Source organism: Melopsittacus undulatus, chromosome 6 (genome assembly GCF_012275295.1).
Source record: "Melopsittacus undulatus isolate bMelUnd1 chromosome 6, bMelUnd1.mat.Z, whole genome shotgun sequence".
Lineage (NCBI taxonomy): Eukaryota > Metazoa > Chordata > Aves > Psittaciformes > Psittaculidae > Melopsittacus > Melopsittacus undulatus.
Genome location: NC_047532.1, coordinates 41,123,874 through 41,184,821, shown reverse-complemented (window position 1 = coordinate 41,184,821; position 60,948 = coordinate 41,123,874). Strand labels below are relative to the sequence as shown.

The 60,948-nt window shown below is 40.8% G+C and overlaps 2 protein-coding genes across 2 annotated transcripts; both read right to left on the bottom strand.

Moving 5' to 3' along the window:
* Positions 1-3,432: 3,432 nt before the first annotated feature.
* Positions 3,433-21,782, bottom strand: SEC62 (SEC62 homolog, preprotein translocation factor). The gene is made up of 8 exons (XM_005146878.4): positions 21,720-21,782; positions 13,521-13,629; positions 13,025-13,130; positions 10,825-11,029; positions 9,285-9,377; positions 6,599-6,659; positions 5,605-5,724; positions 3,433-5,016 (listed from the first exon to the last, which is right to left on the bottom strand). Exons 1-8 carry the CDS (start codon positions 21,753-21,755, stop codon positions 4,547-4,549), a joined length of 1,200 nt encoding a protein of 399 aa, XP_005146935.1. The 5' UTR covers positions 21,756-21,782; the 3' UTR covers positions 3,433-4,546.
* Positions 21,783-35,378: 13,596 nt separating this feature from the next.
* SAMD7 (sterile alpha motif domain containing 7) lies at positions 35,379-43,718 on the bottom strand. The gene is made up of 8 exons (XM_031047114.1): positions 43,616-43,718; positions 42,734-42,845; positions 42,457-42,593; positions 41,268-41,346; positions 38,231-38,910; positions 37,458-37,579; positions 36,572-36,682; positions 35,379-35,651 (listed from the first exon to the last, which is right to left on the bottom strand). The coding sequence occupies exons 1-8, from the start codon at positions 43,716-43,718 to the stop codon at positions 35,379-35,381; spliced, it is 1,617 nt and encodes a 538-aa protein (XP_030902974.1).
* Between the last annotated feature and the right edge of the window lie 17,230 nt (positions 43,719-60,948).

Below are 60,948 nucleotides of genomic sequence, written 5' to 3'. Positions count from 1 at the left end.
AGAAGTTAAAAGGACTCAGCTCTCCCTTAACAACTAAGGCCAAAACACCTTTCATGGGGTGTTTAAATGCCAGCACAATTTTTAAATCACCAGTTGTTGACATTGGATCCACGTGTTAGGATTCTGCACCTCCATGGTGCCACTACCAAAGCTTTTCTAGTGCCTGGAGCCAAAGCCATGAGCTCCTTTAGCATGGAAAAGGGCATGTACCAGTCTGCCTCAGGTCTTGTGCAGAGCAGAGTGTGTATCTGTTCTGGGAAAGGCAAGATATAGCACTTCTTGGAAATCCCAACTAGCAGCTGCATAGAGAAACATTGGACACCTAGACTGAGTAAGGAAAATTTTTGGGATGGGGAAGAGGGGAAGAACACATTCTTGTTATGAACAGCTGGGCTATAGAACATGTCAGCTGCAGGCAGGTCCATGGGGAGCAAGAGCTTGGTTAGCCTCTGGGACACAAAGTGGCAGGGAAGCTGGTCTTTACTGCTCACTGTGACATCTCTAAGGGGATGTAGGTACTGTAGATACTGATAGTTAACTTCTATGCAGTGGTCTGTTTTCCAAGTGGTATGTAGGTGTATTTGGTAAATGGGCTTAGGTTTGTGGCTGAATTATCTGAATTGTGGGATAGGGATAGCTGGAGTTAGCAGCTCAGTAACTGCATAAGGGAGGGAGGGTAAGGCACAACAGCAGGGAGAGTGAAATAGCTATACCCTGAACAGAGCCCATTCAGACTCAAATCTGCTAAGAGATCAAGGAGGGATTCTGGTCAGGACTTCCACCTGCTGCCACTCAAACAACTGCAGCTGGAACAGGGTATTTCTGTGTTGCCTTAGTGCTTTTGATGCCAAGCAGGAGGTTTGAATGTGACTTTACTGTCACTGTGACCCCACTTAGAAGAGAATTATATCCTCAGAGGAGCTGGAGAGCAACCCTGCAAGGCTCTTAGAGCTTAGCACCACAGAGGCAAATGCAGGTGGTGAGAGGATGGAAAATCAGGAGCTAAGGCAGGCAGGTGTACTTTCTGTATTTCATGTTTACCTGAGGCAGATACTTCTGCCAGCTTTTCTCCTGATCTAACAAAGGGGAACAGAAGTCCTGGTTAAAACATCATTTAAGAGTCGATTGAGGGACTGAGACATTCTTCATTTCTCTTTATGTGCCCTTCCTCATGCTATAGGATGCTCTATGAACTGTGCCTGGTATTATTTCAAACAGACACAAGCCTAAATGAGAAAAAAATATATATGCTATAAAATATATATTTTTTATAAAAAAAAATCTCTCTATGATATACAGCAGTTACAGTAAATGCTTCCCCCCAAGCTGATGCTACAAAGGTATCCTGCTATTCAAAAGTAGACATCACAGGCATCCCCAGAAGTGCTGTAACATTTCTGCTGATTAGGAAATAAATTAAAATTGCTCGTTGACAAGCTTGTGTATTTCCTAATTGCTAGGGAAAGATCTGCCTTTAAGGAAAGCAGAACACTGCAAGTGAACTGAGGTTACTGCATCCATACTGGAGCGAAGCAGACCATACATGTGTATAACATCCCTGCTAAACACTGACCTGCATGAAATACTTATTTGTGTTTTACCAGTTTTAATGGGGAAAAGAAAAAAGTTAGGAAGAATCATACTTCCTCTCAAAGAAAAACAATCAGAAAATTATATTTGGTATATAAAACACTTGGAGGAATATCAGTAAGACCACTATAAAAGTTTATTGCAGGAAGGACATCTTAATAGAGTAGTTAAATTTAAATAACTTTCCACTAAATGTGTACATATATACTTGTTCCCATAAGGTCACCCTAGGCTCTGGAAATTAAATGTCAAAATGAGGAAGAACTTCTAAATACCTAATTGATACAGAAGCATCCTGATAAACAACTAAATGTAGCCAACTCCCCCTGTGATTTTCTCTCTTTGGACTGGAAGCGTTTCTCAGGATACCGTAAGTCTACTCACAGTTTTACTATTACTGTCATATTGTATTCACTTCTCTCATTATCTCATTCAAAGTAATTCTGAACTCTTGGGGGAATATTTGTAGAAAATGCTGGATTGCAGTAATGGGTCACGGTCCTTTCCTGAACCACTGAAATCAGTCATCTCTTTATCTCTTTCTTCACACCACTTCTTCAGGAGATGGAGTCATTCACTGCAGATAAGTGAAAGAGTTTTAAGGCTACTTCAGTGCCTACCACTGGGTGAGCCTGGGACTTCAGTAAGGTGAGTACAAAATTTCTGTAGTTAATTTTGAGACCTGGATACCATTCCTGAGGCCACAGGCAGGTAGTGCTGGCATATCGCACACATCAACTTAGCAGGAAGCAGATGGCAACATTACTTAAGTATTTATTATTCAACCATTTCAACCTTATTTCCTCAGCAAGGCCCTTAAGATGTTACTTCACTTTTAGGAGGAAACGCACTTGAAATGATTGAAATCCCCTATTTCTTCAAAGACCAGCAGTGGCTGTGGAGCCTGCTGTGAGCCACTGCTGGACACTGCCAGCACATGTGTTCTGCTGTGCTCAGTGTATGGAGTGCTCCCTCAGTGCTAATCTCTAAATGGCTTCTGGAAGACGCCTATGTGCAAGGCTGGCCACCCTCGGTTTTGCTTCCATCAGCATCAGCAGGAACTGAACACAAACATTCAGCACAAAGTTTTGTAACTCGGCACCTGCCTGCTGAAAAACAAGTTACCAAACAAGCCATAGCACCCGCTCTTCAGGCCAGAGGTACCAGCACTCACAGAGCAAACAGGCCCAAGGTTCTTGTGCAGGAAGAGGCAGATCTGCTGTCAGCAGCAGCCATGCGGGTGTGACATGAAAGCACAAAGAGAATGAGTCCTCACCTGAGCAAAGCATCAGGAGTGTCTCAGACCAGTTGCTGGAGCGGCTTCATCACCACAAGATGCACCCAAGTCAGGTACTTCCTTAACTGTTGTAATCAGTGATACCACACAAGTATCCAGGAGTCAGTCCATTAAGGTAATGGGTCCTTTAATTTTTTGCTACATTAATAAAAAAGTGATCCAATTTATCTGTTTCCTCATGGAGTAAATATTTAAGAAGCAAATACACCAGATCCATGAATTATCAATGCACCCATTATGATGTTTGTATTTGCATAATCTGAAAAAAATAGTATCTTAATCCAAAACGCCAATGCTGGAAGGAAGGGGAACCAATTTAGGACAGGGAAAAACAGTTCTGCAAGTCAGTCATTAAAATGCCAGGCTTACCCTTGTCTTCTCTGAGTGGGTCCAGGAGGCATTCGAATCTATACTCACTCTTGGAGTCATCTGGAGGAATGATACCAAGTCTTCACTTTCTCAGTGCTTAGTTAACCTGAACATACATCCTCCAAGCATCCAGCAGAAAGGGACGCACAACAGAAACCATACAAACGACTCAAAAATATTTATAAACAAATTATTAATGGTCACTTTGTATTAGGTTTGAGTTACCTGTGTTTCTGAACAGAGGAATACTCTTCTGCCTCTTCAGTTTTAAAAGTATTCCGGTTCCAGAATAGAGAAAGTTTAACATTAAGGCATACATACAGCTATGTTGTTTGCTTTCATTTAATAAAGATCAATTTACTCATACTCAAATACATGGAATGTTGGCACAAAACTAAAGCTTTTGTGGAACAGCTACCAATCATACACAAATATTCTGTGAGGTCCTCGTGACTTGCATTTCTCCGAGAGATACACCACAAAATGGCTTTAATAATACAAACTCAATGCTGGATCAAATCTCTAAATAATAAGTAGCAGTTAAAGTAAATGGTTTGCTTTATTTGTAAATTATGTACAGAATACATTTATTTAAATTTTAATTATGATGGAGCAGGAGAAGGAAAACAGGATTTCCGAACCTGGAGAGTTCCTTCACCTGCTGGAGATGACATCTTTCTGTGAACCAGATGTACAAAACCAGTTTGGATTTCCTCGGTTGCTGGCATGCAGTCTGGAGAAAAAGAGCACTGCAGCTGAATTCAGCACTACCAGCTTCTACGTTTTCAGCCAAATACTTCTGATAAAACTAGTTTTCTCAGGAAAGTTTTCACTATCTTTTGAAAACAAAATCAAGAAGGATATCAAGAAAGCTGTAGGCTAAGATGGGCTTTACCTAACTAGAGATCAAATAACCAGGAATAATCAAAGATTTGGTCATTACACTATCACCTGTTTTACAAAAGCAAGTTTGAGAAGCTAACTAATCGACCAGTTATGCAAGTACCAGAAAACTGTTTTTCAGTATGTTTGAGGACAATCTGGGCAATCTATCAATCAATAGAAAACTTGTCAGATTGATAAAACTTCTGTAAATGGATATTAATGATTAACATAGTACCAAATAATCAAGTTAATGGTTAAAAAAAATGAAGGAACTAGATATAAAACTGTTTGGTGAAATGTATATTTCAGCAAACAAAGACGCTACTGTATGGTCTATGTTTTGGTGATCAGCCAACAAAGAAAATCCAACCATTTGCACATACTTAGTCCCCAAACCACAGTGAGTTATGATTTTTCATGTGAAGGCCTACTTTCGGTGTCTTCCTCCTCTTCCTCCTCTTCACAATCCCCATCATCTGTTTGCTGTTCCAGTTCCTCTTTTGTGATCATTTCAAAGTCGTTTCCATTTCCACTACTGTGCTGGGACCTCTCGTCTTCACGCCTGTCACTGTCAGTGTCTGAATGCCGCTCTCCTCCAGAGCCGTCTGTTCCCGAGTTCCTCGGTCCTTCTGTTTTCCCATCATCTTCTTCCTTCTTCTCACTGTCTGATTTCTCCTCACTGTCGTATTTTTGCTGCTTTTTGGATTCTGATTTTTCCTCTTTCTTTAAGTCTGCTTTTGGTCCTTTGTATTCATGTGTGTACACAGGCCTGAAGGAGTCAATGAAGCCCACATCTGCTGTAAGGTTTGGCAGGAACCAGAAGTGATGCCTTCCTCCAGTGATCAGCCAGATGATCAAGAAAAGGATGCAGCGAGCTGTATATAAAAAAAAAAAAAACAGAAATGCTGGGGTTTATTATAAAGACACACAATGCACACCTGTGGTGTAAGAGATGTGCACTACAGGCTGATGCCCACCCCAAGCCAGGGACAGGGGTGACCTTAGGAGGAAATCTCTTGTTCTGCAACAGCACTATGGCATCAACTGTTCCTTCCATGTCTCCCCCACCTCATTAATTATGAACCTTATCTATGAATTAGCTTTTAATCCCCCCTGCTACAGAGATACAAGCTGAAGAAAGCTTTAAAATCCTGGTTACATCATTGCCACCACTGAATATGTTCTTATGCACAGCTCTTGGGTTTGCTTTGCCCCCCCCCCCTTTTTTTTTTTTTTTTTTAAGGGAGGGAGTACACAGATCTCCACTCTACAGGAAATAACCAGGTGACAAGCTTGATTCCTTTCTTTCTGTGGCACAACTCTGACACCCAGTGGCCAGGAGGGAAATCCGTAACAAGGAATCGGTCTGACTGTTAAGACCACGTCCAAGAGGTAGGCTCTGTCTCCCTTGTCTCTGACCTTTCAAACTTCACCTGGTGACAGGGAGGATGACCAACACTTACCAACGGCAAGAAGAAGAATACTGGCGACGAAACAGCCTGCTCCTACACTGAGGTAATAAACACCAACACGCATTTCCGCTGGCCAGAGGGGAAACAGCGTTGCAGCTATAACAGCAATTACTAAGAAAAGCATGAAAGGGATAATTAATTTTTCATGGTATGGGTACAAAGATACTAGGCTTAATATTTATTCAAGGTATTAGCATAGTACGAGGTACTGACAATAGCTGAAAATTTGTCTAGACTAACTGGTTTTTGTACGGGGTAGAGACATTGCATTCAGCAACTCTGACTCACTCTGCTTAGCCAACAGAGCAAAAGGAGCCCCTCTGAGGAGTGGGCACAAGTAAAAAGGGGAGCAGGGCGCTGACTATAACAGGTGCAGCAGGAAAGGGACACAGGGAGCTGGATGGAAGTTGTGGTGGCCCCACTTTGATCCTTGTGGGTCAAAGCCGACAAGGGATAACATGAGTTCTCCGGAGAGGTGGTTGTTCCACACAGAGGAAGCTGGCAGGAACAAGTCAGGGGACTAGACCAGTAGGACACTGATCTGTTAGCTCACTGTCATCAGTGAGCTTAACATCAGCAGTTAACATCAATACTAATTTAGATTAAAAAAAACCAAAACAGGTGATTTGGCTTATCCTACACAAATACAAGTTTTAGGATCAGAAAGGTATCACTCATAGCTTAAAATCATCCCTTTAATATTTATCACACTTTTATATAACCCACATTGCCTATTGGATCACTTACTTGTTAGCTTAAAGAATGGAAATGACCAGCTTCCACATCTGTGCTAAAGCATGTTTCAGCTTTTACTTTTTAACATGTGCAGCCCTTCAAAATTCATGTAATAGGATCAATATCACATCATGCTGAGACTGAAGAGCAAAATTTTATCTGGGAAAAGACAAACTTCACCAAGGACAGACGGGCCTGGAATACTATGCCTACATTTATGATGTCCTCACCAGCACCTGCTCTTACTTACCAAGTACAAGTCCCATGGCAAAAGTTTTAAAGTGAACAGGGTCATAGATCCACACATATACCTACAACAGAAATAATCTGGTTTACACTTGGAAAACAAGCTCTGATAAATTATTTCATTTGTTGCCTCATCCAAACACTTACTGCCATGCTGTCTACTTGGTGCTGAACAGAGGCCCTGCAGTCAGTACTGTGTCAGAGCAGAGGAGCCGGGCAAGGGCCCCTGTATCCTAGGAAGGGTTATACTTTGACCAGGACTTGAAACAGGTTTCTGGCAGCAGAAGGGGTACAAAAGGAGACAGACAGCCAAGGGGCTACATGCCTACATGCCCGCAGCACTGCCTGAGCTGTGCTGGTTATAAAATGAGCCTTGTGGCAGAAGGCTGAAGGCCATTCTAGCTGCAGCTGGGCAGAGTGCTGGCCATGCTGGAGGCTTCCCATTGGAGGGGAAGAACGAAGGGAAGGAGTTTCTATACTGTGTAAGTGGAAAGCTCAGCCTGGATCTCTCAAAGAATTACTTCATGAAAGAAGTTGTACCTGTTTAACTTACAGGTGACAAAATCCTGGGGAAAACAATCAGACAGAAAAACTGACGGGGAAATGAAAAATTCAGACATATCACTGAAGCAAGGTTTGGTTTTACCTTTCCTTATTCATTAATGTTGTTAAGTATGAAGTCAAAAAAAACTTTTGTGCAAACAAAACAGAATCATAGAATGGTTTGGGTTGGAAGGGGCCTTAAAGATCATGTAGTTCCAATCCCCTGCCATAGCAGGGTCTCATGAGAGCAAAGTAGAAGGGCAGAATCACCACCCTCAACCTGCTGGCCATACTCCATCTACCTTTGAAGAGATTTCCTTAAGAGGGGAAATAACCAGACTGAACATATGGAACAAAGCAACCAGCTGAAATGCTCAATTCAGCTGAGGTCCCATTTGATGGCCTCAGATAAGCATAACTGTACCTGCTGTTCCACAGCGCACTGTTATCTACATGTCTACAGTTGCAACATGGTACAAAATGTTTGTGCTAGAACTGTGGACATGTCTGAATCAGATTTGCTCACCCTTGTTAAAAAACACCACCAACTTCTAGCTAAAGTGCAGGATTTTCTGAACTAGAAAAATGGGATTTTTTTTCTTCCTACCAAACAACTTGAATCTCAGCTATGAATTATGAAGAGAAGCTGCTAATTACGAGAAACCAGCAACCCCCCAGCAACGTGTTAGTATGAACTAGCAGGAGGACACCTTAGAGGCAATAATACAGTTTTTCAGAGTGACACAACATGTATTTAATATTCTGCTTCTCGCAGAGTGTGAGAGTTGAGTACATGCAAACGCAGCTCTGCTTCCAGTCAGCTATTCCATGAGTCCAAATAAACTGCAGCTCATGACTGGCAACCGGCAGTAAGGCAGTATGTAATAATATTCAGTGTTCATAAGTGCAAAATAAGGAAGAAAAGGTAAAAACCAGCTCAATCTACATACACAAGGATTGGCTCGAAATTAGCTCCTACTTAAAAAAAAACTCTTGAGAGTGCAGTTCTTCAACAATGTCAGGTCATTAATAAATAAAAAAAGTAAATGATGTTAAGACAAGGAGTAAATACCATTGTACTGCAAATGCAGTGCTGCGCCCTCACTTTGAATGCCACTCACCATCACAGTTACTCCATGCAAAAGACAACAGTGAGGATCAGAGGGAGGTGTGATTCAGTATGCAGTGGGATGACACAGAACAAGGCTGGCAGTAAAAGAACTGACTGAGAAGAGCAAAATAAAGATACATAGAGGAAATGCATTTTCAGCACAAAGTGTTTATTTAGAGTTCACTGCTGTGTATGTTTTATAACCATCATATGCAAGAATCTTCAGGGAAATTCCAGGACAGTGGCACACAGCATCAACACAAACACAGTGTAATTTTGCTGAAGTGAAGGCTTCCCGCTTATACCAAACATTAAAAACACAAGAATTACTCTCTGCATTACAGAGCTGTTAAAGAATTAAGTTCTCTGTCTTCCAGGAAAGCAAAGTATGCAGAAGCATTTAAGATCAGAGTTTCAGCAGTAAAGCCAGGATGCGAACTGAGGAATGCCCAAGCATCACCCGTCTGCCCAGATCAGAGTCAGGCAGCCTCTGGGTGGCAAGAATGTTTTTATTTCCCCACCTGTGACTGAACATCATGTTTCAAAAGGTCTGTGTCTTGTTTACAAATATTTTAGCAGGATAACAGCCACAGGATAATGTGGGTTGGAAGGGACCTGAAGAGGCCCTCCAGCTCATCCTGCTGTTCAGAGCAGGGTCCACTGCAAGGCCTGCCCGGCTTACTCAGGGTTCTACTGGGTCCACTCCGGAAAGCTGCTGAGCATGGAGGCTGTAAAACTGCTCTGTGCAGCCTTGCTCCAGCACCCCATTACACCCTGAGGACAAACACTGCACCCTCATGGCCACCAACACAAAAACTACTAGTAATACCATTTCTTCGTGATTTTTTTAAGCTACTGGTTATCTCCCTCTGACCTCCTTGCAAATATATAAAAACCTGTGTTTCAAGATCAGCTACCATATTGCCATTAATTTTTCTTTCTACATGCCAAGAAAGAGTTTGCAGAAATCCAGTAAACCAATTACTGGACAATAGTGCACTGACACTAAAGGTAAAGAAGTACTCATAAATCCTACCTCATTGCCATCCAAGAAAACTTGCTCTTCATGTGGCTCAAGTTTAAATTTCCTTTTAGTTTCCTTTTTCTTGGGTGTTCCTGGGGTCTCATCCTGAAAACAAGCACAAAATTGAAGTTAAAATTGAAGTCACAATTTTAAGGAAAGAGAAATCTTATTTTTATAGTTAGTGTCTAAGGACTACACTATGACTTCAGGATTATATTATGCCTTCAAATGCATAGCAAAGCTCCACAGATAGTTAACAGGAAATCTGCACAAAGATCAGTAAGTAACAGAGAACACCACTTCAACCCTAAGTTTATTAGAATTATTTGTTCTGTATTTACCACAAGGGCATCCTTTCAGAATTGGATTCTGCCTGGTTTATCTCCTCAGTCTCTTTCTGGATTTTGTGCTTCCTCCTCTCCCTGTCTCCTGTTTCCTTCTTTTTGCTTATTTTCTTTGTTTAAAATTAACTTTCTAATTTTTGTCCTGTGGTGGTGTTCAAGTTACTACTCATTGCCTTATATAATCCACTAAAATATCAGCTCAATAAATAATGACTGGTTTAAAAATGAACATTACACTTACTAACACAACTCTCCAGATGACAGGCAACTGCTGGGGTTCATAACTTGCAGCAGCAGTATTTTAAAGTAGCTCAAGAGTTAAGATAATCTTACACTGGCTTCTGTGTTTAGACTGCCAGTGAGATTGTTTTGTTTGTAATTCTTTCATTAGCCACCTGGCTTTCTTCTGAGGTCCAGACCTTTGTACTTGTTGACTATAGCTGTCGCTAAAGATGCCCTTATTTCAACGAGGAGTGTCTGAATGGGAATCACTTCTGAGCACTATCCTACTAACTCTCACTGGATTTACACCACTGTATATAGAAGAAAAAAAAACACATCCCCTTCTCAAGTTTCTCCTGCAGACTCCTAACATTTTAATTTAGGAATTCTGTTAATATATCAGGAATGAAAACATGAAAAACCACATGAAAACTTAAATAATAAAGATAGCTTAAAGTTTAAAGGAAGTAAATCAGAAGTCTGTGAAAACTAGGTGTGACACAGGTTAGTAATGGAGCTGTCCCACACAAACCCTAGCGCAGAGCTATTTACAAGCATCATGTATCAAACATTACATTCCAAATATTCTTATTGCCAAACACTGCAAACTTCGTTTTGTTTCAGGTGTGCGGCTACACTGCTCTCAGATGTCCAGTCCCATGCCTGTGTGTCATCCTGTGGTAACACAGAAAGCATTACTGCCTGCTGCAGCTAAGAGATTTTTATTATCTCAGCCCACACTGGAAGATGATGAGATAAACAAGGCACAGCTGAAGCCTCTTTTTTGATACAGATCAAAATCAGAGCAAGCCTAAAGTAAAAACCAAGCAAACCACAAACCCAGTGTATTTTACAGATGAAAACAAGCAAAAAAAAAAAGTGTGTCACATTTCAGAACAACCAACTATATTTTAAGCCCATGTAATCTCACCAGTTACTATATTCCCTGTCACATGTTTCTCTCTCCTCTGACAGACAGTACTTACCTTCTTACACTCCTCTTTTTCACCATCCTTCTTCTTTTCTTTTTCCTTCTTATTTTTGTCATCTTTGACACTTTCCTTCTTGCTCTTTTTCTCCTCTTCTTTCCCAGTCTCAGCCTTTCCTTTTTCCTTTTCTTTCTTTGTATCCTTGTCAGGTTTCATTTTCATCACTTTTAATGCTCGATGAAAAAACTGTTTTTTCAGAAGTCTTAAAATGAAAGAAGTTAAATGATACATTTAAGTATAGATGTGTGATAATGATGTTTTCTCAACTGTTATCAGATACCATTCTAGAATATCTACTATAATCATGACTAGCATGACTGAAAGACAGAGATCACCATCATCTGCTCTATTTATAACACAAAATCTAACTATCCTGGGTCCCACCTCTTACTTCTCAAAACTGGGTAAACCTCCTACTTTTCTGTGGCAGCATTTTGCATAGATATGAATGAATCTGCAAGATGCAAGACTGTGAAATCCACCAGGTCAATTTAATTATCTTTCCCACTAATGCAACTTCATCCAATATTTATGTTCAGGTTCATGTCAGTGTATTCCACAGCACAAATAAGAAAGTGCACATATAGCTTATTGAGTACCTCGGCAAGTAATCATCCTCATAAAACTGTGGTACATGTGCAAACATTCCATTCACACCAGCTACAAATATACCTTAGAGCATGTACACATATGGCCAACGGGCTCCAGGAAATAGTATCTGGGATTCTCAACCTTAACCTTGTCACCAGCAAGTAACGTTGTTGGAAGAATCATAGCCAAATTCAGAATAAGAAGAGCCATACAGAATACTGCTCTATGCCTGAGAGGAAGCAGTGGGGTGTGAAACCCAAACACACGTTCACAACAAAAATCCTCATCTGGAGCAACAAATCAACCTGATTTGTCTTTGCTTTCTTTCATCTCTTGCTGCAGACCAAATCTTTATGCCATACTGCTGGTTAAACTGAGGAACTCGCTGAGGATAGAGAAGTCATTCTACCAATTACACTTATGCGCATGCTGATTGTCAGGCAGAGTTATTCCAGGAGTGTAAAAAAACCTTCCTTCAGACAACTGTTGACATGGATTCTCTTTCTAGCAACAGAAAAATCACTTGTTTGGCAGAAACTACTTTTCTTTGCAGCTGGAAGTTTAGGGGCTCAGGTACTGAGCAGCCCACAGGACAGGTCTTGCATGAAGGCCAGCTCTTTCAGGTGTGGGAGCTACCTCTGCCTCTGATGGAATTATAAAAAGATGGGACTGTACAAGACCTCCTGCTCCAAGCACACAGCCATAGTACCAGCACAGCAAACAGCACAGTCCTGAAGCAGGACAGACCTTGCCATAACTAGTGAAGTTCAGATTGCTTGCTGATTCCCAACTTGCTAACCCTCTATAGATCTGCTGAAAAGAGCATTGTTTCTGTAGCTTATTTGTGAGCAAGACCCCTCAAAAGATAATTTACTGAACTTAGATCAATATATGAGTATCAGGAGACCTTATGTACTTGAACAGTGTTATGAATTCAGTTGGTAACTTGTTTTAAATATGCAATTGATTGATGCAACTGACACAAGGTGAAGGAGCAGGATCTGCTCTTTGTTCTTTTGTTTAATACGACAGATTAAACAAGCAATAGCCATAACAAGAGAGTTAAGGTACTTGTTTTCAATGTGCATAAGAGCCTAAGCAGCCCTTTACACTGAAGGGGTTATTTCTGTATTAAGATACTTCTCCCTCCCTTCCAAAAGGCAAAGGAAGTAGACTGTGCTAATATTTAAAACTCTGAAAACAGCTTCAGCGAGTACACTAAAGGGACATCTGACCACCTGAGAGGCATAATCTAAACCTCAGGATCAAGCTTCTACCATGATGGCAGACCAGCTCCACATCAGACACTGGAGAGCTCTGATCCTACCAACTTTAAAAAACTATGAAATTTAGGAAAATTATTTTTTTCATCTTGCTGCCTCACACACATAATGAAAGCATGCCAGTTTCAAGAACAAAGATGAAGAAACAACACTGTTTGTACCTTCAAACACAGTAATAAAACTGCAATCATGATTTTTACAAAAAAGCCCATGTTTGAGAATGCACAAAGTCTAAGTGCAACTGGTTCTTAAACAGCTAAGACAACTTAATAGCTTGACAACTATACTCATTAATAAACATAATTAATGAGACAAGGCCATACCTGTTGCAGTAATCAACTACAGACTCTCGGGTTGTAAATAAAGCCTCTTCCCCTTTCTTTGCCTTTGCCCATTTAGAATCCAGGAGGCAATCCACAGCTTTTGAGGCTAGAGGGGAAAACAGAATAGAAAATGTGTTAAAATTAAGAACATTCATTTTCACATTTAGTCTACATTCCTTGAACCACACCAACCAGTCAGTTGTGATGTTCCACATCTTCTCACTCTTTAAGGTACAACTAGCCACTATTCTAAAATACATTACTCTTTAAAATTATGCATCTTTAAATAACAGAGTGGAAAGTTTATTGTGTTTACTTCAGGCTGTTAAGATTAATTTTATGGCTATCTAATACCTAGATAACTTTTCAAAACCAAATTGTAAGAGCAGTACTTACTAGATAAAGCACTAATAATAAAAACAAAACATACACCCCCCTCCAAGTACAAGTACAAAGTTACAAGAAACTTCCATTCTCTGGTTAAAAGTAACCCTACCAATAAAATAATCAACTCGGTGGCCCATCATGTTGGTGGATTTTGTTGGACAGTTGAAACGTAAGTATTTAGCAACAGCCTTCTCCTCTTTGAATGGCTCACCAACCTCCTACAATGGTAAAAGTCCAAAATTAATACAGTTTTAAACACATGGGAAAAAAAACACAAACCACTCATTTGGGCTTGAAAATCAAATATTGCAAAGTCCTCATTGTTTTATGACAATATATAAATAACAAATAAAATGTAAAAGATACAATAATAGGTCAAGTCACTTCCCCCAAGACCTTCCTGTCTACACAGAGCAAAAATGTAGGAATTCTTTAGTTATTTGAAGGCAACACCTAGGAACTCCTTTAACAGCTCTGTAAAAAGAGAAAATTCAGAGATGAAGTAAGCACTGGGCACATGGAAAGCTGTTTAAGGCATACAGGCTTGGATGAAAACAGTTGTGAAGCTGAGAACAAAGGAAAATAATAGAGGGAGGAATGAGAATGTATGAAATGACAGCAACGTAGGCATACTGACAGAACACAAAGCAGATTGAATTTCAGGTGAAAGAGGAGAAAATCATGTTGAAAAGAAGCTGAAAGATTTGGCTAGAAAATTTCAGTATCACTGCATGATCACAAAATTACTTGAACTTCAGAGTACCATCAAGGAGATTCTGCCAACCTAGAGATGATGAAGCGCAGCAGGATGAAGTACACGAACATCAAAACAGGCATTTTAAGAAAAGGGAGCCCTTAGTCTGCACACATTCATCACCCCTGCACCTTTACCAACTTGCAGAGAGGTAGCAGAATTTAGTAATGTATAAGGCAGAAGGATGGAGACAGACATCTTCAATTATGTAAAATTAAGACCTGTTATCTGTAAGCAGGAAAGGAATGTTCCTTCTTCACAAAATCGTATCTGAAACAAGTGTTTGGTGTATTGCACCAAGTCATGCAAACTTTCTCTCTGTAAAAATTCTTTGAAGCAGTAAGGCTGAATTTTCCAAATCCCCCACTACTCGCAGATCAGTAACAGGGAGACACCAGGACATCTTCTCAGATTGGCAGTACCTTTTCTGTACCTATTCTTCTTGTGCTGGCCAAAGAAATAGATTACAGAAGCCACAAAACAGATTGGTGACTTACAGGAATACACGGAATGCTAAGTTTCTATTTAAAGATAAAATGTTTTTAAAGGTCAATAAACATATACAACCTTCATCACCGCTTTTAAGATGTTAATGGCAATAGCACGGGAAGCATGGCAAGTGAAAATGCAAGGTTAAATAGATGTTGTTACACCAGAATAAAAACTTTGCTGGTGAGAGTTGTTAATTTTCAACAGTTTGCATAGCAAACTTTCAAAATGAACCGGTTAATGAATTATCCTTCTGGAGGAGATTGTTGCTTTTCCTATCTGAGGATAATTTTAAAGAGAGCAATACAGACGTAAGATATCCAAAAGACTCCACAGTTCATCAGTTCTGAGATTACCGAGAATTTTTTAAAGTTTAAATTCTTTATCTCTATGCAGAAATATGTTCTCACACTCACCAGTTAGTTTCAAAAACACATGCCCAAATTAAGTCAGATGATTTTAATAATCCTCATAGGGATTACATTAACTCCTTATGTTCTATCCCTTTTTAATTTCTAAGAATCTGTATAAAACATCACATAACTCATAGAAAACTATTCACTACCTGACTGCATGCATGCTCATAATATATACTCTATGGTCTGATGTCCCCTTCCATGGAACTGTAGATTGCTAATGATGCTACCAAGTTTGGTACCAAACCAGATGAAGTCTAATAGCAACAAAAGGAGTTAAAATGGATTAAATCCAGCAAATGATGCTAAGGTACAGTGAAGACTGATGACTACATACAGCAAAAACAAAAACAAAGATGCTTTTATAGTATTTCCTACCAGGAAATTAAACTTGGAACAACAACGCACAGGGCAAAATGCTGTTCTTCACAGCACAGACAGTAAAACAGTCAGAGAAGCTACAGATACTCACATCAATGTTAATTCCTCTGCTAGGCTTTTTTTTTTTCCTTCTTCTTCCTAAAATATTTATGATTCTGCTTGGTCATGTGCTGTACTACACAGGCAGTGGCTGGCACCAGGATTTTTTCACTTTGATTGCTCCTTATTATGTATAGCTTTGTCTTTTTCTGTGGGCTACTTTTATAACATTCCAAACAAAAATTCTGTCGTGTGAAAAGACTGCCATAGTTACATTGAGCTTATTCTGAGAAAGTTTTCTCTGCAATTTAATCCCCATTTTTCATCCTGTTTTCATCACTTTAATTTGCAAAGCCAGTTTTTTGTTAAAATATTACAACAGACAACTGACATAAATGAAAACTACATTTCATCCTAAAATGAAATCAACACAAGCACTGAAAACTTCAATATCCTAAGTACAACTTTTTTAAGATGCAGCTCAACTGATCTTTATGTTCGGTTGTAAAACTAGCCAAAAGCCAGACACTTTAAGTCTCCTTATACATTTTGAAAAGCATTAGACAAATAAATCAGGGGGTAGTTCTCAACAAACTATAAAGCTTTACAACAGATCACATGACCTTAAAAAGCATATGAAAACTTCCTGGTATTTAAAGTTTGCTTTTATAGAAAACTAGGAAGATTCAAGAAACATCTCAGGTAATATATTTCTGGAATGTTGTAAAATGTCTTCTCTGTTAAAACCCTGTTTTCCAGTAATAAAAAATAGGCTAGTGTCAAGCTTCCAAATACTTCTGCTCCAGATTTTTAAACCCTTACATCTACTTTCATTTTGTATATTGAAAAATGCATGTTGTCACTAGAGAGCATGTAAAATTTGGAGATTTATGATCCCTGATAATTTACGAACTCTGGAAGAATGCCATTAAAAATAAAATCAAATCAAATTTCTTATTTAGGTAGACAGAACTCCATCTAAAGGCAGGCAGAAAAAGTAGGGCTCAGGCTACCTACTTACTAAGAAAGTACTGGTATTTTAAGAATGATTCTCAAGCATTCCTATCAAAATTCTGTCCTATATGAGTTCATAAAATGACGCTGAGATTTTCAAGCCCACGGACCTTTCAGACCAACCGAAGTGAAAGGAAAATCTGAATCTAATTTTTTTACTATTATCTCCCAAATCAACGTATAGCACAGTACATACAGAACTTCCTTCAACAGATTCATGTAGTTCCCAGTTAATTCAAGCTGGGACTGCAGCAGCAAAGCCGCCTGTATATGTGAAAAATAAAAACACCTGAACTGGGCTATTAAAACTAGTGTGCCCATGAGCTGCCTTCTCCCTCTCATGTCTACCTTAATAAGACTTATTCAGGTTCTCTTACTCCTGGAATCACACAGTGGATGTCAAAAGGCCAGAGCATACCTGTGGTTCAAAATTTCACTTTTCCCCCCAGCGCCCCCCCCGCCCCTGCATCACGGTTGCAAGGAGACAGGTTCGACTCAAGATGATTTCCTTCCACAGCATTGTAATGGAAACAGGGTTTCTGGAAAATCAGAAGAGAGTAAATGACAACTACTACTAACAAGACAAGTTATTGCATGTGCAGAAAAATGCACTACAAGGATTTATGCTCCTCTGTTTAAAACAGGTCATCAAAATTAATAAAATTAGTGTCCAGTTTGTTGTGTTGCTCTTACGTCTTAGAACTCTGATTTTCAGAACACCATCCCTCACAATTACTTCTGAGGCCCATTAGTTTATAACTTTCAGATAAGAAGAAATTTAAGTACATTTGTCACACACAGACTGTTTTTCAAGCTGAGAAGCTACATCAAAAATTACACTATGTCAATCCATGTTCCATTCCTCACACCTCTCCATGTATTATAAGGACACTACAACTGCATTACCGTTATCTCCTCTGAAGATGGTCTGAACACATGGAAGCTTGGGCTGAATTACAGGATTATTTTTTTTCTTTTCCCTATTGAGGACTTAAGAGTAGAGGATGTTCTGTGGCAGCAGAGTAAGTACTCAACCTTTCTGATGAAACATTTGTATTTTGCCTAAAAGAAATCAAGGTGCAATAGGGCAGAGAAAAAGTTCACAAATCAGCACGACTCGACAGGTCACTGGGTGGGAGTGAAAAGAAACTCCATGTGTTAGGGTCTTAGGAATCCATCTGTATTTTCTTCAGTGATTAATACAGCCTGACTTCCGCATTGATGACCAGTACATGGATCGCCCCAGGTGTCTTAAAAGAAACAGTGGCAGAACCATGCAGAGAAACCAGTTCTTCTGGATTACCATGGCTGTGTGCTAGCCACAAGCCATTAATTTTCTTTACAGAAAAGATTAACAGATTTTTTTTTGTCCTATACGTATCCTATAAAATAGAAGTATTTGTTTTCCTCATTTAATCTTTCCAGCAATCACTACTTTTTCTGAGCTTAAACACATGTCAAAGGAACTATGTATGGTATTTTAAAGCCAAAACATGCCAACTTCCATCCCCTTCTAACCCTAGGCCAGTTGTTTTGACTTTTTCTCTTCCCACCTTCCAAAATGTAACTCAGATTTTTGAAAAACGATTCTCGTTTTAATGACAAGGTCTGCTACTTTTAATTCCTATTTTTCCACCCAAAATTTTTGTTTCTTCCTCCTTATCACTCAATACCACCCACTTTCAAAGAAGTTATTTAGCCATTCTCCTCTGTTATCATCCCACTCAGCTTTACTAGAATGTACGAGAAAATAAAGACAAATGGGCAAGGTGGATTAAACTCTGCGTTACTGGACAATCAATAGGTTACCATTTCTGAAGATCCTTTCCACAGGCATACACAAAAAACTGTAGCATAGGAAGCAGCAATGCAGCTGTTTCATCTTCCTTCCCACAGAGACCAAACCAAGACAGACAGAACCATAGGCTACAACAGTCAATGCTATTTAGTAGATGTCCATCAGGAGACTCAAAGATTTAATCCAGTGATTCGAGTGAAGAGGAAAAAAGAAGTCAACAAGGAAAGTATGTGCTGTTAATTGGATGCATGCGGCATTGATGCCACCTCAGCCATCAATCTGCAGCTCAGCCATCAATTTGCAGTGAGACATTGACCTAAGAACTACCTAAGAACTGTTTTCTCTATTCAGAAGAGCCGTTTTTATATGCATTAACATTTCTAGAGTAGAGGACACACCACTAAGGTGCTGTTCAAGTGCTATTAACTGCAACGCAAAGATAAACAAAACTTCACCTGGGCAGAACAGAACTGTGCACAATGGAATCCGGCCAATGTAATTAAAGCTTAGTGCCTACTTAACAGTCAAACTGCGGCCCTGCAAACCAAGTGCCACATGTTACCCAGCTGAACGCTTCTCAGAGGAAGCAACTCTGAAGATTTTTTGCTTGAGTATTTTGGGATACACATGGAATTGTGGTTTTTCCCCCCAAGAAATGAAATAGCTTTGATCAGGTTGCTGGAGTAACAGTCATTCAATGACAGCTCCCATCTTCTGAGATGTATCTGTCTAAAGAAAAAAAATATTAAACTAGCCACTAGACAACATATGTTGCTTTCTTTTAATAAGCCCTTTGTATAGAGCAAGCATTCTTGATTTCAGAAATTTTAACAATGTGGGAGTCCACTGGCTTGAGCAAGCTGCAGTCTACAGACCAGCCTCTTCTCACCATTGCATATCTTAAGTAATCTTCATGTCAGTTACAGTTAAATTACCATCACTGTCAGAATGATCCTTTGAAAACTTTACCTCTAAAATGTCTCTATTCAAACTTTCTAAGTTACAATTTCTGCAACTTCTGTAACTTTCAGCTTGTGGCCAGGCAAAGAGTCTAAGCTATGTAATACAGATTGGACAATGTGTCTTTCTATGAAAATGCAATCTATAAAACAAATCCTTCCTGTTATTGCTTCCGATGGAGAACACAGACAGTAGGCTTGACGCAACTTTGAACTATTTTACTGAGACTTTTTTCATGCCTCCTCAGTTAGCTGATCTAACTACATCATTCCAGTCCTGATGGCAGACATAAAATCCTATAAAAGTTATTCATAACCCAGGTTCTATACAGGTAGTATTTGGTATCAAACTCTATTATATCAGTCTCCTCCACAGCTAAACACACCACCTCCTCCTAAGAACCTTTCTCTTGTCAAATGGAGCTGTACTCAATGACAATTCAGATGTCAGACTTGCATACAGTATGATAAATATTCTCTTTATTAAGGGGTACACATCACCCTAAAATAAATGCATGCTTCCAAAGCACTTGCAACAACTACAAATCACAGTCCATTTTAAAACAAGAAACTTGCAGCATTATCCTGAAACATAATACAGTAACTATGCTGATAAAGTTCAAAAAACTTAAAAAAAAAAAACAACAAAAACCAACTACCAAGAAAAATACGTGTTATTTTATTCACTGCCCAATTAAGAACACCACTTGGGCATTCAACATTCTTTGTTCACTGTCCTGTCTTTCCACTGTTGCTTACACACACAGAGAAACTACTAAGATGCAATACACATTTATCTGCCCACTTATATCTCAAATTCAGGCCACAATCTTAAACCATAAGTGCTAACATCCAGCCATCAATTTAATTACTAATAATCTGGGAAATACTTTTACTGCTAACACACAGGAAATTAAGTATGTGCTTAAGTGCCTGCAAGACCACTGCCTTGTGTATTGTACAAAACATTAAATTACATTTAATTTGGGTTTGATGGATGCTTTATTGAGCTAGTTTTGTCCTTGGTAAGGGACAATCTATGATGAGTATGAAAAGATAATAATTCTGTAATGTTTTATGGTATTCACTATCTGTGATTGATAGACTGCTAAGGCTTGCTTAACCAGATTTTTATTAATTACCCTTTGCATTCCCCCTCCCCTGGCTCCTGTAGTTTGAATCAAAGGGTAAAAAGGAAACTATGATGTACAGGCATATCTCTGCTTTCTCAGAGGAAGGGAAAGTGGGGTGGGAAGGGAAAGGGAAAGGAGAGAGAGCAACCAAGCAGAAACATGACATATGAAGTGTACATTGTTGAATAGCTTTATGATTTCTCTTGTGAATATTATCCTCACTCAACAGCAGAGTCGTAAATCCCAAACACACACTATTTAAACTTAGTGTTAATAATACATAATGGTAACAGCCATTACAGTACCTGATGTTATAACTGTCCAAAACACGCATAATAAACTTTGTAAAACTCACTGTTAAAATCAATGTACTAAGAAGTCCAGACTTCCAGGTAAGTGAAAATACCTAAAATGTCTTCATCTTGCCCTTCAGTGACACCACACAATTATCACTACATTTTAACATTATCTCAAAACTGGTAAATCTATATTTGCACACGGTTATGTTTTCTAAAAACAGATCTGTTTTCCTCACCAAATCATTTCCTGGCTGGGCACGTTTGTTTTTAAGATGCTTATAACATCTGCCCCATGCCTTTTTGCTTATGATCGCTGGAACAGAGAGATGATGGGTCAGCTCTCAGCTAAGGTGGCTGCTCTCCTATTCTGCGTGCTGTTATACCACATCAAGCTATTATCCAACACTGTTAACAGGTGAGATCCTAAGTATAATAGGACCATTAAAAACAGGCAACAGCTCGACATCTCTCCAGCTGGTCTTCGAAGAAGACCATGTACTTTTGAGGGCGCAGACCGTCTGAGAGCAGGCCCACCAGTAAAGGGGGAAGCCGGGGCGGGCTCCCCGCCGTGCCGGCTGCCCCTCAGCCTCCCGCCGCGGCGGGGAAGCAGTGCCTGCAGCATCCCCAGAACGCTCCTACAAGCACTCCTCCGCCCCGCAGGGCCCCCAGCTTTCCTCAGTATTTACGAGGATTTATGAATTTGCTAGAAAATTCTGAGGAAAACCTGTCGCCCGCTGCCAGCCCGGGCTTCTCCCGAGCTCTGGTGCGGCGCACCCGGCGCCTGCGGGCTCCCGCTGCTCCGGCGGCGGACGAGACGATGGTGTTTCCCCCACCGCCCGCCGCCACCACCTCACAACGGCACGGCGTCGTGGCGGGGAGGCCGTGGAAAGGGGAGGGAAGACACCCGGAGGGGCGGCCGGGCCGCCCGGCGCAGCCCAGCCGGGCCTCCCTGAGGACGGAGAGAGGGGGCTGCCGCCCGGGGAGAAGGCAAGGGCAGGACAGGCTGGTAGGGAAAGGGCCAGCTACCTGGATCCGCTTCCTGTGCCTCCGCCGCTCCGCCATGTTGTCCCCGTCTGCTCCGCCGGTGACGTGAGCGAGCGGGGGGGAGGGTGGGGAGCTGCCTCGCGAGAGGCGGCGGGAGCCTGCGGTGGGGCGGCAGGCCGGCGTGCCTTCGGCTGTGGCGGGCGGGGGTTTCCTTTGCCTCAGGCCTCAGTGCCAGCTGGTAGCAGCCCTGCGCTGGGGCTGCACTCTGGTGGCTGCCCCAGCTTAGGCATTGCTGCGGACCGAGGGTCGGGTTCCTTTCTGGCTGTCAGCCCCTCTGAAGTAGTCTGGTTAATAAACTGCCCTGGGGGGAGATGCGCCATCTCTATGCCTGGGCTTCACCCTCGAGTCTGAAGTCGAACTCCTAAATTGGGAATGGTGCCTCTTGCTGCCCGGTTTCCTCTCAGGCAGCCGGGGCTAAATGCTGGGGCCTACCCAGGGTAGGAGGTAGTGGTGTGGCCACATGCTGAACAAGTTGGGGAGTCCACCTCGGAGGTGTCACTTGGGATCCGGAGAGTGAGCCCATCCTACTGGAACAGAGGTGCTCCAGCTCACTGTCAGTAAAAATGTACCTGTTTAGTTTTGTTACTTCTAAATAGAAAGTTCAGCTTTAAAGGTGCTCGATGCAGCAGGCCTTTGTTAATTCTTACCTCTTTAAACAGACTGGTTGCTCAGACCTTGTATACCTACATAATTAGAGTCAGAAAGCAACCTATATACAATAAAGAGGCCTTTTGTCACTGGTTGCCCCGCATGCTTTTGCTATGAGGTCACTCAGGTTAGAAAAGTGTATAATCGTTTATCCTGGCTCCATGTTTCCAAACCACACCCTGGCACTTTGGGATGGAAAAGTATGTCCAGTGCTGTGTTGCCTTGTCAAGCCCTTTCAAGTCTTGCTGTCCCTTCCCATTTCTGTGATTTTGGAACCTCTCAGATTGAAAAGTATGTCATTAAAAACATAAAATTGTTTCCAGCAGCACATTTGCCCCGAGTCACTGTGACATTTTTTGTGGTGGTTTTTTGTTGGTTTGTTGGTTTTTTTCTGGTATGACATCTTTTCCTTCTGAATGTTTTCCTCTTGTTGTTGCTGGGCAGAAAATCTATACAAGTTACAAATTAAGCTGACAGGCTGCAGAGCAAACAAACTATAAAGTGTAATTCAAGAGAAAAGATTGTAGGTATAGGGAATTAAAGTTTTTATGGTTACAATAAAACAATGCCTGGTAAAAAGTAGGCAAGCTGCATTTAGTAAAAAATACATTTTTAAGTTGGCAATCATTTTAACAGTTACTTCACGTACTTAACTTACAGTAACATAAAAGCACATCTGAAACAAGGCTGTCTTGTGGAAGATGTTTTAGCCATCTGTAACTTACAGCTTGCTAATAATACACAATGCCTGCAGTGAGGATTTTAGTATGGTGTAGCTTAAAGTCCTCTCCTCTCGCTGCACAGGCACAAACTGAACTGAAGCTGTCAAATGCCTCCTGCTCTATGGGAGAGGCTGTTCAGAGTCATGCTTGCTGACCTCATGAAGGGTGCAGCTGCCTCATGATGGGTCTCATTGAAGATCATCATCTGTCATGGCTCTACTTTCAAGCTCTTTTAAGGTCTTATTTTGCATATGCATTCTATATCTTAGCATCTACTGCAGATTCATAAACCCACCTTTAATGCTTAGCTCTTAATTTTGCTTTTTAAAAAGTATTTAACTGCAGTAGATCAAGCTGTTTGTTGCCAGAAAATCACCTTGGATTTCTGCTTAATCTCTTTTTTCTTTTTCTTTTTTTTTTCCACAGAACTTTTAATTCATCTGAAGCTCAAGAAACAGTAACTTGAATGAGTTCTTCCCAGGACAGCTGGGCATGCAGCACCAGATTGGTGTGCAGCACAGGGAGCAAACTGATCATTTCCAGCAGGTCTGTAAGAAAGGCCCAAGGGATGGAAAGTGGACCAGGGAATGTGCCCTCCAGTGCAAGGCATGGATGGTGAACTTTGTGCCGCTATGGAGCACAGAGCCTATCAAGGCTGAATATTACATGGGACAGGTTTGTTTGTAGTCATCGGTATAGCAGGAGAACAAGAGAGAAGCAAATGATGAATCTTAAGAAAGCCAGTGAAAGTGAGAGTTCAAAAGGCTTGCATTTAAGGTCAGTGTCAACGTTAACTGTAGGACAGGCTGCAAAAAGAAGCATTTCAAAACCATGCAGGGAACTCAGCCTCTTAAGTACCTTCTGCCATTTTGGTTAGCGTAGGGTTTCAGAATCATGACCACTTACATTACTGTTGTGAAGGATATTGCATGCAAGTGGAGTGGTTTCCTTTTTCAACTGAAGCTAAACCGACAGCATTTAATTAGCCCCTTTTCCCTCCTCCCTCTCCTCTTTACCCCAAATGTGTGATCTAATATAGCAGTATGGATGCTGGATATTTAGTACAAAAACCAGGTGGATACATTCATGGAACAAAAATGCATCATGAGCTATTAAATATAAAATCATCTCTGGTTGTCGGTGAGATAGGTCCCTGGAAGTAGTCTGAAATGGCTGCTTTGTTCTTATACTCTGCTTTAGCTATCCTGTCTTGGCCTCTGAGGCAGGACAGGGAATTGGGTGGCATTCTGCTCTTTCTGGTTCATATTTTCTTGTAGCCTTATATTCACTTATTCCTGACAAATTATTGTGCTACTGGTAATCTCATTGTTTTGGGCTCAGTGCCAGTCATCCTGGATCCGTAAGAGAGTGTGAATATGCACCAGAAGCACAAGGCTACATACACATTGGCAATTGAATTACTGACAAGCATGTCACAAACTCTCTGTACAGTCACACTGCCTTCTGCAGTACAGGAATAGAAGTGACACTGGAAGTCTGAGCAAGTGTCTGTTCTGCTAAACAAACCATTCATTTGCAAAAAGCTCATCCCCTGGCTTCATGGTTAATCCTTCTGACTTTGGGGGGAGGAGAGGAGAGAACACAAGTAAAAATTACCTATTGACAGGCAGGATGAAAGGCAGGCAAGCAGGCAGGAAGAAAGAAAAGAGCTTCCATAGAGGAATCAAAGGAAGTCAGACAAATTCCCCAGCAATATGTTAGGACCCATTTCCTAAATCATCTACAGATGGTAGCATGCTGTAGGCTCTGGAGTGACCACCCTTTTCATCTGGTCAGCTTCAGCACTGAATATGGGTTAAAAATATAAGGAATATGGGCCTTGTGCTGTACAGCATCACATACTTTCAAGGCAGGTTCAGCTAAAATCCACCCACAAATACATGAGTCATAATTCAGAAGCACACTCCAGTGTAGACATATCCTGAGTCACTTCCACCTCAGAAGCTTATAAATATTTAGTTAGCCACTTAGCTTTTAATTTAGCAGAGTGACAAAGGTTCATTAGACAAATCCCCAGGATTATCTTTTGCTAAGATGCTTCTTAAGTACTTCCACTCCTGAAAGTTCTTATCATTTCTATACAACACAGAATTATTTGATACATATAACTTAGAAAACCCATAGTTGAGCTAAGAATTAATTTCTCCCAATTCTGGTCCTTCTGTAACTAATTGCAGCTATTTCAAATGCTGTCTTTGTTCATTGCAAGAATATATTTTCATTTTAGCAATAACTGATGAACCCTAATAAGGACATGCTTCTTCCGATATGGAGTGGCATATATTCTTCCTAAAGACTGCTGGTCAAGGGGACAATGATGGAGTTGGTGGGGATGTACTTGGACACATAAGGATGTTAAATAGAAAACATATCTACACATTTTTCAGAAGAGCCAGCTAAGGTTTTAGGTAAAAAAAAAAATCTAGAAAGACTGTCTTGCTTGCTTGTATCTCAGTGGTTTTTGGCAGTGGCAGGAGGGGAAGAGAAAAATGGTGATATTTAAGGATAGAGCATTAAGAAAAACAAATGGTTACTCTTTTATAAAATAATAAATTTGTTGTTATGACTACAAGTGTTTGAGTTAAAAATATTTGTTATATAAAAATGTGATTCTTGAGTTTATATCTCTCCAATTAACAGATTCAACCAGAAGACAGTGATTGCTTTACAGACCATCTTTCAATGCAAGTTTACAAACTGCTGGAGTCCCATGAATGCTGGAGTCCCAGACTGAGCAGCACTCCTCTAACAGAGCTGTTTGAACCCTGTAACGGAAAGGTAATGAGAAAACCAGGCTGGCTTGATGCTCTCTCAGCAGTGCTTCTGTTTGCTATTCTGGTTGGTTGATTTTTATTGCAGTAATTGTCACACACAGATGATACATTTATATGTTTTTAAATTGTGATAAAGCAAAACATCTATTCATGTCTTTCCTGTACTATAGGGAAAAATACTATATTGTTCTCTATGCAACACAGACAATAGTTGTCTCTTTTCTATGGTCTAAGTAAAAGGTTTTGCATCCTCACCAACATGGAAATTGTTGGTTCAAGAAGAACACATGGGTAGTAGCAGAACTATTGTCTGTCTGGAAGAATATAGACTTAGGCAAACTTTGCAATGGGAGCAAGGAAAGGGCTATATAAAGGCCAAGTCAACAGAATAATTCTTGTGGCCTCAGTATAGGTGATAGTAGGAACAAAGCCTTTCTGAAGAAAGGAAAGAGCTTTGCAACTGCAAAGGCAGAAAATAACCTCCTCCCCAAAAAATAAAAAAACCCAACAAAACAAACCAAAGCCAAACCCTAACAAAACAAACAAGGAAAGGTGAGGTTTTCTCTTACTATAGAATCACTGCCCTATAGATAGCTATAGAGCAGTAGAGCTATAGCTGTTTAGTGTGAATGGCTCAGTCAAAACCAAGCATCACAGGCAGCAGAACCCTGATGAACACCCAGCCTTATAAAACTGCCTTATTATTTTCCAGTGAATGATAAAGGGCTTAGATAGGACATTGATTATGCCTTTACCAGGAGCAAGATACCAAAACAAGAGGTGTATCTAGTTTTGGGTGCTTTACTGTAGTATTTCCAGTGTTGGAGGTGATTCAGAACTCTACATAACCAATCAACATTGTTTTATGGTATTCGGAGAGTTTAAAATATGAAAAGTGGTTTTTAAAATTGGAGGGAGGTGATTATTTTTTCTGTTTCATACTCAAAGGATAAATTAACATTCTGATAACTATTTCATGGAGGATTCACAATTACATAAGGTCTTAGAATGCTGTTTTATAAAGCAGCTGGTAGCATGGATATGAGTCAGTTTCAAATACCATCGCCTTGGTATTTGAAGCTGCTGGTTCTTGGGTTTGTGTGCTTGATTAGAACGGCTGCCTGACTTGGACAGGTAGGAATTCTGCCTAACTTGGCTATTTATAGGAGGTTTTAAGAGATTTTTCAGCTGGGGAATTGAGCAGAGAATTATCTGTTTAGGTTTGTATGAATATGTACCTCACATCATCATTGTATGCAGCAATCACGAGGTCAGAAACACAGGTTGTGGAAGGACAAGATGTTTCTTCCTTTTCAGGACTTTCCTAGTTTTGTTAGTTATAGTACAGAACCATTCTGTTATGTTTGCTGTATCTTTTTATTTATGTTGTCTTTAACCTTGGCCCTATTAAAAAAAAAGAAAAGGAAGTCCCTGTTCCTATGAGCCTACACATTTAATGTGGCTACAGACAAAGTGAGGCACTTCTACAACATCTCATAAAAAACATTCTCTTCTTCATTAACTGCATCACTATTACAGACTAATACAGCAATAGACATCAAGTGATACACTTCTAATGGTGCCACACATATTAAAATATATCATCTGCATCCTGTTGTGATTTTAGTGGCATAGTAGAAAAAATGAATGCAGTGGTGTCACAGGCACCAGAAAGTCATCAAGCAATGCAGTTCTGCCAGCTCTCTTACGTACTTGTGTGCTGGCTACACCCCTTTGCAGCTGGAGTAAGCATTAGAAGTCAAAAAAGAACATGTAGCTGCTGAGAATCAGTAAGGCCTCGTTGTTTACATATAAACATAATTCCTGAAAACGTATTAAAATCTGAAAATATGGGTCTGTCTTCTGATTCTATGTTGTTTTCAATTTTTACCTTTTTTTTCATTTCTCTCTGTAAAGTGTTTGTAGGAGAGGAAACAATTACCAGCAGCATTTCCGTCATTACAAATAGAATTTATTATATCTGTTTAGATAAATCACTTTCCTTCCTATTTCACTCTGTGGCTGTATGTGGTCCAGGCATTTTGGCACGCACACCCCCCAGTGCAGGAAGCTATGAACTTCTTCTGTTTGTCATTTTGGGAAGGAAACCCCAGCATGTGCAAAGGACCTGTTGTTTTGTTTGGGTTTTTTTAATTGTAGAAGTAGTACCAGCATGCAAAGCTTGCATCCCAACTTTCTCTGCTTTTGGCTTTGTTCATGTTTGAGCCATTTTCAAAAGTAGTCACATTCTTCAGAACCAGATTTCAGTCTTTCTTCCCTAGCATATGGAATTTCAAGTCAAGCTTCTCTGCTGTTACTTTAGAAAAACAAGTTCAGTTTCTTTATCCTTGGTCTTAAAAGACCACCTGTGCTTCAAGTGTGCTGCCTTTCCCTTTGGAGGGATAGTAGGTATCCTCTTTCAGCTTTGCAGCGACATCTCGTGGACTATTTGACCTGGGAACCTATCAGAGGCGCTCTTCTAGGGTGAAGTTCTCATGTCGGTTAAGTCAAAAGTTTCGACCAGTGAGGAGGTAGGATGCCATTTGAAAACCAGTTCATTAACTGTGTTTAATTAGGTAAGTGGCATTGTCAACATGATCATCAATTGTACAAAAAAAACAAGTTAGAAATCGTTTCAGAGCTAAACAGAAATCTGTCCCTATTTATTATATTTTTTCTTTACATTTTAACAAACAATTGTACGATATAAAAATGTATTATTTTCCCCTCATGGTATATGGATGATCTAAATTTAAAAACCCCACAACAGTTAAATCTACTGTAAAAACATTTTTTTTTTCTGGTACTATTAATCCAAGATATTCTGTATTAAAATCACGCATTTCAAACAGAATATGAGTTTTTACAGTGACACTTGTGTTTCATCCAAAATCTGAAAAGTAAATATTTACATTACCAAATTCAACATAAAACTCTCCAAGCTGCCTCACTAAGTTTTAAAGCCATGAAAAGATGTAGAAAAGTTAATGAAGAGAACTGAGGTTAGTACTTGCTGAACTTAATTGAGACAAAGTGAACAGCAAACTAATTGATAGCCCAGGATTAATGTTGCTGTTTTACTTCTTTTAGACAATCTTACGGTTTTATATTGAAGCCTTACAGCTTCAGGTTATAATTTTGCTGGTTTTGAAGACTGATGCGTATTCAGTAAATAGTTCTTTCTATGACAAATACCCACAGATGATGCATAAAACATAATCCAAATTCTTGGGAAAACTCTCATATTTCACCAGATCACAGATATAAAAGTCAGCACTTCACTTGGGAAGGGATTACTTCAGTGTCTGTCTGCAACTTCAGAATATTTTGCTACACAGAATCCCACATTTTTGCACTGGGCCTTCCTGGATTTCATCAGTTAACCCTTAAAATGTACACCCCAGTAACAGTATGTGGAGATAGATGTACAGAGTCCAAAACTGTCATAACTGGTGTCAGTGGCAGTTTTCAGTGAAAGCAGAATTATGCTCTACTCTTTTTACAGACTGTTAGTTCAGAAAAGGAGTGCAACAGATGTTTGCCCTTCCTCTGAAGGCTGCAAGGTTTGGACAGTATACTAAGATGAGCATCTTAAGTTGCTGTTGTGAGGATCTAATCACATATTATCTAGTGCTCAAATATATCAAAGACATAAAATCATTTAGCTCAGGCCAAAGTAAAAGAACACGTGTTCACAGTCTAAAATACGAGAGTACTCTACCTCCTTGTATGCTTGCACACTCCCTGTCTAAACAGCAGAGTACCTCTTGGTTTTTAAGTGCTTGAGGCCACACAAACTAAACTAAGGGGAGAGAATCTAAAGTAGCAATATACAGCAGAAGCACAGCCTATCATCAGCCCTCAATTTACAGAACTTAATTTTATCAGAAATATTTGTGTATCCTTTGGATTATTGAAATGTTCTTGCAAAGAGAAGAGTGGAAGTATAATGACTTCCAAAGCCTAAGTGGAAGACCACTGTATGACCAAACCCCTAAAGAGGGAACCAAGATAATTCACGCAGGAATCGCGATAAAATCCTGGGGATTTATCCCTAGCTAAAAACTCTATTTTGTGTTCTTGTTTGCTATGAGGTAACGAATCACCAGGCAGAAGTGAGGAGAAACCATATTTTTGCAGAGAGGAGGGAGCTTTCCGGGTAAAATTGATGGCCTCTTCGGAGACAGGAAGCTCGGTGGAAGATTCAAACCGGCCAACAGTGGCCATTTTCAGTCACTTGCTGAGGGGAGTAGCTTGAGAGAGGACGCCTGTAACACCAGAGCGGAGCCGGGGGAGATCAGCGTCCAGGAGCCTCACCACAGAGAGACAAGAGCCACTGAGAAGGGAGCCTCAAGTCCTCGACAGGACTTGCCCAAGAGCTCAGCTACCACGAGGAGGTGACTCACCAGGGGCGGAGACAGGAGGAGTGGCACCAACTGTGAGTGGTTAAAAATCTACCCAGGGAGCGCGGTGAACACAGTGGGCAAACAGAGCGGGTGAACAGAGCGGGTCAAGGCAGTTTGCGTCGCAGTTCATGTGGGCAGGCAAGCGGGATGGTGAGCACTCGTCGTACGACCAGGGTCCAGTCTGGGAGCTCTGCCCCGGCCGCCCCGGTGGTGGCCAGCGTAGGCACCCAGACAGAGCCGGTAAGTGGGGAGGCTGAGGTGCAGAGCTTGGAGTGTAGAGAGTGCCTGCACTGGTCTTGTGAGGGAAAGGTGCAGAATGGGCAGGGCTGTGCTTGCCGCTCCCTGATGGAGGTCCTCCTGCAGCAGGTGGCTGAGGTACAGGATGCTGTCAGTAAGCTGCAAGATGTCAGGGAAGCTGAGAGGAAGCAGGACTGCTTGCTCCAGGACCAAACAGCACAGGGGCCTCAAGATACCCCTCTAACTCATGGAGGAGAGAAGGAAGCTGTTGACCAGGGAAGCTGGGAATTAGTAACAAAAAAAAAAACAACAAAAGGAGGAAGAGAGCAATAAAAAGCAAGGGGCTTCCTCCTAAATCTGCTGTATCCACCCAGAACCGCTTTGCTGTCCTGCAGGGGGCTGATGAGGAAATGCACTTGCATCAGAAACAGTCAGCTGGTGCACTGGTACAGAAGATCTCTACTGGTGCCACCAGGAAAAAGCGGCTGGCTGTAGTAGTAGGGGACTCTGCCTTGAAAGGGACAGAAGTGCTCATCTGTCGTCCTGACCCGGTCACAAGGGAAGTGTGTTGCCTACCTGGGGCACGGATCAGGGATGTTGCGGAGAGGCTGCCTGCTCTAGTGAGTCCCATGGACTATTACCCACTTCTAGTGATACATGTGGGTGCTAGGGATATAGATAGTAGTAGCCTGAGGAGTATAAAGAAGGACTACAGAGCTCTGGGAGAGGTGGTCAGGGGTTCTGGAGCTCAGATAGTCTTTTCGACAATTCTCCAAGACACAGGGGAGGACCTTCCAAAGGCAAGGAGGATTGGACAGGTTAATAAATGGTTAAAAGGGTGGTGTCATAGTCAAGGGTTTGGGTGTCTTGGACATGGGGCCCACATTTGTAGGCCAGGCCTACTGGGGGCTGGTGGAGCTGCTCTGATAAAGAAAGGGAAGAGTGGTTTTGCTGGGAGGCTTGCCAGACTTGTCAAGGATGCTTTAAACTAGTTGTGTTGGGGGAGGGGAGCATCATTCCATCCCAACACACCCAGTCAGTTGCCAGCACCTATAATAAATACTCTGAGCAATGTAGTAATATTCTAGCCGCTCCAGCCACTGAGCCGGCTTCATTTAGAGCTCGGATCGGATGCCTCTATACAAATGCCCGTAGCATGGGGAATAAAGAAGAGGAATTAGAGATGAGGGCACATCTACGGGGCTATGATATAACAGGCATCACCAAAACATGGTGGGATGGCTCCTTTGACTGGAGTGTTGGAATGGAAGGTTACAGGCTTTTTAGAAAAGACAGGCCCGGTAGGAGGGGAGGGGGAGTTGCCCTTTATGTTAGGGATAGGCTGGAGAGTATGGAACTCTGTCTGGGAACAAGTGATCAGTTAACAGAGAGTTTGTGGGTCAGGGCTAAGGGGAAATCGGTGATGGGACACATTACTGTGGGGATATGTTACAGACCGCCTGATCAAGAGGAACCTGTGGATGAAGAACTCTACAGACAAATAGGAAAAGCCTCACACTCGCAGGCCCTTGTTCTCATGGGGGACTTCAACCGCCCTGACATCTGTTGGGGTGATGGTACGGCCCGACACAAGCAATCCAGGAGGTTTCTCAATTATGTGGAAGACAACTTCCTTCTGCAAGCAATAAAGGAGCCGACGAGGAGAGGTGCCCTGCTTGACCTTGTGCTCACCAACAGGGAAGGGCTCGTTGGAAATGTGACTCTCCAGAGAAGTCTTGGATGCAGTGATCATGAGATGGTCGAATTTGAGGTCCTCGAGACAGTGAGAAGAGCATGCAGTAAGCTCACTGCCCTGGACTTCAAGAGAGCAGACTTTGGGCTCTTCAGGAACCTGCTTAGCAAGGTTCCATGGGATATAGCCCTAGAGGGTAAGGGGGCCCAAGACTCTTGGTTAATATTCAAGGATCACCTGCTACAAGCTCAGGAGTGTTGCATCCCGACTAGAAGGAAGTGCAGCAGGAGGGCCAGGAGACCTCCTTGGATGGATAAGGAGCTGCTGAGGAAAATTCACAAGAAAAAAGAGGCTTATAAAAGGTGGAAACAAGGACAGGTGGCCTGGGATGAATACAGGGATGTTGTCAGGGTAGTTAGGGACCAAATTAGGAAAGCTAAGGCCCAATTGGAGCTAAACTTGGCAAGGGACGTTAAAGATAATAGGAAGGGATTTTGTAGGTATGTAGCAGCTAAAAAACAGACTAAGGCCAATGTCGGCCCCCTCCGGAAACTTTCAGGAGAACTGGCTACACAGGACTTGGAGAAGGCTGAGGTTCTGAATGGCTTCTTTGCCTCGGTCTTCACTGGCAAAGGCTCTGACCGCAGCACCCGAGTCTTGGAAGGCAGACACAGGGACTGTGAAAATGAAGATCTTGGGCCCACTGTACATGAGGATCTGGTTCGAGACCATCTTAAGAACCTGAATGTACACAAGTCCATGGGACCTGATGAAATCCATCCATGGGTCCTGAAGGAGCTGGCGACTGAAGTTGCAAAGCCACTGGCCATCATATTTGAAAAATCATGGCAGACAGGTGAAGTTCCCAATGGCTGGAAAAAGGGAAATATAACCCCCATTTTCAAGAAGGGGAAAATGGATGACCTGGGGAATTACAGACCAGTCAGTCTCACCTCTGTGCCTGGCAAAATCTGGGAGCAGATTCTCTTAAAAGGCATGCTAGGGCACATGAAAAACAACAAGGTGCTTGGTGACAGCCAGCATGGCTTCACTAGGGGGAAATCCTGCCTGACCAATTTGGTGGCCTTCTATGATGGGGCTACAAAAGTGATGGACAGGGGTGGAGCAGTTGACGTCATCTACCTGGACTTGTGCAAAGCGTTCGACACTGTCCCACATGACATCCTTGTCTCTAAATTGGAGTGTCATCAATTTGGTAGGTGGACCACTCGGTGGATAAAGAACTGGCTGGATGGTTGCACTCAAAGAGTTGTGGTCAATGGTTCAATGTCCAGCTGGAGACCAGTAACGAGTGGTGTCCCTCAGGGATTGGTGTTGGGACCGGTCTTGTTTAATATCTTTGTCGCTGACATGGACAATGGAATTGAGTGTGTCCTCAGCAAGTTTGCTGATGACACCAAGCTGTGTGGTTTGGTTGATATGCTGGAGGGAAGGAATGCCATTCAGAGGGACCTTGACACACTTGTGAGGTGGGCTGATGCCAACCTCATGAAGTTTAACCATGCCAAGTGCAAGGTCCTACACCTGGGTTGCAGCAATCCCAGGCACAGCTACAGGTTGGGCAAAAAAGAAATTCATGGTAGTCCTGCGGAGAAGGACTTGGGGGTGTTAGTCAATGAGAAAATGAACACGAGCCAGCTTCAGTGTGCACTCACAGCCCAGAAAGCCAACTGTATCCTGGGCTGCATCAAAAGGAGCGTGACCAGCAGGTTGAAGGAGGTGATCCTGCCCCTCTGCTCTCGTGAGACCTCACTTGGAGTATTGTGTGCAGTTCTGGTGTCCTCAACATAGAAAGGACATGATACTGTTAGAACAAGTCCAGAGGAGGGCCACGAGGATGATCAGGGGACTGGAGCACCTCCCATATGAAGACAGGCTGAGAAAGTTGGGCCTGTTCAGCCTGGAGAAGAGAAGGCTGCATGGAGACCTCATAGCAGCCTTCCAGTATCTGAAGGGGGCCTACAAGGATGCTGGGAGGGGACTCTTCATTAGGGACTGTAGTGATAGGACAAGGGGTAACAGGTTGAAACTTAAACAGCAGAGGTTTAGACTGGATAGAAGGAAGAAATTCTTTACTGTTAGGGTGGTGAGGCACTGGAATGGGTTGCCCAGGGAGGCAGTGAATGCTCCATCCCCGGCAGTGTTCAAGACCAGGTTGGATGAAGCCTTGGGTGATATGGTTTAGTGTGAGGTGTCCCTGCCCATGGCAGGGGGGTTGGATCTAGATGATCTTGAGGTCCTTTCCAACCCTAACTATTCTATGATTCTATGAAAATGAAGAGCACTGGAGTGTGCCACCAAGTGAAGAGTTTTCTGTGGCTTGCTGATGTGAGCTGAGGGGAAAGGTGAGCTGTGGCAGTGGTTGGTGGTGGAACTGGGTGACTTTGAGCCTGCTGCCTGCAGGAGCATTACTGTCACAGTTACTGGTCTTCATGGTGGAGTCTGCTGGTGCTTCTTTCTAAACTCATCTCAGTGGTGCAATCACTCACAGCAAGTTGAAACCTCAGTTATAAGAATGCCTCAGAATAATTAAAATTTCTATTACACCTGGTATTTCCTTGTCCAGGGTTTAATTCATATTTCTTGTCTATACCCTTCCCAGGCACTTAGGCTTAGTTCTCTAATAGCAATGGAATTAATCCAGATTGCTGAGTCTGGGGTCTATTTCTCTATATTCTGCAGGTAATTCCATACTCTCCCAATGAATTCCATATAAATTTCCTGTACAAATTTTGTTTAACAGGAGCAGCAGCAAGCTATATATGGAAGCTGTAACTTTTCCTTGTAGTTTCTTAGCAGCCTGCGGGAACACATTGTAAGACAGCACACTCTGAATCTCTGATGGATTTCAGTGATAACACTGGACTTCAATGAAAAATGAAAAGTACCTGTTAACTGTACTGGTTTCTTTCCAACGCGTTGCACTTGAAAGTAATTGCACCAATATGTAGTTGCATTTTTGTGATGCCTTTAAGATACCACACTTCCTCATGCTGCATTTGCAGTTTATTTTATTCAGCTCCAGTCACACAGAGGTTTCACACTGTAGCTATCTTCTCAAATGCTTTGTAACTAGAGGTTCCTGTACTATTAAAAACATGTTATGTCATGCACTTAGCTCAGGTTTTCTGGAAAGTGATCATCTGGAAGTCAGCCTGAGATCCAGCTGTGTTGCACGGATTTTCCCTGCTTTCTGAAATGATCTGTTCCACTGCTTGTGAAGTTTCTGGGTCCTGAGAGCCTGGACTATCCAGCGCATCTCCAGTGCTGTTACAGTGAAGAGGGGAGGTTATATCAGGAGGCTGATCTGAGGGTTTGCCTGAAGCAGGTGGCAATGGCACTGGCAGAGGAAGATTCATCATGTATAACACATTGCCCAAACGTTGAGACACCTTTAGAGATAAAAGACCAATTGCAGCAATTGTTTCTTGAGACAGCATTAAAAACATTAAACATCAAGGCTGACTCATGTAGCAATGCTAGGGACATCCAGGAGATTCCCTCTCAAACCAATCTCAAATGATTATTAGTTGTTAGCAAAAGTGGAAAAAAAAATCTTCCGTTTTCCCTCTTTTGTGTTTTTTCAGGCCCAGGTTCTTGTGGAAGGATAATCTTGGCAATACTCAGCTTGGAAATGGCCCAGTGTGCTGGGCCTGGCAGCCGGCTTCTCGTGCTCCCTATGTGCTGTAGCACCTGTGGGACAGAGGGGAGGCAAACCGCCAGCCAGTAGTGGGGAAGGTGGGTTTAGTGACACGAATGAGAGTGAGCAAAGAGTTAAAGAAAAGAACCAGGCAACAAGAGAAACACACTGAGAGTTGATGATGAAATTAAAGAGCTGAAGACTTTAAACACAGAGGGACAGCCTGTCCCTGAAACATGTACGATTATATTCCCAGAAGGGCTGTAGAAACCTCTACTTGGTATATTTTAAAAGTCAGGTTGGAACAGAAGCATGTGTGTGTCAGAGCACTTCTTACCAACTGGGAAGGGGAAAATGTAGTGAAACTGAATTAATTCATCAAAAACATCTTTTCCATTTCAAACCTCAGCCTAGTGTCCACTGGTGGTGTATCCTGACTCTACTTGAAGTGTCTCTCAAACTGACAGTCCTAACCTCCCCTGATCCTGCATGCTGTTGTAACACACAGAGAAGCAAAAGCACTGTGCTGGAGTGATTTTGCTTCTAACATGATGGTTACCTTGTCAGTGAGAAAAAAAAAGTGTTTTAGTTTGGAAGAGTTTCCTCCTGCTGGCTTCTGACTCTGTCACATCTCTGTGACCTGCCACCCTGGAACACATTTAATGATCATACCTGAGAGCGTATTTTTAATGCTGGTCCAAGTTTTAATCCCATTGTATCCAGGAGATGTTCCTCTGTTAGCAGTGGGAGGGTTTCTCCATCAATAGCGTGGTCTTTAAATATCTTATGAAATGATAAAACACATCATGGTGTGCTAAAGCAGACTTCACAGGTTAGTTTTTATGCTTATTCCTGAGGCACAGGCAATAAAAGGAGGAAATAATAATTTTACTGTTTTGTCTTTGTGTTTATCTCCTAGCTGCAGCATGAGGTCTTTTTCAGGCAAGTGGATATCAGCACATTTGCCTGTAGTTTATCTACTTGTTCTTGGCAAGTGAGAGTTTTGTAATGTTTCAGTGTTACTTAGTTCTTTTTGTTTGTTGTTTTTTGTGGGTTCTTATGTAAGCAGCCTATTACTGATGAAAGAATAGTGTTGACCCTATTGAGGCTTTACAGCATGCAAGATTTCAGCCTCTGTGCTTGCATTTCTAATGATATTTCATTTTTCAAATGGAATGATGCCTATAAGAATGCAGGGGTGGTAGGTGGGTTATACCAATATCTAAGAATGCAAAATTGCCTTAATCTGCCTAAAAATTGTGCAGGGCATGTGGAGTGAAAAAAATAACATACTTTCCTTATACTACTGGTTTGCTGCTGGTCCTTCTGGTATATGTCATGACCAATGACTCCCAAGTGCAGCAGAAGTGCATGTAACCTCAGATCATGGACTGGTTTTCCTTTTAAGAAGTAGCTTCATATTCTGAAGCACAGTGAAAACTATTAATGTTTGTAAATCTATGAGAACTAGTTAACCTCTAGCATTTATATTTGTTTGATGACCTTTAAATCTAGATGCTCCTAAAGACCTGAAAATGAGATGAATGTTTATAATCACCTGGGCATAATCTGAACAGCCAGGGAGGCTAATGATGAAGTTGCAAACATCATCAACAGTCCACTTGCGAATGTCTTCAGTTGAAGAAATGTCTTCTCCATTCAGGATCAGGCCATGTGCTCCTTTGAGGAGGGAACAAAAATGTTATGTTTCTGGAAATTTGCTGGCAAATCAATAGGAAACAATTGTTAATATGAGAATTTTTACACTTCTCCCGAACTGCAGTGTGTAGTCACAGATAGATACAGTTTAGTTTAGAGTTTAGTGTTGGGCTTGGCAGTATTAGGTTTATGGTTAGACTCAATGATCTTAAAGGTCTTTTCCAACTTAAATGATTCTATGATTCTATAATTTTCAGTGATACAGTATGTCTTTGGTAGATCATCCTGGACAAACTGAAACTAAGATAAACTCAGGATGACATCCTGCAGCTATATAGTGTGTGGCATAGAGCACTGAAACAGTTAGGAGGCTGCTTTGTGACTTTTGTTGTGCAACTTTATTGTCCTGGAAAGAAAAGCACTGCCATCTAGAATGCTGAAACCTCCACTGTGCCAGCAAACAGCAAAGTCTGCAGGTTAGGAAAACCACCTTTGCTGACTCAGATTTACCAAGTTATTCCTTTTTGTTGCATATGAACTCTACATTCAGTTGCCATGACTCTATCATACAAAATCTTTGCTTAAAACAGAGGGAGGAAATAAGAGAGCAAATTAATAAAAATAAATTACATCAGCATGCCACCCTAACTGTACTCTGCAGACTTGACAAACCTGAGGGTAGCAGTGCATTGCTTGGTACTGGAAATCCATATGGTAATGCTGAGAATGGGATTGCAGAAGGGTACATGAATTTGTCATCAAAAGCAGCACAGGAGCTATTAGATTCTTTCTCATTTGTATTGTTGCAGCTGTTGGTTTCAGTAGAAATTTCATGAGTAGCAGAGTTTTTTCTCAAGCTTTGATCAAACTCTTTACAGTTTTTGGCAACTGCAGATGGCTCAGTCTGGTTTTTGTTTTGTTCATGTTTGTTTGGTGTCTCCACCTCTGCTTCTTTCTTGTCTTCTTTCTCATCCTCCACTGCAGCTGCAGCAGGGTCTGTAGTTTTGTCATCAGCTTGATTCTTTGTGCCATTGGCACTACACTCTGCAGTTTTGTGATTTCCAGCTCTTCTTCCTGGTCGACGTCCCCTCTCCCTTTGTAAAGTGGTGACTGGAGGGTATGGGCTGGTTGCCATTAGCATAGTGTTGCCATGAATTTCATCAAGGGTGGTGCGATGAACATATAAGTCACTGGGGAGATGGCCTTCTGGCAGTCTATGCCTGCCACGAAAAGCAATGGGACTAGCTGGCATCCCATGGTAAAGGAAAGGTGATTCCAGGCCCAGTAGACCTTTCCGATGAGCTTTCTCCATTTCTTTTTGCTGAAAAATAGCACTCATCTCCATTTCCATTCTAAGAGACACACAGAGCACAAGCAGTTAGGGCAGCTCAGTTCCTTCATCACCTCTGTTTACAGTAACAGATTAAAACTCAGATAATTGAATAGGCAAGAGTACTGCTTGTCTTCTCTCTCTCCCCTATATCGCTATGTGTGAGAGAACACAAACTGCAGATGGAATGCAAACCTGACTATATTTATTGTGCTGCCAGATACATAGGGTAAACTAAAAAGTAAGAGAAAATACATCTTCCATGTGATGCCTTTAGGTAATAGTTCAGACAAAAAAAAGTAGTTTGTATATTGGCAATCCAGGCATTATTACAGTGATTATGCTCATCTGGGATTTGTAAAATTGTCTCCAGGGTCATAAGACTAAAGAAAATAGTTATTTACATTACCAGTCAAAATTGTACTGAAAACTGCAAAACAGCAGTGATACTATGATAAAGAACTAGAATTACATTATCCGTGGAACCTGTGCATGCATTCAGAGTAAGCTAATGTAAGTCTCTTCAAATAACTCTCGACAGTGCATGGCACCTGAGCATGGCTCTGAGAGCGTGAAAGAGTGAGGTCCTGGTGGTAAGTGTTCAACTGCTTTCCTTTCTAGGGGATAAAGCCCATTCTCCATGGCCTGTGACAGCTTCCTGCCCCTGGCATTGTGGTTAGGAGGGCTTACCAGTGGGACAGGGAGAGTACAAGGAGTAGTATGTGCCTCTGTTGTACCAACCTTTGCTGTCATCAGCTTTCTCAGGAGCCAACCTAGTGAGCAAACAGAAAGCTGTAGCTCCTACTGTAGCTCTTAACTGCAATGAGGGTAATAGGTCAGAGAGAGTCTGACCTTTAGGAGACTTCTCATTAATGTAAAATTGTCAGGAAAATAGTTGGGTCAAAAGATATCTATTCAGACTGTTGTGACAAAAAGGAGTTAGTTGATCACTCCATAACACTTGGGTTTTTTTTCTCTGCCCTCTTTTCATCTTTGCAACAACCTCCATATTATTGTTTTTCTGCTTTCAGAGATGCAGTGGAAGTGTTTTGTTTATGTACCATGTCCTTGTACATCTTGCTCAATTGTTGTTACTTACACACAGCTCTTGAGCTGGAGATAAACAGCAAAAAGCCTTACATTTGTGACTACTCCTTCAGATAAGATAGCCTGCTTCTCTGAGGACTGGCAGATGGGGGATCACTGGGCATTGGTATGAGGCAAAGTCCCTTGGAGAACAAGGATTTGGGACCAGGTGCTCAGAGGTACAGCTGCCACAAGCACAGCAGATTGTTTGCCAACACCTGATTTCTAGAAAGCGTTAAGAGGAGCAAGTGCAGCTCTAAAAGTAATGTGTACAATAGAAAACAGCATGAAGCTAATGCAGTTGCCAGGACAACAAAAGATTGGGGATAAGGGTTATCTTATGGATTTAGGCTAAGCTTTCTTCTGTTGGGGTCCTCTTAGGTTTGGTGGACTGAAGGAAGAGCCTGAAGAGGTAGGATTAGCTCTGATGTGGCTGAGGGTGCATATGATGACCGTACTTGCTGCTAGCTATTTTACTTGTGTTTCTGAGGGGTTTTGCCATATGACAAGAGCTGTATGAAATGCATCTTTGATGCAGATCTTGTGTTTGAAAGTAACTGAGCTTTGCTGACTAAAGATCTCAAAACACTTCTATCATAATTCTCTGGGAGATGCCTGCTGACAATTTATCTGTTCTTTGATCTTTGTGTTTCAGAGGCACTGCCACTCAGTCCTGTGCTGAAGCCTAGTGCAGGAGTGGTTGAGGTTAGAGTTTGGCTATGGAAATGGTGTGGCTGTGAGGGCAGCAGTGGTGGTTACTTAGCCAGTTACTGATTACCCCAAAACTGGTACACATAATTGGACTTTATAGTCACCCTGACATTCAGGCTTGTTAAACTAGGAAAGCTGTCCACCCTGGTAGGGTGGGGACATAGCTAATTGTGCCAAGGGCTCAGCTGCAAAGGCTTAAAATGTTGTGTGCTGTCACCCACAGCTGTGATGTTTTAATTTTTTGTGACTTTTTGTAACTTCAGATTGTTTGGATCCAGAGTTCAAGGACTAGGGCTGAAATTTGTAGCTTCTTTGTGTCTTTAATTAAGCTGGGGTGGGGGTAGGGGGCGGTGTTCCCTAGATAATTTTAAGGCTAAAAGCAGAATGGGGACAAGCAAAAGTTAAGTAGCTTCATATGTTAAGAGATAATCAAAGTTCCTCTGCTTCCCTGGGTGACTTGGAAAAAGTACCTCAATCACTGTAAATAAAAAAACACAAAAAGTCTGTGAAATAACAATTTCCACCGGCCTTTGCTGCCCTAATCCTGGCATGTACCTCAAAACAAAGTTTACTGTTGATTACCTGGCAATATTTTGCTTTTGAACCAGTTCCTGTCTCCTGGCCACAGCTTCCATGGATTCTGGTTGCAGAAAGCTATATCCTTAAAGGGACAGAGAGGAAAAAAAAAAGAAATATTTAAAATTCACTTGTTTCTTAAAGCAAATGCACAAATCCCAAAGCAATACCGAGACTCAAACAGTGTGTTTCACTAGGAAGCTGATATGACTTCAGGCTAAGTTCTGTTTGTGTTCATTGCTTTGGAATATGTGGTAAAACCATGTAGTCCAGCATCAGCTGTTTGCAGGATCAGACCTGTAGTTACTCGCCATTATCCATGAAGGAAAGAGGACAGCAGGGTTACTTTATTTGGTGCCTTATGTCTTTGAAGTACATATAGCTGCTCAGAAAATAATAAGCAACAGTTAAGCAAACCTGCTCTTCAAAACTGTTTTCAGTCTAGGTGCCATGTAATTTTACATTATTCTTCCTCTTGAGGGAATCTCTTATTTGAGATATCGGGGGGGGGGGGGGGGGGAGAGAAAGCTGAAGCCTGAATTTCTTGTTTATGGATCTATGTGGCATTGAGAGTTTAATCCCTTATCTCAAAGAAGGAACCTTAAGATATAAGGTTCACCTTTGTATAAAGTGATACATAAATTTATGCACAACATACATGCCACAGTTGTGTTGCCACACTGTGGTATCAGTCTTTCCCTTAGAGCTGTGCCCTGTAATTTTGAGCCTTTATTAAAAGGACTTGTAGTTGCCCTACATGAGTAAAATGCCGTGTTACATTATGATTAAAGAGTATGATCTTAAGTCAGGTAGTCTTAAAGCAGCCAATGCTCATTCATGACCAAGAGTTAAATGTAGCAAAAATAGTGTTGATTGGACTAATTTATTTAGTGACAGCCTTCTGTTTGAGTGTGAGAATGCTTGGAAAATACAAAAAGGAAAGGGGAGAACAAAAATGTGCAAATGAAATGAAAACAGTGCATTTAACAAAAGTTAAAATGGCTGTGTTTAGATTTAAACTGGCACAGTTTAGAATCTCTGGTAGGCAGACTGCTTCTTCTCACTGAGACTGTTTTTCCCAAAGAAAACAAACTGTTATTGACACTATCAACAAACCTCTGAAAAAACAGTAGGTGGAGTTTGCTTTCTCATTTACAGGCTATGGCTTTTCAGGGTGCAGACCATGCTTTGTTACCTGGGGGTGGGTAAACCCGGTTGGACAGTATATTTGGCATGTTTGCATGCTGTGGGACAGTGGGCCCGAGGTGGGATGCTATATGGATTTGTCTCGGGTCAGCTGATGCCATCATTTCAGCTGAAGGTAACAGATCTCTGAGAGGAAAAAAAACAAATACATTCAGATACACAATGAACATTGTTTAGTTAAGAATAATCTAGCATGTTTATATACTCATGTGCAGCACGGTTATTCTTTAACTGCAGTATTACAACAGGGAAATGTTGCAAAGTACCTGTCCACGAGCCGAGGCTCAAACTGCATTCTCGGCTGGCCTGCACCCATCAGCTGAGGGTTTACTGCCATCAGCTGGTTGCGCATGAGCATCTCTTGTCGCTGCCGCAGTTCTGGCAGAAATCACATACAGTTCTGTTGTCAATGTAGTGAATTAGAAAGTGATTCTGTGTGCAGTATAACTGTACTTGAAAAAATACGGGTGTTTCCTCAAGCATTTTAGTACGAGTTAGCAAATCACGCTTTTTTTAATAGCAGCAACTAAAAAACTATGTTTCCACTCCCATTGTAACCACTTTGTTTAACTAATATATATTTATACAGTCAGTAAAGTATATTTATGTATATAGTATACATACAGACTGTATAATGTATATTTATACAGTCAGTACAGTAAAAATAACAGGATGTGCACAGCCAAGTGTTCAAAAGGACAATTTACAATTAACAACAATTCATTAATGGTATGATACAGAGGAGAATAGCCATGAATGTTAATTTCTCTGCTGGAGAGTTTTCATTTCTAAAACAGTTTTAGAAAAAATTTATTAGGTGGAACCTGCCTTGTTCAGCAGCTCTAAAAAAAGGAGCCCACAGTGGTGAGCAAGAGCATCGTAACATCCAGCTATGGCTTTTGTTTCTGAGTTCCTGTGTGACCTTAACTCCTCTTGCAGATGCTTAGCATCATATGATCAAATTCTGAATGCCAAGAATCCCCCATGTTAGCTTTTAATTACCTTTAAGAGAAATGTTTCTCCAGTTACTCCTAAGATAAATTTGAAATGCCTTTTAAAGGCATTAAACCTGTTGCTGGCTGGTTTTTGTGCATTGTACAGATAGCAATCCTATAAACCAGTGTACAGCTAGGTTTCTTCCTGTTTACCTCCTGCTGCCATGCCACTTGCTAGCCGATATAAGTGCTTTTCTTCTAGTGTTCCTTGTTCTCCCAGGATAGATATTTTTCTCATGTGATCTCGTGGAGTCATTCTGCAAGGAGACAGTAGCAGCTTTTCTGTTGTAAGAAACTGAATCAGCAGGTCCAAAGACAAGAATAAAACATTAAAAAATGTAAGAAACAGAGCAGATTATGTAAGTTATTTCTCAGATAAGCAAGCAGTCCTTCTGCCAGTCACAGCTGTACCCTTTAATGCTTGTGGATTCTATGGATACCATATAGAAACTTTCTATTTTGGGGACAATGCAAATGTTGCCCTTATTATACTGAGTTGTTCAGTGTCCTTGAGTCTTACTATGCAAGAAAGTCAGGATGTTATGAAATACCAGCTGCTCAAAAGGACATGAGTAAGCCAGAGTCTTTTGCCTGCAGCTCCTGATGTATCCCAGCAGCCCTGAGAACAGTGGCAGATACTGCACTTAGGAAGGCAGGTATCTTTGGTTTTAATTTAGGAATTGTGATACTTGGTATCCCTATCTACTATAAACTAAATGAAACAACTGGAAAAAAATGGTAGAAATAAGTTGTCCTAAATGACATCAGCCCCTTAAGACTGGTAGGCTCAGATTAATTATCCATATATGTACAGGTAAATAAAGCCAGATGAAGAGTAGAAATCTAGACTAAAAACTAATACACTACAGATGCAGAACTGAATAGCTATGCTATAATTAAGGTGGATAGCATGGACATTTCTAAGTCTGTCCAGAGAGGAAGGTAACTAGATTACAAATGATCCTGATACCAGAGGAATTAATAACCACAGTATAACCACCCTACTTGGCATTTTGACCTACAGCAGGATTATTTCTGCAGACAGAGGAAATAAGTCCTATAACACTCAGCCTGGATGTTAAAAAGCTATCCTGTGCAGGATGTTTTGAGGGGTTGGCAGGGGGAGCAGGCTAGCTGTAAAGGCGACAGAGGCATCAGTGCATTGCATCTGTACATTGCTGTACATTAGATTTGCACAGCAAATGATTGGTTAATTTTTATTTTTGTTTCTTTCAAATTAAATTGAAATTAAGGGGTTGAATTTTCTCCCACATTAGATCTAATAAAATGGATTCTGTCTTCTGAAACAAGGAACATGTAATGCTTAAATGTTCTCATCTTGCAGGTAGGGAGTTACAGCTCATGAGTTCATCTGGCATATGGTATAGATATGTGAGGGACACCTTAGGAATGCTAAGAGAAGTACAGACACTACCAAAGCCACTGATAAATTCCCTGATAGCATCTACCTTCCATTTCAGCTGAGTGCTGACAACTACTGAATTCACGTTTAATAATCACTCCACAAAGATGTGATCTCTGAAGCACAAAAGGCTAAAATCACCCAGAGCTTTGGATAGTTTGGCTTTTTATGGCTTACTTGCCTAGTCTGTCTTTGGCATGTCAGGATGACACTATTGCAGTAAAATGACAGCCCTCCCTGAGAGCTACCTTTTGCTCAGGTCTTTCTTATGTATTTTCACATTTATGCCAAACTTGCTTACTTTGCAGGCCAAAACATATTTTATTTTTCACACTATCCTGTCCTGCTTCTAGGCTTACTAATTCAATGCCTGTGGTTAATGGCTTTGGCATGATAAAATCCAGCTGTGGCACCAGTTCTGTGTATGTGACTACTGCAGAGTCAGTGGTATTGTACAAGTACCAGTAAGATTAAACACAGCTTCAGATGTTAACACTGTTATGAGTACAAGACAGATCCAATTGCCAAGCAGTTTGTCTGCCTTTCAACCAGCTGCCTAGTATGCAGAAGTTCCTTAGAAATAGTAAGCAGGAATAACCAAGATTCCCTTTTTAACAGCCAGTCCTTCTCCAAAACAGAGCTGGACTTTAAAAAACATTCATTACCCAAAATGTGATGTAAGCCAAGTCCTGCATTTTGTTACCCAAGCCATTTAAAAATTAGAATAATCATTATATCTCCTTTTATTGCCTTTGACCTATGGATGAGTTACAAAACATTTTATGGGAAAGCTATCAGTCTAATTCACATGCTTCAGGAATTTGCCATTTCCTTGGTATGGTGTGGCTATTTGGTCTCAGTCTCAAAATGAGTTTTCCAAAAGGCAGACAAGTTAGTAATTTCAGCTGTTCTGACTGAGAGCAGAGGCTGTACTTCAACCACATTACTGGTGTTCCCTCAAAATAAAAAAATCTTTAAATTTGTAAGTGCTAGATTATATGTTGTCCAAGATTCAGGTCTTCCTGAAAGCACATATGCCTGTCAAGTCTAAGAACAGCACTGTGTACTTTGTTCTTGACATATGTACCTGAACATGTGCTGCTGGGTGTGTTTCCATTTGCTTTTTTTTTTTTTAGGATACTTTAGACTTAAAGCGGTTTAGGATGCTGGGTGCTTCATGAAGAGCATTTGAGCTGCCAAAGTGCTTCTGAGCTGCTAAAGCATTTTAAAGCTCAGTACTAAAGCGATTTAGTGCAGAACTAAACTTTACAGCAGCTCAAAAAATAGATGGCAACTGGGATGATGGTACTTGACCTACCATATTGGTTCACTGAGCCATTTAGGTGGTTTGGCTGTGTATTAAATCCTTTGGAAAGCAAAGCTGCAATTTAAAAACTTCATGCTAACCACCTTACAGCCTGGCCTTTACCTGGTGCACCTGAGTACAGAATACTAAGGTGCAAAGCAAACACCAGAGGTCCAGATAGACATTATGAGGAAAAAAACCCCATGTTTTAGCCATTTTATTCTAGTAAATTAAAATAATAATAATTTGAAAGGCTGTATTAACACTAACAAAATTTTGTCTGACAGATGCCTGACAAGCTGTATCACTTTTGCTTTTTAAGAACTGCTAGAACACTTCAGTCCCCTGTTTAATCACTGTTGTGAATGCATTTTATTCTGGGGAAGTTGTCCCTGTGTGAGGGAAAAAGACACACAAGTAAAAGATTCTTGTCTTTATTAGGCCTACTTAGAACTTCTACAGTCCACCCTGAAATCACACCTGTGACTAAAATTATTTGATACAACTTTAAAGTAATGGAAAACCTTGTGGAAGACCTATCCTGACCCAAACCCACCACCTCCATGTGGGATCCTGTATACACTGCCTGTTCTGGCAGACTATCAATAACCAAGCAGCAATAACTGCAGTTAGAAACTAGAGGCACCAGTATCACTGTATACTTCATGCAGTTCCCAAAACAAGTCTGGATTTTGTGTTGAATGTAATGCTATACTGTCTGTTGATAGGTAGTCTCTCACATAGCCTCCTTTTATAGCTGAAGGGGCGACTATTTAAGTACCTTCTTAAAATTTTTCTTTCAAAAAAGCAGGGTTTTATTTTAAATGCTGGCATTTTCACTTAATGTAGGGTACTGAAAATGGCAGCATCCTCTGAAGCTGATCCATATTTATTGACAGATTATTGTTCATTAGATGACCAAGATCCACAGAGCATCACCTCAGGCAACGTTCAGCACTTCAGGCAACATGCATCACGTAAGCAACATTTCTTTACAAAGGTAGTCTAGGTGCTCTTTTGGTTTGACACAGGGAAGATAGAGTATTGAACAAATCATGGAACAATACATTGTGGAAGTTCACTGGTGTCTTCTTCCGCTAAAGCTGTAGCTTACTGCTTCTGCTGACCCAGTTTTTGAACCGTTGAGAGCCAGAAGGAAGGTTTGATTCCTTAATGAGGTTTTCACTGGAATTGCTTTGTGACATCATTCTGTTTTTTTCATTGGTGTGCCAGTCAATCCTATCTCACTTATGTTGGATTTCTTCTCAGATACATAAAAATAACTGGTATTTGTGGTAAAAATGTTGAAATACTGTTTCCACTAGAATTCTAGTCTGCTTTCATAAGCTGAATGGCAAAATATCAGTATGGTTTAAATTTAACTTGAAGGACACATGTTGTATGTTGGTTATCTGCATTAAATTACTTATTTCCCTGAGTATTTTGTTCAGGGAAGTGTTGAATTAATCAGGTAGGATAAATAGTTAGCTTAATAACCTAATATACAGACTTGCATGTCATCCTGCGTCAGGAGATACTGAACTTGATGGATCTATGTTATTCCATTTGGAAAACCACCTTTTTTGGTTACTTAGTTGGGGTTCTGACTTGCAGGCCAAATTTAGGGTGCTTAAGATTCATATTATTTTCATAACAACTAGTATATTATAAACCAATATCAGCAAAATTATCTCTGAGGGAACAGGGAAAGTACATTTCTGATACATATATTAGCTGGGATTTGTGAGTAGCTCAAAATCTGGCATCAGGCTTCATATAAATTCATACACACCAGCTGTCTAGTGTTACATTCATATATGGCTCTTCTCTGATCCTATTGCACAAATCCTGGCTGTACAGCACATTACAGGGATGAAGACAAGTTAATCTCTACCTTTAGAGTCTTACCCTTAGCAAACCCTACTTGGCAGCAGGCAGAACCACTCACCCAGTACTAATTCTGTCTCAATTTATTAGATGAGGAAGGACAAGACACGAACTTCATGGACCAGAAGCATTTGCAAATCTAATCATGCTATATATATATATATATATCAAACATACAGAATTAGCCTTTTTTAAAAGTAATGTTTAGCATACCTTTGCAGTGGCTCCACAGACTCTTGAGAGAAGCTGAGTATTGTTGAAAATGTTCAGGTAAATCTGTCAGAGAAATCAGTTAAACATTTAATACAAACATGTATACATGCTTATGAGTGAACTATGTAAATAAACCCGTACATCGTCTCATTTTCATTTCCATTGGGTCCCTTTTTAGAAAACCTCTCCTGATTATCTGAGAAATAAGATGCTGTTTTAAAAATTAAATAAATATTCCAATATTATGAATAATCTAATGTTATTAACTGTAGTATTAAAGGGGTTTGCCCTAAATCTGTGCTAAGAGTCATAGAGCTAGAGATTATATTTTTTCAAGAACCTACAGTCAGCAAAATAAATGACTTTGGAAAGCAAGAAGGCAGTTATACCAACATTATGTCTTAAGGGGGGAATGAAATATGTCTTCTTAATTGGGGTAAGGTACCACAGGAGAGGCTGTAGGGCTAAATTCTAATCCTAGATACGTGGGCACAGACTGCTCAGAGACTGAGATTAGAGTGTAATCCTAAAACTGGATTGAGAACGATATGTTCCTTAAAGAAAGAAAAATAACTATATTTATACCGTGTGTGTCAGCCAGTCACATTTGCATTGCGTGCCTTTACACTGACATGAAGACATGGATGTTTCACCATTTCTGAGCTAGCTAATTGGTAAGATGGCAAGCAGCAAGTCACTTGTGGTTTTTTAAACAGACTGGCCTCAAGAAGAAATCAAGTCAAACCTTCAGGAATAAAATTAGGTTCATAATAGTTCATCTTGTTCCCCCTGGAATGGCTGGGGGAAGGGGAAGCTGTTATGTCTGTATAGCATTAAGGCAACAGTCAATGTATAACCAAAGGTGAAGCTGCATTGTGCTGGGCACAAACACACAGCAAGAGGTGAAACAGACAGATGGTTGAAGGAAAAGGTAGCAGTGCTGCCATTTGATATGGCTTTGGAGACATATAGATACAGGACAGTAAGCAGCTGAGGTGGGAACTGTGCTTAGCTTTTCTCCCTCTCAGGCACCCAGGACTGGTTTCTTCAGAGCCACACTGCTAATACTATTCATTCATATTTGTGGCAGCATCCAAAGACTCCAGCTGAGATCACAGTGAATGCTTTAACTGTGCCTTTGCAAAGACTAAGTAAAATAACTAAGCAAAACCTAATGAAAATAGTGCTTGTAGCAGAGAAAGTGTTTGTATGCATACATATCTGTGTATAACATTGTACACCACTCTGTCCTGACAAACTGGTGCAGGGAGATGTTGTTTACAAGGGGTGGATCACTGTTATATACAGAGAGAGAAAAGCATGATGTCATTTGTTTTCCTTGTGGATTTATTTCATAATTATGGCTGACATTTGAAATGTTATCCTCTTGTCTTTGATTCTTCTAGAAGTCCAAAGATTGCAAAACGTAGCCTAAGTGGAATCAGTAAAAGGAAAATGTACTTTTAACTTTTTAGGGTTTTTTTTCTTTTAAAGCTTAAAAAAGTCTGTTGGTTTTCTTAAATACTGGAAATACAGTTGTTGGATGGAAAGCTTTCTGGCAATTGGAGAGCAAGGCTGGTATTTGCAGATGAAATGCAGTTGAATTTTAGTGGGAATCATGTGTCACTTTAACATGAAATACTAGTGCAAATGACAGCACTCCCAGTGCCAAAATAAAGCAGGTAGTGGGAAGAGGAACAAGTTTTAGGAGGACTACCTAAAAGTATTTTGATTTATTAACTTCACTGGCTAAGAGTTTGAATCTAGAAAATATGTAATGAATCCTCAGTGCTTACCCTCTTCAGTAAGGATGTTAAATATTGCAGCAGTATCCCTTGGACTTCTCAAAATCCTCCGATAAAACAGTAAACTGCATTTGATGTGTCTTATGCCACTAAGATACAACCAGATGGTGCGGGTTTTTATCATTAATAATTTTAGGTTAGCTTTCTTTATTACAAAGCAAAAGGCATTACATATTCATCTTAAAAATATTTGCAGGTATATTAAAATATGTCACAGATGTGAGATACTAAACCCACTCTTATTTTCCAAACTCATATGTGAAGTCACAAGTTTTAATACAAACTTCTTCCCCCTAAGATTAACATGTGAAATTGCACACCTGATCCTGTAAACAGTCTCAGAAGTCGGCATCTCATCACTCTTAGAACAGACTGAACATTTTCACCTCCAGTTTGAAGGATCAGACCTACTTGAGTTAGGATTGCTCACCTCTCTTTCTCTATTTCCGTTTCTCTGGGGCACCAGGGAGACATGGAAATTCACATATCCTGTAGCTGAGGAACTTGAAACTTTAGCTCTGAAGGCAATATAATAGTGCCCAAGCCTTTGTCAGTCTACAGTTGATTCCACCCACATATTCAGATAATAACAAGATGTAAGGAAACCTCATCACGGTATGACAATATTCTCACAAAATATACCACACTGCATGCATTGGCGTCCCACAAAGCTGCCAGCACTGGGGTTTGTTACAATGGCTGAGCACACCAGCAAAATTTAGTTAGGTAAATCTACATCAGACTGAACTAGTCAGATATATCTGTGTGATGATAGGCTCAATTAATTCTGGTTGCACGCTGTTTCAGGAAAGCCACCACCCAAGAAGTATCTGTAAATATTGAGGGGTTTTTGTTGTACTTTAAAAAGATAAATTAGCAGAAAGATTAAGCTGTGTGTATTAACAACAAGTTACAAGCCAATGAAATATTTGTCCATATACATTAAACAGCTCAATCTGTATTCAAAATCTAGAAAAATACTGACTATGCAATGACAAGCTTTCCCGAAGTAAAATCCTTCATAGATCTTTAAATGTTTCTAAAATGGTCACATTTATGTCATAAAAAACAAAGTATTTGCACCAGAATATGCTGGATTCTTTACCTGTAAGAGTACATCTGCTGAGAAAGCAGAACATAGTTAATCACATACTTTGCTTTTCCTGTATCACCTCTGCCTGTTCCTAACTTTATTCTCTGCAGGCCAGTGCTGCTCTTCATGAAAAGCACCATGAAGTCTGCTTTGGTCTGGTCTGTTTCTAACATGAGATAAGTACTTCCTGTCAAAATCAGAAAATACCTCTTGGTATTGCCTCCCTGATATTGCATCACCATTTACATTGAAAACTAGCACACTTAATTTTTATTTCATGTATACTTACATCTATTGCGAAGACCTTAGTTTGGGGTAAAATGAAGACACCATGAACATCCAAGAGTGTGTGCCTTCTCTCTAAGTCTTCCTTTCAAGCTGCTTCAGTAATGTGATTGGCAGCTTTTAAAACACATCAAGATTAACATGTCAAAACCTGCCTTAACTAACGCTGACTTTACTTTAAATACAAATTGAACTTATCTTGATTAGCCCTCATCCCTGCTTCTAAGCCCTTCCCACTCTGACATCACAAGCTCTTCTCCAATACCATCCCCTAACCAGGCGGTAAAAACATAATTACAAGAAGAGCACTACACTGATCTGATAAACCTATTTCACATTTAACCTGCTAAGCTGTTGTTAGCTTTTAAGATGCTTGATGCGTTCACTAAAAAACTTTCTGTTCCAACAAGAAATAGGAGAGAAGGTTAACAATTGCCCAGTTCTCACACATTGTGTTATATACTCATGCTGGTTTTCGAAAGGGTATACTTCTGACTGTTGGCAAGCAGTTACCCCAGAATTGTGTTATCCCAGTACCGTGTATCCGATTGGATTGGGGGGAACTAGAAGATGGAAATCCTGTTAAGCATATTGTGAGGCTAACACAGGGATCAGTTGGTTATACTGCTCAAGCCAGCAGTTTACTCTTTAATTCTCACTGTCAGTGAGTGAGCTCTCAGATCGAATGCCTTGTAAATGGCAAACTTTAAAATATCAGGGAGTGGTTAGTTTCTTCTAATATCCATGTCAGCTGATGGGATGTCAGGGTTGATGTTTGTTAATCCCTTATTCACCTGACTAAAGTTCATCAGGTGCTTGCTGCGGCAAAACAAAATTGCCCGAAGTCCTCTCTCAAATGCTAACACAGTGCCTAAACCTGGAGTGAATAGACTCACTCCTATTAAGAATTGCTCTCAGGGCAATATTATTGTTAGTAAAGGGATGCAATTCTGCTATAGTTCAACTTATCTGTACAGAAAACAAACTTTTTTTAATGTAACGCAAAATGCATATATAGTGTGACAGCTTTTAAATGTGGGATTTTTTTTTTATATGTGTCTGCAACACTGAGTATTTCTGTTGTAAATGCTATAGTGGTTATTTTGTTGCTGTCTGGATCTTCTTTATAAACAAGAAAATCAAACCCGGAATCACTGTTAGGAGAAAAAAACTACTAAGTTTTAAAAAGAATTTTAAGACTTCCTTTAAAAGTATAATTAGATACCAGTTAAAATAACCTGAGGCTAGTTTTTATGTGGTTGTCCAAATCTTTGCACATGCAGGCAGACAAGAAATCGAAAGAGCATCCTGGGCTTGAAGATAACTTTCAGCTTGTGCTCAATCCCCTCAGTCTGTAACTGCATACCAAAGCCTGTGATGGGAAATATAATGAGTAGATAGAGTCTGGAACAAAGTTCCTCTGCTGGGATTTTTCAGGCTTCTCTGGGTGAAGCTGAAGTAAATGTAAGATACAGTGTTACCCAACTAAATTACAAGTCTTGCATCAACATCTATTTTTCATCAGATGTTTTAGTCCATGTGAATCACATTTCAGGAAAACCACAAGAAGTTTAAACCAGGAAAAATTACTTTGTGAGGTAGAAACAAACCCAGCAATATAATGATAACATACATGTATTTTTACCTTGATTACCTACTGAGGGAAGTTTGGAAAGAGTGCACTAATTCGCAAGACCCCTGGCATCTAGCCTTTGGTTTCTGGCAGGAAAGCAGGATTGCTGTGTGCTGTGGTGACGTGTGACAACTACAATTCATAAAGATGTTTTAGTGGGCCTTCTCCAGGGAAGATCTAGCTGTTCTTGGCTGGTTTCACAGAGATACACCAGGCAGAGGTGCGTGCAGTGGCCTGCCTGTATCTCTGCAGTCCTGATTCTGCCAGTCATAGTCACCAACAGAGAAAAATTGCAAAGCAGCAAAGGAAGGAGAGAGAGAGACATAGGAATGAGTTATCAATAGAACAAAGTAACGTAGAGTGTGTCCAACTGATTTGGGTCTTGGTCTGTCAATCAATATCACTGTTGGCTAAGATGGTTTAGGGCAGTGTTGTCTCACTTTATCTCCTTTGCAGAGAGGAATGTGAGAGTGGGGAAACACTGACACTCAGGGACATCTGTAGCCTGTCAGTTCCTACCTAGTATCTGGTGTTTGTAGCCTGAGTTACTGACACCAGATACACACTAATGCAAATGACGGAGCTGGAGACCCAGGCTTACTGTCTGAAGTGACCTTTACAATAAGCGGTGAAGAAGTCTCAACACAGAGATTTGACTCATCTGGTATAGAGTGCCCTGAAAGAGTATCACTTTGTCATAGACCGCAAGGAATTGGAAGAACAGTACCAAAAAAAAAAAAAAAACCAACAGAATTTGGCAGCTTATGTACTATTCCAGAGCTGAATTAAGAATAAGGAGACTCAATTAATTTAAAAATAAATGTCAACTACTCCATAACTTTCACAATTCCTGAAGTACCAGAATGGGCTGTGTGGAATCAGCTCCAGGTACTAAGGTGGATATTGTCTTATCATTGTCAGCACTGATTTGGGTCAGAAACTTCTTTCTTCCCTTTAGACAAAACTGATGACAGACATGGCTCAACTGATGGGATTTATGGTCTTCAAAAATGGAAGGCAAAAAATTATATTAGGCAAATTTATTGCCAGTTCAAGAATTATGTTGTTCAATAGAATGCAATGCTGAAATGGATTTGTACGAGTAGAAAACCTGCTAAACTAGAGTCTAAGCAGGTTTTAAACCTGTTTCTATCTGTCATAAGTGGGGAATCTGTGAAAGAGCAGTAATCTTTATTTCTCCTCCTATGCAGTTTGCTGAAGCAAGATACACTTCAGTGGAAACTAATTTCTGTATAATGAAATTAACTGGATTGACACAGAACTCGAGAACTGGCTTATTTATCACAGCTCACCCTGTCTTTTCCCAAAACAAAATCTGTGTTCAGATATACCAAATTCTTTAGCTAAACCTCACTTCCTTCTGTGTTTCCTGCAAAAGGTATAAACTAGAAAAGTGTCTACAAGCATAGGCAGGGGAAAGGGTGGTCCTCATGAATGGGTTAGGAAGTCTGGAACTGGTAGGTTGGGAATAACAAGAATGAGTTTGAACAAGAAGTGGTGTCCTAGAATCCTGGGATTAGAAACAATCATCTAACTCTATAGTGACATAGCTGGCTTGGAAACACACGGGATCTTGCCTTTGGGTTCACTCACAACAACTTGAAAAATAAGAGAAGGGAATGGGCAAAGCTGTGTGTCACCTGATGTGCTGGCTGTGCAGAAAGTACTTTAAGCTATAGCAGTCCTTGGGCATTATTTTTTTTTTCAATCCTAGTCCTTTGCTTGGTTTGCAGGGCAGGTGCTCTAGTTCTAGTAGGAAACTGTGAAGAGAGAAGTGCCCAACATCAGAGTTCACCTGTACTACATACACACTGACAAGATCAGCAAATACTAATTGGAAAGGTAACAATTGGCTTTCAGTGGAAAAGAATTACATTTATCAGAGTTCTTAAGAGATGTTTAGAGAGACCAGGTGGATTACACAGTTGTCAAGTTCCCAGTGGAAATCTGGGAATTAATCAGAACTGGACCAAAAAAGGGACAAAACTGAAGCTATGGTAATTTACTCAGCATGGCTGTTCTCAATCCCAAAAGTGAATGAGTCTAATTGATGAAATATGGCTAACCATTAAGTTCTTTCGAAAATTAAATTATCCAAACATTGTATATTGAAAGAAGATTGGATTTTATGTGTTCCTGATCACAATCCCCAAAATCATTATAAAGGTTTGGATTTGAAATCATACAAACTGATTTTTCAAAGACCTGTTTTTTTTTTTGTTTGTCTAACATAGTGTCTAATAGGGCTGAAATGTTTTGGTCAAAGCTTTCAGACTGGACACATGCAGAAAGAGCAAATCAATTCGTAAAATGGTATTACCACTTCCATGCATGCACACCAGAGGTAATGGAACCTGCACTCTGCCATGTTTGTGTCATCTATGGAATTTCAGTGTTTTCACTCTGGATGTGCCTTTTTACAGTAATAATTAACAAAGCAAATAACACACATACTTATCTCTAACTAAACCATTTTATAGCAAGCATGTTTCCATATTTGCTTTCTTGGTGATTTTTTTTCATTAGCCTATGTATAGATTTAGGGTACTTTGGATGTGGAAGGGCAAATTCCTGTTGCATTGGTAATCTGTGATTGTTAATCACATTCAAAAAGAAAACTGTTGACTATTTTTGAACTATATTTTTAACTAACTTTTCAAATAACAAGAAATACAGGGTCTCAGATGCTGTCACTTAGAATGACCCTAAAAAATGTTTTACAACCAGCTTATATATATCAGCATAAACTTGCTGTCCTGGCAACATATATCCAGCTTGAAGTTCCACAAAATGCAATGGGGAATTTTGCTGAACTATCCAGACTCATTGTACCAGATGGCACTGTATGGAAATAACACTGATCCTTCGACTCTGTTGATTTCTAATTAGGTGTCTAGTAATTAATATAGTTTGCAGGCCTTGCATGAACTCTGCAGATTACCTTTTCATGTAAATGATTAACTGAAAGGGGATTAATCCTGGCATAAGTTCAACTAAAAAGAATTTTTGAGCCTGAAAATCTTCTCTACAAGACCTGTATATTGTAACAGAGAATGATACACTAAGTATGTTTTTGTGTTGTTGAATTTAAAAAAAGAGTAACTCAGAGTGTTTTAAATATCAGCATTGTGGCTGTAAATACACATTTGCTGTGATAGACGTTTTAGTCATGTTTTTTATGGAAATCAAAATGTATATTCAGTATGAGAGTTGGAAAAATCTCCTTAGCATTGCTATTGTTTTATAGTAGGTAAGGTAAATTCTGGCTTTGTAAAAAAGCGTATGTTTTAAAATTCTATAGTTCATGTTTAGCAACTTGTGCTAGTATATGCAAAGTTGAAATTCTTATAGCTTAAATAAATCAGTGGCAACAGGGGCTGTCACACACCTCTGTGCATGACCAGTTCACCCAGCACATGCACTTGCAAGATGGTCCTGTGAAGTGTGCAGTCCCTTCAGGTCAGGCAGAGCACACGTTTACATGCTAGCACCAGAGTTTCATAACTTTACTTTTTGTTATGTTTTAAAGTGCAAAAGTTGAGTGAAATGTCAAAATCTTCCTCAACCTTTTGATCCATGAAAAGCCTCACTGAGTTTAGGGGGCTGCTTAAGGATATTCAGCCTTCCAGTATCTGAAGGGGGCCTACAAGGATGCTGGGAGGGGACTCTTCATTAGGGACTGTAGTGATAGGACAAGGGGTAATGGGTTAAAACTTAAACAGGGGAAGTTTAGATTGGATATAAGGAGGAAGTTCTTTACTGTGAGGGTGGTGAGGCACTGGAATGGGTTGCCCAGGGAAGTTGTGAATGCTCCATCCCTGGCAGTGTTCAAGGCCAGGTTGGATGAAGCCTTGGGTGATATGTTTTAGTGCGAGGTGTCCCTGCCCATGGCAGGGGTGTTGGAACTAGATGATCTTGAGGTCCTTTCCAACCCTAACTATTCTATGATTCTATGATTCAGAGACATGTGTGTTTCTGAATCCAAGGTCTCAGCTAGTTTTGTATGTTCTCACTGCCTCTTGAAACCCTTCCTGGGGTCAGTTTATGGTTGTACATAAATATGGAATAAAAGAGTTTGATTTGGCTTTCATAACCCAATGAATGTATTTTAAACAGCTGCCTCAGAAACTACTGTAGGCTGATGGCCTATTCAAATCAGAATGTTAAATACTTATTTCATGGGAAATGATGAGAATATTTATGGACCAAACTGAATCCTCAGGCATGCACACTGCTCTGAGTAGGGAAGTCTGAGATGAGCTTGCTCTGGGGAAGTGTCAGTGTTGCACTGTATTTCTGAGAGTATAAGAATATATGGAAAATAAGCATTTATCCAGATGGCAGCACACTGCTGAGCTCTACCTGGAAGCCCAAGCTGTGTTTCCTAACCTGGGCTCTGCAGAGCACTTCTCACTAGTGACTGCAGCTGCATCCCTTCATTCATCCTCAGAGAATGGCCCTTCCAGCCCATTGTGTGTGAAGTCTTTTCTGAAGGTTTTTGTTTGGCCCTAAAGCTGATCCCTGCTGCCCAGGTGTACAGTCATCATCAAATTAGTGGACGACACAGATACTGTGGTACTAGCAATGTGCCATCCATGCCAGCTGAAGGCTTCTCAGCTATGTAAGCAAGACTGAATTCTGCTACCTCAGCTATAAGGGGTCAGAACTGGGTCAAAGTTGAAGGATGAAGGGACAGGACAAAGCAGGAGAAAAAGGATAGAGAGAGCTGTGGAGGGTATGGTTTGATGTACACGGCTGGGAAAGATAAGGGCAGTGAATCTGGTACTGGGGCAGGCCACTTGCTCTTCCCCTACCTTCATCTGGCAGCAGCTCCTGGCACATGTTCTGAGTCAGTGCAGCCCCAGAGCAAGCCCCCTTGCACTGACAAAGATGGCATTGGGGCAGTAAGCATTTTACCACCCCTGCTATGATATGGTATGGTATTGGTATGGGACAAGAAACTGCCTACTTCATCTAGGCAGCCTGCAACAAATCAAGCCAAGCACGAGAAGCCCATGGAGGCTGCTTCCGGCAGTGACAGCCATGCAGAAAGGGGAAACAGAGCAGCTGAGATGCATTCTAAGGAGAGGAAGAAAGAATAATAAGGCAGTGATTCAGTCTCCTCCCATAGAGAACAGTACCTTTACTGGGTGTGAGCAAAGCTGGGGAAGGAAACTGTTTTAGAAGCAAACAAGGGTCACTGTGTTACTACATGCTACAGAATATTAACAATCCCTAGCAGATAAATATCCAAAATCATTAAATTCTATATATATATTGGACCAAGTACCTGCCTGGTATAACTGTAATGACTATGATAGCAAGGATGGGTTTAGTCCAGTGGGTTTAGATTCTGTACTATTTTAACAAGGTGCTTTGGATTTTGTCTTTCTTTAATGGATAATAAGGGCCATCCAAAACAGAGCTGCTGCTTTGCTTGGGTTTCATTGGAAAGGACACTACTAAAGGGAGAGAAAATCCCCAAAACGATACTCAGTGATTAAGTACATAGAATATAGGATTTCAGTGTTTGCAAATCCTTTTTTTCAAATGAACTTGTAGCACTAATCCTCTAATGGCATTATTTCTTTGGAATATATGCCGGATTAAGAAGTCACAATGAGGCAAAGTACAAAAATCCACATTAATCTCTCACCAGTGGATACTGTGTGGGATGCAACTTCAACTATTTTGTTCCAAAATTGGTTCTGTTCCTGACCTTGCTGCAGGTTTACACAGAAGGAAGAGCAGACATAAACAAGTGTGACACTGAGCACTTGGCAGATGGTCACAAACCATACAACTGGATAGAAAGGGGAAGGCATTTATTGTTTTTAAACTCCAGAAGCTAAGCCTGCCCCATGCCGTCTATGACATACTGCAAGAGGCAGGCACACAGGTCTGTAAGGCAGGAGCAGGGCACATATTCATAAGTATGCCATGGAGGAGACAGCAACCAACACAGCAAGGCCCAGTCTAGCAGCTAATGGCGGCATTGCTGATATATCACATGTTCACAGCACAGCCTGGGCCTATTGCAAAGTAATGCTCATGTTTTCAGCCCAGTGCAGCCACCTCCCTCTGGTTATCCTGCTTTGTTTTCAGATAACCCTGCTCTTCCTTCATAGCTGCTGTAAAAAAAAGGTGAAGATACACTTTCTAGAAAGAGGAAACTTCTTCCTGCAAAACTACATTTCCCTTCTCACCAGATTATAGGGGTGCTGCCATAGTGCCATGAGGTATTTTCACTACCATTCAACAGCTTAAAGTGGTGAAAGAATTTCTGAATGGGCAGCACATCACCTAATATACTGGTGTCAGAGCACTGTAACTGGTGCTTAACATGCTTAGGGATTTTCCCAATTCCAGGGATTGGAGATTATCAAATATTCCCATTCTACATTCTCATTGAACTGCAGCAGGCTTTGAGTGTCTTGGGCCAGCAGAGCCTGGCACATACTCACAGCATAGGTTGTGAACTATGTGGTTCTGTTGTTAAGCACAGGTAAAGTGGAAAAGAGCTGCCAAATTCAGTGAGTTCCTTACCAACATAAATTTTTGGGATTTTTGATAGTCTGCATAGCGGAAACACCAGAACACGTGAAGTGATTTAGCACACATGGAGGTGATCTTTCCCAGTGGATACAAGTCTGTAGTGAGATGTTAGTTTCAAGAACTGGAACAGGGCAGCCATTCCTGGGTGTCAGAAAACCTTAAAACCAATTTGGAGATCCTTTCTGTTTGGGAATAGAAATGTGCCCTCCATTCCTGCAGGCAAAGGTGGTTCATCACAGTATTTTTGTGCATTTTTTCCTACCGTAAATGTTTGCCAGCATAGTACTACTCATGGGTGGGAGGATTCACCTCATATTCACTGTAAGATTTTCTTCTCTTAATCTTATCCTGTTGGCTCCTAGCAGCACTCAGTGCTTCATTTCTCTCTGAGTCATTTGTACATTGACACACAAGGGATGCTTTGCAAAGCCAAAAGCAGGAACTGCCTTACACAGAAAGCCTGTCCTCAAGAATTGTGTCTGCTCAGCTGCTTTCAAAGGAATTGTTAGTTTGTTGACCAGCTTTATCATTCCCCAGCAAAAGCACTCCAGTTTGCATATGTCTTTAGTGTATACATATCAGTGGATGGTCTCTCATATTTAAGGAAGCAAAAATTATATTGCAGCAGGTGCAAAGGTGAGCAGGAAATGATAAGGGAAATTGAGAGTTTGCCACAGGAGAGGAGGCTAGAAGAGTTTAGGTTGTTTAGCATACAAAAGTGAAGACCTTATGGATTAAAAAGAATCATCAAAAGTAAAGAGATTTAACATAAATGTTCGTATGTTTAATATGGAAATTGTAACATTTGCCATCATGGAAGTCAGATTTTAGCAGAGACAGACAAAAGGTATAGTGACAAAAAGTGTACAGTGAAGTATGATGTATGTATACGTTGTATGAAATGATTACATTGTAATGTTGTATATGCTGTTGCCTACAAGTAAATTGTGCCTGATCGTGCAGTGACCCCCTCCTCCAATGTCTCCTGTTATGTTTTATGTAAACAGAGTGCACTGCATCCCCTGTATTCCTTTTTTGTTACAGAGCTATTCAACATCCTGCTGACAGCACAGCTTTCCTCACCCTCCAGCAGTATTTCTGACCAGTATGGACAAAAGGGGTGGGAAAACAAAGAACTTTTCTTCAGGTAGTCTTGTAACCCGATCTGTAAGGTGACTCAGCCTCTTCGAACAACAGCTGTTTCAGAGACATGCAGTGGTTAGCATACGGTGTTAAAGTCCGTGCAGCCCCTTCCTGGTTTCTGC

Excerpts from the sequence above, each read along its gene's own strand:
- SEC62 (XM_005146878.4), bottom strand. The coding sequence starts at position 21,755 with ATGGCGGAGCGGCGGAGGCACAGGAAGCGGATCCAG. Across the intron at positions 13,630-21,719 it reads GGCACAGGAAGCGGATCCAG|GAGGTTGGTGAGCCATTCAA; the intron begins GTAGCTGGCCCT and ends TTACCATTGTAG. Across the intron at positions 5,725-6,598 it reads TGCCATGGGACTTGTACTTG|TAATTGCTGTTATAGCTGCA; the intron begins GTAAGTAAGAGC and ends TGCTTTTCTTAG.
- SAMD7 (XM_031047114.1), bottom strand. The coding sequence starts at position 43,718 with ATGACTCCACGAGATCACATGAGAAAAATATCTATCCTGGGAGAACAA. Across the intron at positions 42,594-42,733 it reads GAGCCTCGGCTCGTGGACAG|AGATCTGTTACCTTCAGCTG; the intron begins GTACTTTGCAAC and ends TTTTCCTCTCAG. Across the intron at positions 37,580-38,230 it reads CAATGCACTGCTACCCTCAG|GAGCACATGGCCTGATCCTG; the intron begins GTTTGTCAAGTC and ends CCCTCCTCAAAG.